We start from the raw sequence: 70,077 nt of genomic DNA, 5'->3' as shown, positions 1-70,077 counted from the left end.
GGAAAAAGAGCAAGACCTCAAACTACCTGATTTCCATTGATCCCACTGATTTGTCCCGAGGCGGAGAGAACTTCATTGGGAAGCTGAGGTACAAGAAAAGCTGTGGCACTGGGCAAAACTGAGTCCTGGGCCACCTCCCATTTCCAGGAGTCCAGAGCAAATTCCCAGCAGGTGACCATGCCAGGGAGTGAAGTGAGAATACCCACTATATTGCAGCTTCTGCCCTGTACATCTGGAATCATGCCAACCTAGGTCTCCTGCTGCTTGGGCTATTTCCTGCATCCTGCTGTTCCTGCAGCTCTGAACCCTGGTTCAGCAAACGCTGCCGCACAGTTACGTGAATGTTGGGAGGGACAGGGAGTTTTCACATGTCGGTGATGGGTTCAGATCCCACCCTGGTGGGTAATGAGTGAAAGTGATCACCAACCAAGGGTTGTTTAGTGGCCTATGTGCAGTGATTTGGTGGGTCCTAATCCTGTTCTCTGGGGACAGTTGTTCATATAATGAAAAGTGCCTTCGTACTTGACACGAATCAGCCCCCGGGCTGGCAGCCTCAGCAGAGCATCCAGGGACAGTCTGGGCCATTGGGACGGAACTCGTATCTCAGCCCTAGAGGGGTCCATCCTGAGCAGGATGGGCCCATGGTGGGTGCAGCGTGAGAGCAGCCAGCCCTGTCCCACCCTAGTCTGTCCCTGCTGCAGAGATACAGGGAGGACTCCAGTCTCCAGAACTGTCCATCTGGCCCCTTTCACTGGCACTAAATTGATGTCTAAAAGCTATCAGGAGACAGTGGGCAAGGGGTGACCCTTCCCCCACTGCTCCCTCACTTCCTGGGCTCAGGTGCAGTTTCCCCGTGTACATACCCTCCTTCCTACATGGAGATGTGGCCCACACTGCACCATTCAGCTTCCCCCCAGCCCCATTCGGGCTGGTTGGCTTACTACCTACAGTGCAGGCCCCGCACTGATACTGCACGTAGGGTGGAAACTGGTCCTTCGATGGCTGACGTGGGGAGAACATGTCCCCCACGGACATGGGGAACAGGTCTTGCACTGAATCCCTCAGATGGAGGAATGAGTCCCACACAATTCAGCCCCGAAAGAAACTGTTGGAGGGAGGGGACCCAAGATTGGCAGCTGCTTGGAAACACAACGAGGAGCCGAAGAGGGTGCGCGTGTTTTTTAGGTTGCTGCTTCCCACTGCGGCCTAGTTGGGTCCTTCTGACTTTGTAGCTGGGGGTCACAGCTTTTCTGGCTAGAACTGGAGCCTCCTGTTGCTAGATCTGGCTTCTGGACTGGTGCTGCGGGGCAGGGAGGGGAGAACTGGCTCGTCCGGTTCTTTCGGAAGGAGAGAGAGGTCACCTCTTGACACTGCTTTCAGCAGGGAGGAGTCCTGCCCAACCTAGCAGCCTTCGTTGTGGGCCAGAGGCGTTCACTGTGGTCTGTTGGAGCAGGGAGTGGGAGGTAGCTGTGTGTATGGTACTTCAGAGACAGGTTCCACCCTACGAGCACCCTAGTCTGTCACATAAATGACAGGAGGTTAGCTCAGAGCAGGTCAGTGGATATCAGAGGCTGGCTACCTCAGGCATGGACTAAGCCCAGAGCTGCCTAGGGAGCCCAGACCTGTTCTACCTGCAGAGTTGCACCTAAAGATACTTACCTAAAGCTGTGATTGTAAACTGGTTTCGTTATACCAGCGTGACTCTGTGTATGGGCGCTCTTCGGTCAATGCAAACTTGTCTTCTTACATCGGGTTAGCGTGAGTGAGTAACTTTGCAGGTGCAAGTTACAGAGAGAACCTGTTTAAACCCACATATAGAAGTGTCCACATGAGACTTTGCATCTCTTTTCAATCCCTTTAAAGTTAATCCAGTGCAATTTGTGTGCACAGATAAGCCTCTACTTATATGGGGGTGTAGCAGGACCAGTGCAAAGGCCACAGGAATCACCCACAAACTGGCCAGTGTCTGTGACATGCTATTCTCCCGCTGCAGACTGTTTTTGTTTCTGCTCAGTTGTGTGCAGCAGGCACCCTATCCAGAATCTTACTGACAATGCCCCTCAAAGCCCGACAACCCTGGTGTAAAGGAATCCGGGCTGCATTTGCAGTTAGACCACCTGCTCGGTTGCTGCATTGGTGAAAAGGGTCATTAGGAAGCATGGTGGGATTGGGACCCCCAAATCCCCTCTGTGCCTAGTCCGAGCCCCGCTTGGCTATCTAGGGAAATGCCAGCAATCTACACAAATGTGCTAGGCAAACTGATGCGTGCGATGGATGAAGAGAGCCATGTGCAAGGGGAAGCTGGGTCCAGAGGAAGCTAGGGAGCACTTCCATGCCTTGGGGTCTCATGTGGCCATACAGAGCCTGGCCTGGTGCAGGTTATTTCCTGTGCAGGATACAGCCCATGCCCCTTCCGCCTCCCCATTAATCAGGTGCTTGTCAGGAAGTGACTGTCCTTGACAGACTCTGGTGGAGGAGAGCTGTTCCTATCGCTCCCTGCGGAGAGATCTGGGCTTTTGGGATCACTGCAAAGACCCCACGTCCCCTCCTGTTTCCTCCCTTTGATTGTGCTCCTGTGGGGATCTGCTGAGATACCATGGTGCCCCAGAGACCCCTTTCATAGCAGCACAGAGGGGAACCTAAGGAAGGGCAAATAAAGGATCAGAAGAGGGGTGACGGTGCCACATACGCCCCCACCCCAGGTCCTCAACCTGATTTCTGACTTTCATTGTAGATCCAATTTAATGGGGACTAAGTTTACTGTGTTTGATAACGGTGTGAACCCTGACAGAGCAAACGCCGACTGGTCGAACGTGCGACAGGAGCTGTCAGCTGTCGTGTATGTAAGTAACAGATGTAGGCTATTTCCACCCTCCCCCGGTAGAGAGCTGCGCTCGCTGAGCAGTGTCCCACAGTGGCTGCCCATGGTCTCCAACTCCTATGCCCATTGCAGTCTGTGCCAGACTGAGAGAGTCCTGGATTCATTGCCAGTAAGTGTGGCTGTCCTGCATCCTGTCCTGGAGAGTGGAGGTCTCTGTTGATCCACCGGGGGGCGGCGGTGGGGCAAGCTTCTCCCAGCTGCGTGCACATCTGGATGGGAGGCAGGGCAGTGGAGCACTGCGTATCCCGGTCATGACAGGGAGTCCCAGACACACGCTGCTGGTACCAGTGGGTCAGGAAACAGCTGCTTACTCTTGGAGTGGGATATTTGTTCTCCCTGTTCGGCATGCGTGAGCCTCCAGTGATGAATTGATGAGACCACTGGGGTTTCTATTTCAGGAGACAAACGTTTTAGGGTTCAAAGGCCCCCGGAAGATGACTGTGATCATCCCTGGAATGAATTCGGACAATGAGCGGGTGCCAATCCGGCCCCGAAACGTAAGTCAGCGCACCAGCCAGCAATGTTGGGAGCAGGCCCCGCCTTTCCTCTGAGGCATCGCCCACTTCTTAGCAATCCCTAAGGGAGGTGATGGTTCCCCACCCAGGCACTCAGATACCATGGGGACAGGCACGGTATAAGAACTAGAACAGAGTGGCAGAAGCCTACAGCTTGGAGATGATTTAAAGGGGCATGGAAGGTCCAGACCAGTGCCCAGATGCACATATGAGATACATGGGGCCATATACTGCCTTGGATCTCCATGGCCAGCTCCCCTTGATGTCAGGAGTACAGGGGGGTGCACACATGGTACACAGCCTCATATGGACCCTGCACACCCTGGGAAATAGTCACAGGGACTCCTAAGGGTAGAAAGACTCGCGCTGCCTCCTGAGCGTGTTTTCTCACTGGTCCCAGGATAACGACGGGCTGCTTACGAGATGGCAGAACAAGAACATGGACAACCTGATTGAGCTGCACAACAAGGCCCCGGTATGGAATGACGAGACCCAGTCTTACGTCCTGAACTTCCACGGCAGAGTCACCCACGCCTCCGTCAAGAACTTCCAGATCGTGCACAGCAACGATCGTAAGTCCATAGGGAGAGTCACCCCGCAAGGTCGATTTCCCCAGTCAGGGAGCAGCGCACAAGACACACGCAATTCCTGCCAAGAGGGTGGGGATTGTCAGTCTGGAGGGATCTCACGCCATCTCTCCAGCTTAGGTTTTGTGCTTGTGAACTTCGTTCTGGTCATTGTGAGCAGCGTTATCCTGTGGGATATGAATGGAAAGCTGATCTGGGCCTTGAATTGGCATCAGATGAGAACTGGGAGAATATGGTATCCTCAGCAACTTTTCTGGGCTGCTGCAGTCTGTCCCTGGAACACAGTCCTGGCACCCTGCTCTGGGGCTTGCACGTTACTGACGTGGCAGCTATGGTGCTAGGCACACACCTTACTGAGCACGGTCGCTTCATTCGCCCTCTCTGCTCCCCGGGCGTAGGTAGTATCTGAGCCAAAGCGAGTTTCCCCTCTTGACGGTCAGAGAGGGTCAGCTGAGTCTGCTCGGCTTCAGGCATCAGCTGGAGAGTCAGACATCCAGTGGTGGGAGCAGAATCTTTACCACGGGGGAGAAGGAACAGTCCCAGCAGGCTGAGTGGTGGGATTGGCAGCTGGAAAGGTCTTGTTCCCGCTCGGAAACTTGCAGTCCATTTGATCTGAGAAGAATTCTGGTGGGAGTTTCCAGACCATAATCTCACTTCAAATAAGGGGCTATGCTCTGCAATGAACCTGCTCAGAGGGAGCGTTAGGCCCATTGCGCAAGCAAAATGGTACCCCTTAGGAGCCTCGCTGCTCACAGCTCTGGGCCCATGGTGGGCCAAATTTGTGCTCTGTGTGGATCGTGCTGGAGTGGAGCACCAGGGGGAGCCAGAGGACCAGGCAGATTGTATAGGGGATTGGGACTATGTGCGTCTGGTGGACGGGGGAGCCCGGCCGAAGTTCTGCAGTTCCCCAGTCTGGCTCATGCTGCTTGAGCCTGGAACCTTACATGGGCACTGTCTAGCAGCAAGAAAATTGTTCTCCTCTGGGCCTTTAAACAAGGGCTCTCCCTTGCCATGCTCCCAGCTCAGCTTCTCGCTGTTGGTCACTGAATGAATAACTAGGACAGGGGTCGACAATCTTTCAGAAGCGGTGTGCCGAATCTTCATTTATTCACTCTAATTTAAGGTTTCACGTGCCAGTAATACATTTTAACATTTTTAGGTCTCTTTCTATAAGTCTATAATAGATAACTAAACTATTGTTGTATGTAAAGTAAATAAGGTTTTTAAAATGTTTAAGAAGCTTCATTTAAAATTAAATTAAAATGCAGAGCCCCCTGGACCAGTGGCCAGGACCCGGGCAGTATGAGTGCCACTGAAAATCACCTCGCGTCCCGCCTTCGGCACCTGTGCCACAGGTTGCCTATCCCTGAACTAGGAGAAGGCCCTGGGATGCTGCTGTCCAGAATTCCCCACCCAGGCCATCAGTGCCGCTGCCCACTCCTGGTGGGGCCCCCGCTGATGGGGAGAGCTCACAGAGCAGGTTACCCTATCAGGGCCCCAACCTGGGCCAGCTGGGCCCAAGCCCTGAGCAGGGGGAGGGGGGACACGAGAGGCGGTGAGCACCCTCGCCTCGAAACCCATTTGATAAGCAAAGTATAGAGCCCAGAAAGGATCACGGACCAAATCCAACCCTGGTGTAAGCAAGCCCAACTCCCACTGATGCCAATAGCTGAGCGCCTGCCTCCACCAGAGTTACGTGGGCCTCTTTTGTGGTTGGTTTTGAATCCATTGCATCTGAACTCCCCATATCCCATGTACGATCACAGAGGGAAAAATTATAGGAATTATTTGGGAGCAGTTCTCTGGGCCCATGCTCTGCCGGAGGTCAGGCTACATGATCACCGTGGTCCCGTCTGGCTTTGGAATCTATGAAAATTCACCTCTGGGCAGAGTCCCGGCACAACCACTTATGTCCCCCGATATGCATCACGTAAGTCCTCAAAAATCAGGCCTGTGGGGCTAAAAGAGCTCAGGGCTACATTTTCAAGCATTCAGCACCCACAAATGGGGCCTGGCGCTTTGGGAGCTGAGCTCTTTGGGAAACCTGGTCCAAGCAGGGGGGGTAATAAGACCTTTTGAAAATTCTGGCCCCTAGGTGTAAGTGGGAGTTCAGCAATCTACAGACCTTGGGCAGCCTCTGCTCGGAAGAGGGAGTCTCACCCAGAGGCCGAAACAATCACGTGTTGGCTCCGTTCAGAGGCTGATGCTGGAGAAAGAATGACATTTTACTTGGTTGGCTTCATGACTTGGCTGGATTTGGAAGGTCCCTGAGGATCAGTTAGAGGGTTCGAAGTTCAGACAGCTGACTGTGGGGGCTGTCGGGCTCCACCCACCCTGTACCCCAGACTTGCAGCAGAGACCACCTGCGAATATCTGAGCGAGGGCAGCTCAGCGGCTTTATGAAGCGTGCAAAGCAGCGAGGCACTCTTCTGCCTGTCACCTGTCCAGTCCAATCAGGGGACATTCATGTCCAGAGTGTTGGATTACAGGACAGAAAGAACCTGTCGGGGGGCCCCCCGGTTATTTTTACAGATTTCCTGTCACCCTTGCTGGTGTAACAAAAGGAAGCCACGGGAGAGGCTGTGGGCTGGGGGAGTGCCACTGCCGTGCTGAGAATGGTCAGGTCAGGAATTCTAGCAAGGGATCAGTTTCCCCTTGGGAGAGGCAGTGTTTGGGGTTCCTGTGTTCTCTTACCCTATCGGCGTTGAGAGAGGAAGGGCTGGTTCTGCTGATTAAATGGCAATGCTTATTCTCAGGCAGGTGGCTGAGCTCTGCCCCCACCCTGCTCAGTCTCCTCCTGCTTTGCTGGGTTTGACATTTGAGCGAGAGCCCTGCGGCCTTTCAGTCCACCATGGCACGGTGCTTCGCTCAGCCACAGCCTGGGAGCTGGCAGCAGGTGCAGGACCCACACATTTAAACTCAGAGATATGACACATTGCTTCTTTGGAAGGTCACCTTCGATGAACAGACTGCAGATGCTGGGTTCAAGCTGAGCCCCTGGGCATTCAGATCCCTAGGAGTACGACTTCAGCCTCTGGGAGCTGAAAAACTGAACTGGAAACAGTTCATCAGATGGACTTCCTTGTGGGTTTTCTGGCTGGGCTGCTGGGGGTAACAGCACGGACAGGAATTCAGAGGTATAGAGGAGCACTTCATCTGGTGCTCCTCCTAGTCAAGGATCTCAAAGCTTTGACATGTATTAATGAATCAAGCCTCTCAACCCATTTAGTTATCCCTGGGTTACCGATGGGAAAACTGATGCAGCTCACAAGGTTCAAAGTGACTAGGAGGGACCAGGACGCTGGAGATCTGAATTCTGTTCTGGGCTCTGCCACAGACTGCGTAGCCTTGTGTAGTCTCCTATGCCAGAGTTCTGGCTGCCTGGCTGGTTGGAGGGTGTGGGGCTTTGACCCTTGGCGCTCAGTCCAGCCCAGGAACCTGTTCGTGTACTCTGATGGCCTCTTACCACCTCTCTTTCAGCTGACTACATCGTGATGCAGTTCGGCCGCGTGGCGGACGACGCTTTCACCATGGACTACAACTACCCCATGTGTGCCGTGCAGGCTTTCGCCATTGCCCTGTCCAGCTTTGATGGGAAGCTGGCCTGTGAATAACATGCCTGGGAGCCCTATGTCCCTGAGCCGCACTGAGCCTAGGCCAGTTGGAGGGGCAACATTGCCAGCTGGAGTGGCTGAGCTAGGCAGGGGTTCGCCTACAATACGGGGATCTGTGCTGACACTTGAGAACCCGTGAATCACTCTGCAGATGTGAATAACAGCTGGACTGGCGTTACTAATGTTACCTGTCCACATCTGGATAGTGGAGCGGAATGAGACCAAGTGGAGTCGTTAAATGCAAATACATATCCACTGATTAGGGTGTAGAAGGTCCCCTGATGGAGGAGATGGCCCCAAGCACTGCAGATACGCTCTTTTAAGCTATAGTGGGTTGGATCGTTACTGTAGAATACCAGATACTTTTTGTACTCTTGTCTCCATTGAGTTTCTGGGTGGTTCAGAACTGGCCACTGGTCCCAGACCACAAAGCAAAATTGCTCCCTCTATATGTTTAGCAGATGAGCCCAACAGTTACTCTGACTTCAGGAAGTTCCTCAGAATCCCTGAAATACTTTGATTTTTTTAGATTCTGTTTTATAGATTGTAGCATTCGGTTTAAATGACACAGGTGGGGGAGCAGGTTGTTTTAATTTGTTTTCTTTGTACTGATAATGGTCAATAAATGAAGAACTGTGGGACAAATCTCTGTTCATTAAAAAAATGAAATTGAACTTTGTGCTGGACCAGAGTGCTTTCTATATCCCCACAATAGGTACAGCAAGGGAACGGAAGGTAAGTATCCCTCACATGCACTGTCCAGCCAATGTGATTCCTCCCTCTCCAGGCAGAAGATGTATTGGATTCTTGGAGAGCAATACTCTGACCTCTAGCTATGCAGCAGACATGGCTGGTTCATGGAGAGCACTGGTCTGGGATGTACTTGTGAAGGCTCTTCTAACCAGCACCGGGCACAAGCTTCGTCAAGAGCTTGTCTGGATTTTATATGAGCAGAGATGGATCTAATTCCAAACCTATGCATTCCCATCTCCTCCGTGCACCCATTGGGAAATGGCCCCTTATGACTATCTGCAGGCCCTGAACCTGGGCCCACATCCACAACACCAGCACCACCCAACGGGTCTACTAGTGACTGGAGTATTGAGATTATACTCCACTTATGCTCCACTAAAGGTACCACTCACAGGGACCTGATTGGAGAAGCTCCAGAGTCCCTGTTTCAGCCAAGTACACTATTTAAGCTAGAAAGAGACATAGTAAGTTGTCTGTACAACAAGGTGGATCCTGGCTTGTTGCTACCACAGCCTCTGCTGTCTGCTACCTGACTTCCAGTCTTGTCCCCAGTCCTTGCCCTGTTCCTGGCTTCTGCCCTCAGCCTCATCCACTCCCTGAATCCTGTCACCCTGGTTCTCAATGGCCCCAGCTCTGACCCTAGGCTACAACTCCTTGGATTCTGCTGGCCCTCGGCTGTGACCTTGACATTGGCTCTGACCACTGGGTGTGGCTGCCCAAGCCCCTCTGACACCTCTCCTGCCTTGCTTCTGACACCCAGGGCCTGATTCTCCATTGCCCTGTGTCCTGCATAGTCTTTTATAGCAGCACAAACGGGATATAAAACGCTGCCATTGTGACCGGGTGGCGTCGGGCACTCACTGTGCCACATAAAGTGCTGGGCAATGGAGTCTGTCGATGCTTTGAGGTCATTAACCTTTCCTTATGCTCCAAGGACTCAGCCCTTGAGAAACACCAAATTCCCTCTGCATGGTATATATAATCTCCCTCCTCCCCTCCCTACAAGCTTTTCTGAATGAGAATGGCCCCAGAGCCACTTGCTTTGAGTATCCAAATCTTGCCAATGGATGCAAATATTGAAGCAACCAGATGAGGCCATAGTGAATTAAAATCACTCGCATCAAGTGTGTGGAAGGTAAATGCAGCTGCGCTGGAAAGTTTCAGAGCCTGCCCCCTCCTAATGGGAGGGGAATCTTTTAAAAGAGAGCCTTTGCCTTGAGTTATCTTTATTGAATGAATAGGAATTGCAAACACTCCCACCCCTCTCTAGCCTCCCTGCCTAGCAGGCAGTGCAGCCTGCAGCCACTCCACCGCTGGCTGGGATCCGGTTCCACCGGACAAGTTGAGCACGATTGGGTTGGGTCCTTACTCGGAGGAGAGACCTCAAGGGGAAAAGGCAAGGTGCTACAGGAAGTGCTGGCAGTGACTCAGAAGGTGTGGCGCTCTTCCTTCTGAGTCAGTACTTATGTATTGACTAGTGGCGTGGCCTTGTCTCTCTGAAAAGTCCTCCTACCCCAGCCTTCTGACCACTGTTTCAGCTCTCCAGGGTGTTTTCAGGAAGAGCAGGCATGTTTGAAATTTGGCCAAGACACCAGGGCTAATTTGGGTAACTAGCTTTTGCCTACTGAACAGTCTCCTTTCTGCTTCTATTGGCTGCCATGCTATTCTTCACTTCCTGTCCTAAACTGCTGCCCAGTGCTGTGGGGCATCAGATGACTGTTGTCTGTCAGAGAATCACGCAGGTAGGTGTAGCAGGAGCGTTGGAGGGTGCTCTGTAAATTGGCGCAGTAAAGAAGTCACTATTAACTGTTAAGCCTTCATCCTTTCCGCTCCTTTAACGGTTGTTGTTCTGAGGGGTGGGGTGTCTCTATCCCTCCTTCTCTTTCATAAACTCCCTCGGTGGAGTGACAACTTGACTGCAGTGCCATGGCCAGGCTCCCAAGCAAATCCACGAATAAGCCAGTGGTGATGAACACTGGGAGGGGAGTGGGGAAAGAAACCAGAGCTGCAGCACCAAAACCAGCAGGGATCCATGGGTCCTGGCCTCTGATCTCCCACAGAAAAGCCAGAGAGGCAGCGACCCAGTGCTAATTATAGAATCTTGGAAATGTAGGGCTGGAAGGTACCTCAAGAAGTCATCCAGTCCAGGCCCAAGCACGGAGGCAGTTTCAAGTAAACCCAGCCACACAGTATAGTAACAGGGTATAAAGTACCTCCTTACTGCTCATAGCACATAGGGGACAGCAGGCTTTGCTGAGCCACTGTACCCATTGTCAGGAACAGGTAGGCACCACAGCCTGACTTTCTATCCCTCTTGTGCTGTGTGGGGTTGTGCAGTTATAAGAATGATAACTAATGCATAGTGATGTTTGTGGTCCCAGATGACTGATTTTTAAAGATAAATTATTAAAAAACCAAACCATTGCTTCATGGTGTGCTTCAGATGAACTCCCAAAGAACTGCCATCTTTCACAACGGCCACCTTCTCCCCATGTTCTCAAAGAGAATAGGGCCACCAGCTACCATCAGCCACTCTCTGGGGTTGATCCCTGGGAATTCTTGGATCCATATGGGTCCTCTTTGCCAGTCAGGCACAGAGCGGGAGGGGAAGGGAGTTACAGCTGGAGAAGACTTTGTAGAGCACCCCTATCCCGACCCCTGGGGCCAAATGCAGGATGGCCCCTTACAATATTATTTCCTAGTGTGTGTTGTGTCTCAGCCTCTGTAAATGATGGTGGAATCTCTTGCAGAACATCCTGCAGAGCTCACATCGGGTGTCTGTGGCACTAGAGGGTTTTGTAGCTCATCCCCCTTTACCAGGATGTAGTGGGTTGTCCCCATCTGTTGCCTTGTTGCATCAGGAAAGGTGGGGCCTAAGCATGGGGGAGATGGTGAGGATAATTCATCTTACCACCACCAGGCAAACTGGGCATATCCAAGACTTATCTCCTACAACCATACAGTGAGAGCTGAGGACCTCTTGTGTGGTTAAAAGGTGGCCTGCTAGGCAGGTCAGACTCCTTTGCTCCAGATCAGAAGCTCTGTCCCCATTACATTCACTCTTCTGTGCCTGCAGCCTCAGATTAGGGATCATCAAAATGTAGAAAGTAAGATCCTTCAGCCCAGATTCCAAACTGGAACCAAACCTTTGCTGAGACTGGGAAAAGTCTGGATACCTTCTGAGGGTGGGTTTTTTCATGCTTTTCTTGATTACCTGAGCATAGATGGAAGAGGAAGAGCCAAAATACACCAAGAACAGCAGTTCAGTGCTATTTGGGTCCATCAGAAATGGGGCACCTATAAAGTCATTAAAAGGCCTGGTGCAAAACTTTGCCTAGAGGTGGGTTTTTTTTGTTTGTTTTAGTGGGTACCATCCAAATCAAACATCTGAACCTTTTCAGTTTTGCCCATTATTGCCTCTGATCCCCAGAAAAATATTGTTTTACCTAATCCAAATACCAGCCCAACACAACCTAAACAATTATTGTAACACTACCGCAGAGAGCAAACACGGAGCTAACTGAAAAACAGAACCCCCAGTATATAAACAACAAGCACCTTTCAGAATTTCTTCAGTGCGCACAATTCTAGCACCACATGCATGTAGCCAACAACAATTAAAGCACACACCAGTAATCCCAAACTCAGTTACACGTACAAATAATTAAAACTGAAACCAACTACAGCACAAGAAACAACTGAAAACAATTTAGTAGGGCAGGAGATAGTTGGTCCTTTGTTTGCTCCGGCTGTTAGTGCCAGAGACAGCAGAAGAGAATAAGGGGTGAAGCAGTTGAAATATGCATCTGTTTTGTGCTACCCACAGTGTGATGGATACAAAGAAAGACCAATGCGTGAAGATAGTGGGAGGGGCAAAAGGAATGTTTGCTGCAGGGAAAGATCAAAAAATAAGAGATCTTATCAACTTAGTTTAGGCTTAAAATATTTTTTCTTTTAAAGGGTTTTACAGATTTCACCTAAAGCAAAATACTCACAGCCATATTAATTGCATGCCTCCATAGCCCATTAGAAACCCAGAGGAAAGGGGTGGGTAGCATCATTGTTTGTCCAATGAACCAGTAGGGAGACGCATTTTAGTTTCACAACTCTGACAGTTGCACGCAATGGAAAGTGGAAAAAAAAATATTACACCCTAAAGTAGGGTAAGGCCTTTCCTCCCAGGTGCTGTTTAATCAAGGATCCTGCTCTTCTAGCCAGTTGGCCACAGGGTGTCCCAAAACATTGTTGTTGGAGTCCCCAGTAGATTCTCTGCCTATCAGGCAAATTTCAGCTGTACCAGTAATCAGGAGAGGATGCGTTCAAGGCCTGATGCTCACAGCCTGCCCCCCACTAAAGTTGGTTGTGATTGGTCTGCCACTGTGTCTGGGTCTTGATGCTGCACAGTCTCAGCATATTGTGGGCCATTGCTTTGCCCAGCCTTCATCTTGGTCCTCAGTTCTAACCCTGCGCTGCCCAAACTTCTCTCCTGGTGGCTCCTGCTTGTCATTTGCCCCCTTTTGGTGATGCTCCCACACCATTCCCTGTTCTCACAATCATCACCGATCAGGCTCCTTCCTGACATTGGTTAAACCCTGGTCCACAAGGTCTATGTGCATTAATGTCCTCACACAATGCCATCCAGCGCTCTCTGTGTTAACGGTTCAACATGATGGACGGGAATTATTCCACTGCATGGAAATATATGAATGAACAAATGGAGTTAAACGGGCGTAGGGCAGAGGGACTGCGTACGTGGGGAGAGCAAGCTTGTCCTGCCACTGATGGAGCGGTACCTGCTCTGTGAATGGACAAGCACTTGATTATTACTGCTACACCATTGGGCTGGACGCTGGACATACACACAGTCCCTTCTCTGAAGAATGTAGTGTCTCAATAGATCAGACAAACAAAGGGTGAAACAAAAGCCCAGCGAGGAGATGTGAGTGACTAAACTCACCCAATATGTTAGTGATAAAGGCAGGATTAGAACGCTGGTCCCCTTAGCACCCAGTGAGTGCCTGCCCCACTAGACCATGCTGTTTCTTAGCAAGCAGGTATCTCACGCCAATACTTTTAACCAGGGCTAAACGTTAGCGGCTGTGTTCTTGTGTTGTTTACTCTGGTTTGTCTATTTTAAAATATTTTGTAATTGAAATCCTTAGAGGAGGAAGGGAATCCTCTGGCAGCCAATCTGGAACTCTGGCCTTCTGGATGATTAGAGTAGTCTCTTCCTCTTTGTCATGAACTACCAGGACTAACTGGGAAGCCAATGTTTTGTCCCTGACTTAAATACAATCTTTTTAATCAATTCAGGACAAGTTTGGGATTTTTACAATGCTGTAGCTAATCTTGGTGCATTGCCTAGATTCGGACATTCCAGCCATAGGGAAATATTATTTATGACTTTATTGCTTGCAGCTCTTTTATGTTAAAATTTGGAAATGGAAGTGGCTGTTTCCCACCAGTGGAAGAGGAAAAGCAGCAGCAAGTATTACAGACTTCTGACACACGACTCGACCAAACCACTGCATCTGAATTTGCCTCATTCTATAAGGGCCAGAGCCAAATGACACAGAAGTTTCAATCTAATTCTCTAAACAAAATAAGGTTCCCAACCAGTCATGCACGTGTTTAACTTTACACACAAAAACAGTCCCATGGCTCCTCCCATGCACAACATGACTCAGGTTCTTAAATTTTGCAGGATTAGGCCTTTATTACACTGCTTGGGCCGGATGCTTAGCAACAGGCACGTGCCAAGGGCAAGAGAGTTTGATGCTGTTTTATTCATCATGCTAGATTGCTGAATGTGCGGGATGGCTGTAGCTTAACAGGCCTTGGTAATGCTTATCTAGTCCTGAATCACTCAAATAAAACAAGTTCTAAATGAAAACTAAAAAGCAAAACCCAAGTCTTATAAACTGACAAGAAATCATGGTCTGAAAAACACTATCTGTGAATAGTCATTTAACTGTGAATTCTTACCAACTACAAGGAAGGGGTTTACAATTATTATTTGTATTTTGGTAGTGCCTAGAGCTCCGCTCATGAACCAGGACCCCATTGTACTAAGGGCTGTACAAATACAGAATAAAAAGACGGTCCCTACCCTGCAGGAACAACTCATATAGTGGGGGTGCTGAGAACCATTGAACCAATCTGTAAATCCTGTATGTGATAGAAACCACTTCAACCCAGGGCGTGCTGCAGCGCCCCCAGCACTCCTAGTTCTGGCACCTATGCCCTGCCCCCAAAGACCTTACAATCTAATTAGACCGCAAGAGCTGTATTTCCAAGTGCTCAGCACCTGCAACCAAGGCCAGATTTTCCAAGGGCCGCCCGGGGGGGGGGGGCAAGTGGGGCAATTTGCGCCAGGCCCCAGGCCCTGCAGGGGCCCCCACGAGAGTTTTTTGGGGCCCCTGGAGCAGGGTCCTTCACTCACTCCAGGTCTTTGGCAGCAATTCGGCGGCAGGGGGTCCTTCCGCCCTGGGACCCACCGCCGAAGTGCCAGGTCTTCGGAGGCAATTTGGTGGTGGGGGCCCCCGTTGCCAAAGACCCCAGGCCCCTTGAATCCTCTGGGCGGCCCTGGATTTTCCAAAGAACTGATCTCCTATTTAGGCACCAGAGTAAGTGGCCGGGTTTTCAGAAGAGCCCAGCACACTGGGGGCTGAGCTTTTTGGAAAAATCTGTCCATCAGTGCCACAGTGGGAGCTGCTGCATGCTTTTGAAAATTTGGTCCTTTATTCAAGTGCCTAAATGGGAGCTAGGCCCTGGAAAATCCAGCCTCACGTATGGGTGCTGGGCACTAGGCAATATGGCCCAAACACTCCTTGAAAACCTGGGTCCATAGTGGTATGTTAGTAATGGTAAACTAACAAACACCATGTTCCCCAAACGAGAAGTGGATCAGTAAACAGAATTTACCAGGGTTTATCCTCAGTGGTGTGTGGGGAAGAGCAGAAGGGGCCCAACAGCTAAGTAGATAGGTGGGGGGAGCTTATCAGTGCAGAGTTTTGAGGACAAAGCAAGGGGTCTGGTTCCACATTGGGGTACCATTTACTTGTGCCCACTGGCTGCAAAATGGGATACGCCAGGTGCCCTATCCCAGGCGCCCTCGGGGGAGCCAGGCCCTAGGAGTTTAATCTTGAAACGAAGGGGAAGCGAGCAGGCTGTGGTCAGAGTAGATGCCAGGGGAAATGACAAGGCCCTCGGGATCAGCTCCCCCAGCCTGAAACCTGGGTAAGGGGCTGAGAGTGGGAACCAGGGACTGAACAGCTAATCGCCTAACTCCTCTCTGGCTCCAAGGCTGCAGGCTCCAGCCCCCGCCGGCTGGCTCACCTAGGGGGCGCTGCAGGAGGAGGCTGAGCACCGGGGGCTGGCGTAGCCCGGGGCAGGCATGGGCTGGAGAACAAGCCCGTCTCGCTGGCTGGGAACTGGGGCCGGGCGCGGCTCCAAGTCTGACGTAAGCAGCGCAGTCCGAGGCTGTGATTCAGGGGCAGGCGCGAGCTGTTCTGCTGCTGCAGCAGCCCCGGGGCAGTGGCCAGGCCTGCTCCCTCCCACCGGCAGGGTGGGTCTCTGCCCTCTTACACTCCTCTGGGTCCTTCCCTGACTTCCCCCCGCAGGAGAGTAGCCCCTTCTCCAGCGTGGAGAGCCCCAAGCCCCACCTCCCATGCATGAGAGGATCCCCCCTGCCTTCCCCAGAGGGGAGACCCCTTATAGCCTATCCCCTAGGAGAGGTCACTCCCCTCTGACCCTCCCCTGCCCCTAGAGGGGCGCCCCAATAGCCCAGCTTCCTTCCACCAGAGAGGAACCCCAATATTCCAGTAGACTTCCAACAAGGGGGCCCCCAATGCCCCAGCCCTTTCCAGCATAGGGAAACCCCAATCACCTATACCTCAGTACCCTTCCAACAAGGGGGAAGCCCCCCCATCCCCTCCTTCCAGCAGAAGGGAATCTCAGTATCCCAGGCCATTTCTAGCAGGGGAACCCCAATAACCAGCCCCCTTCCAACAAGGGGGACCCCCGTCCCCTCCTTCCAGCAAAGGTGACCCCCAATACCCCAGCCCCCTTCCAACAAAGAGGACCCCCGTCCCCTCCTTCCAGCAAAGGCGACCTCCAATACCCCAGCCCCCTTCCAACAAGGGGGATGCCCATATCCCAGCCCATTTCTAGCAGAAGGGAACCCCAGTATCCCAGCCCATTTCCAGCAGAGAGCCCCAACCCCCTTCCAACGAGAGGGGGCCCAACCCCTCTCCTCCGGCTGGCGGAGCCGGTCCGGGGGCGGGGGGTGCTGTCCCGGTCCCTGGCCGGGGAGGGCCGGCCGGGGCTGGAGGCCACGTGAAGGGAGGGGGGGAGGGCCCAGCCCAGCTGCCTCCTGATTGACTCCCAACTTTCTGCTCCTCCCTTGCACAAACTTTCCCTTCCCTGCGCCTGGCTCCGTGCGCGGATTCCGGAGCCAGCCGCGCTCCCCGCATTCCTGCTGCCCCTGGCACCCCCACCGGCTCCGGCACCCCCAGCTTGCCCGCAGCCGGCCGAGCGCTGCGGAGCACGGAGCAGGTAAGCTCCCCCCCACCCCAGCCCGGGAGGGTCTTTCTTTGCTGTAAGGCGCTTTGCCCCCCTCCCCGGGGGCCCACACTCTTCCTCCTCCCAGCTGATCGCTCTGTGTGGGAAGGAGCTCCCCTATGGGGGCCCCACTCCCCCCCAGCTGATCGCTCTGGGTGGGGAGGGGATCCCGCTGTAGGACCCCCACTCCCTCCCCCAGCTGATCTCTCTGTGTGTGGAGGAGGTTCCACCAACATTCCCCCCCACCCCCAGCTGAGCTCGCCTGTCCTGGGGGCCCTGTCCTCAGATTAGTTTGGGGAAAGAGCCGCCCCCCCCCCCGCAATCAGTTCCCTGAAACTGCAGCTGCCTGGGGCAGCCTTTCCCACTCTGCCTGGGAACTTGAGCTGCTTGGGTGGGGGGGCCTGGCCTGGGAAGGGATCAGCCCCATTGGAACACTAGAGAGGATATGGAGGTGGAGCTGCCCCCAGCCTCTTCTCCCCACCCCCAGTGGGTTTGAGCCTCCCCACCCCCGGAGGCCTAGTGGGCGCAAGGGGGTGTGGGTTTCACTCTGTTAACTGGGGTAGCCGGTTGCAGTCCTTTGGTTGTGGAAGGACGTATCCATGGTCCCCTCTGCTGCCTTCTACCCCATCAGTGTTTACCCTCAGCCTGGTGGGGCTCGTTTCCCCTCTGGTTAGTGGATTATTATTTTTTTAATCTCTCCCCCCACCCCAATAATTCAACAGTTTTCAGTTTCAAAACATCCGGTTGCTCCCTCCGATGCTCTTGCTTTCTGCCCTGCCACTCACTTCAGTTTTAAGTTTTCAAGACAATGGTCTGTGATAGATTTTAATATATTTTTTTGCTTCTACTTTGCATCTATGGGCTTTGACCATGTGATTACTGGAGCTACAGTTCCAAAGAGGCCTTGTGCGCAATATATGATCCATCGATAGAGTGCATAGAGCCAGTACGTTACGTTATATAAGCTGCCTCCTTTTCCCTCCAACTCGCTGCAGTCGCTCCCCCAAATATAACTGCTTCCCCTTCTGACTCCGGAGGGCATCATGAGTGGCTTTAGCAACTGCATCGTGTATATGCGTGTACAACACATCCATATCACAGACATACACTGGAAGATAATATGCTGGCTGTATATTACAGAGTTTGTGCCTAGTCACACAGTCACAGTACTTACAAGTCATTAATTAGATGCATAATTTTCAGCCATGCATCACGTTTGCAATATTTTTCTTGTTCTTGCTTTTTGGGATGGGGGGGGAGCCCCAAGCAAAACAACTTTAGTTATATGAATCTCCAAAATAACGTGCTCATTTGTGTATGTGTTTATGTAGGTAACTATGCAGGTTTGGATTAACTTTGTGTGTAAGCTAGGTTGCATACACAGAAAAGGGCACAGTGAATGTCATTTTGGATTCAGGCATGAAAATCAATATATTGGGGCACTGGAGATGGTGTGCCGGGGGAAGGGAAGGGCGATGCCCAGAAACATGGCTTTGGAGGCACCCAACATTGCTTGTCAAAAAGAAAAAAACCCCACCTCCACAGAAAATCCAGTTTGGTTTGATTAGTTCTGGATAGCTGACCCAGAGTGCTAATGAATTAACAAACAGGGAAATGGCGAGCACGGAGGGCAGGGAAGAAAAGTGTGAGGTCCCAGTGAGGCTTCCTTTGTCTATCATAAATAAGAGCAATGGTACCCAGGTGGTGGGGCTCTGGCGGTCCATTCCTACCCCGGAAAAGAGTCAGTCTAAATTCGATAGTTTTGAGGCAACTGGCTGTGGCCCTGTCCCCCATCTTGCTGCCCATCTGTGGTGAGTCAGGGTTTTTAATGCTGCAACAGAGAATGTCTTCTCGTCTCTGTTACCCCCTGCTTGTGTGTGGAGAGGGAGTGTTTGTGAGGTGGCTCTAAGGCGGCACCTTGTAGTGGTGGTGGCTGAGGTACTTTGCAATGGAGGTGCTGCCTTAGGGGGAGACTTCGTAACCAGGTTGCTGCCTCTATAGATAACTGGTCACGGCTCTGTAGGGACGTATTGCCGGTCGAGCAGGCCCAGACACGCAGGCACTTGTACCATGCAGGGAATGCCTCTCTAGAAAGCAATAGCTGGGTCACAGTATATGCTACTTGTCTTCAGGAGCCATTTAAAGGCCTTTGTGTTGTTTCTCCACCCAGTGCAAACCCTGTTGTGACAAAACATTCACGCTTTTCTCTAGGCAGTCTTCTGCCTTTCCGCCTCCTGGGAGGTAGGCCAGTATCATGACCCCCATTTTGCAGATGGGGAAAGAGAGGGAAGTGACTTACCCAAGGTTAGGGTGACCAGATGACCAGAACAAAATATCGGAACACATGGGAGAGGCGGGGAAGAGGGAGGGCGCTGAAGTAAAAAATAAACAACAAAAAAAGCCAGAGTGCAGAATATTGGGACAAATGGCATATGTTGGTTGGGACGCGGGACAGACAGATATCGGGACGTCTGGTCACCCTACCGAAGGTCACAGAGCCGGTCATGGACTGCTGTGAGTAGAAACCAGGTTGGACTCCTGGGCCTTGGCCTTATCCACACACCAGTCTGTCCTTTCTTAGCTCTTAAAATGGATAAATGCTAATAAACCATCGTAAGGATAGTGTTAGGAAGGATCTCCCGCATGTGCCATGCTTCATAACCCCTCAGCAGCCAGAGTATAACTCTCCTCTAGAAGAATCAGTAGTATAAAGTAGATATATTTTAAATACTACGTAAAGATAAGAAGGGGTGTGTTTGTATATATCTATATCTTCTATTTATAATATAATCTCTAACCGCTAAGGGCAGGTATCGTTCAGCCTGGCAGTTTTCATACCAAAATGCTTTCAAGGAAACTACCGTCTCATAGCATCACTCTCACCCTAAAGAAACTCTGGATCTGAACTTAAGCATATAGACAAAGATGATCAGATCATAAAAGAAAGCAAGCTTTGGCCGGGCCTTTTTGTTGATGTGCTTAGATTGGGGGGAGGGGGGAAGGGAATGGGTACAAAGGAGAATTAGACAATTCAGGGCCTTGGCATATAGGGATTCAGGTCCTTTGGTCTCTGTGTCTTCTAACTATCCAGCCAAGCTGGCAGGGAGCGACAACTTGTTTCCATCTGATAGCAGTTTGGTGGCTTTAGTGAAATAAGTTGCAGTTGCAGCAGTGAGCCCAAGGACTTGCTGTGCCGTGGAGACTGGAATATCTTCTCCCAGCTACTACGGTCTTTGGGGCTCAGGGTTTGCATGTGTGTGTAGCTGCTTCTGCCACTGCCCATGCTGTACCTGTCCCGTGGAGAGACCACTTGGTTTTGCCAGGGCTGTTGAGCTAGCAGCAAATACACCTTTAATAAAAATAACTAACAAATTGGGGCGGGGGGGGAATCGCCCTGTATGTCCTGGGTATTTCTGGTGCACCCGTCACTAGGCCCTGCCTGTCTGACTCTGGTGCTCCAGGCCACGTGCAGAGCTGCTCCTCTGAGTCTCTGTAAATACCTGGCATTTCTTTCTGGAAATATTGAGTGTCTGTGACTAGCTGAGTGTGCAGAGGGAAGGAGGAGGGGTTTGGCTGAGGTGCTGGCAGGTGAGGAAGTGGCAGTGGCTTTGTTTGGAAAGGTGCAGACAGACAATCCCCTCCCTGCTGTGCTGAGAAGAATCTCAGCAGGTATATCACTTAGTACCTTGCCCATCTGCCTTACACTGGGTACCTTAAAATCCCAGTCAGCGTACAGCTGGATTGTACCAACCACCCCTTTGCTCCCAGCCATCAGAGGTACGAAGCATATCTTTTTGCTTTGATAGCACTGTCCATAAGCAGCACCTCCTTCTGGTGACAGCCGGAAACTGTTGCTGCTTCCGCCAGTTGCACCAGGCCTGTGGAGACTCAGTAAGAGCTGCGCATCTGAAAGCCTAATTGAGGCTGTGACACACTGCTGACAGTGGGAGGTGGTGCAAGCCGGGACTAGCAATACAGTGGAAAGATAAAAAGATTCTTAGCCAATGTGAGAACAGGTTAAAGCTGCACTTCCTGGGAGGTGAGTGTGGAAGTGGGCAATCAACTATAATTAATGCATTAAAAATTAAGTAACCACGCAACACCTGTCAAACACACACACCAAACAGAAGGCCAGCTGCAGGGGATCCCTTGTGCTGGAATAACTTATAGAACGAGTCTGTTGTGAAGAGCAGAGCTGTGGTATGCCTGATCCTTCTGGGTAGGGGGAGATGTGGATCTCTGCCTCCTCCTTACTGCATATTCCTAGTGCCACGGAGGCTAGGGATGAGTGACATTTGGGGTGGGAGGTTCCTGTGATATTGGGGCACCGGAGGAATACCACACGGGATTTGAGCCCTTATGATCTGCCCTTCCAAACATGGGCCCTGCTACGATGATTGTTGTTTATTATTTGTATTATGGTAGCGCCTAGGAGCCCAGGTGTGGCCCAGGACCCAACTGTGCTAGGCGCTGTACAAACATCGAACAGAAAGATGGCCCCGTCTGCAAAGAGCTGACAGTCTCCCAGAAGTTCCTTTAAGTGTTTAATAAAAAAGGGTGTCTTGAGCCTGAACCGAGTGATAAAATTCTTACTGGCTTTAATGGGAGCTAAGAGTTGGTCAATCAGTCAGTCCTTGCTGAGAGAGGCATGTGAAAGGTGGCTGAAGGACATCTGATTGACTGACCATGTAGTCTGTAACCCTCTGAATGCCCTTCACTATGCAGCAGACTCAAGCCACTCCAAGGACACCCCTGGTGCTTGTCCCATGTATTGTGGTAAATTATTGCCATCCACCATGCAGAATCAGGGAACTGACTCTCCAGACAGGGCTAGCTGTGCCGTGGGATCGCTACTCTCTCATGTGAGTATGTTCTGCTCTCCCAGTCCTGGATTAGAGCCTTGACTTTAGAAGAGGCATTATTCAGTGTGGGTACCCTCTTCCGGGCTCATTAGACAGTAGATGCAAAACTTCCCTTTGTTATGGGAATCGCACCTTTCCTGAGAGTCGGTTAGCCTGGAAGTCTGGGGTGTTGGAAGGTGCCTGGAGTATGTGAGCACCCAGTGTTTCTGTCACGTGTTGGTGTTGACTTATGAAACTTTTTGGACTGAGGGAGGGAAGTTAATGATGGGTGAGGATCGTAAACTGTGTTGTCACTGAGCCTGTAACCTGCACGTGGAAAGATGGCCTCATTGCTAAAGCACAAAAAAGCGGGGTTCTGTTTGGATTTGGGCAAGTCATTTAAACCTCTTTGTGCCTCAGTTTACCCCTCTGTAAAATGGAAGTGATACTGGTCTTGCTCACTGATACTTGTGAAGCATTGGTGATCCCCTGCTGGAACACAGCAGAGCAGTGCAAATTGCTATGGAAGCATGATTCTGAAAGCATGGTAATGGACACTGAGTCGGTGAGGGATGGTTTATGAATTACTTGTGTGAGGACATTCTCTGCCTTGTACCCAGTGTTTTTCAGCCCATCAGGCGGTGCATTCAGGGCAGCTGTTCTGGAAGCCTCTATGGACCCAGCATAGCTTATGTGGGGCTCTGTTATCACTGATGCAGCAAAACCCTGCCCTGCCATTTCACAACCACCATGTTGAATTCTCCCTCCTGATGGGTGAGACCTGGTGGGTAGTGCCTGGTTTTGAACAGGAAAATGCCGAGTTCCTCCCCTCTGTAAATCCGTGTTTGAGCCTTGTCTGTACGTACGTTGGGCTGAGAGTCAAACAAAGCTCCTGAGCTTCTGAGAGGGGACATGAGCACTCGCTCCTCAGAAGAGTGCATCCAAAATGGCACCTGGATCATGTGGACTTTGGAGCAGTCCTGTGTCTTTCCTGTGCAGCTGCCACGGTTCTAAGACAGTAGCCACATGGACAATGTCTTTACTGTCCCTCATGTAGCCTGGTGGGCTTAGCTTTAAGACTGTGCAAACTTCCTGGAAACATGAGTTTGAATCCTATTTGGATCAACTGAGCCTTCACTCTTCCAAGTGACATTAATTGATTAGGAGCCATGCCATTTCCTCTGGGTAAGTCTGAGTGAGACCTTTAACTAACACTGCGTCCCACATCTTCAAAGGTATTTAGGTGCCTAATTCCCACTGAAATTTATAAGAGTTAGTGCCTCAAAGGTATTTAGGGGTATGGGCCAGAGGGCCTGTCTACTGGTTGTGGATATTGAAGTTCTCACTGCCTGAGTGTCCTTGACCACATGTTCCCCTATATTCCTTGTTTAATGCAGTATCCCACTACTTCCCCCCCACCCTGCCCCCAAGATGGCTGCGTTTCAGTGGTGTTATATTGGTACAATGATAAAATACTCTGGGATCCCCTTGGATGAAAGTGAACTCGATTGCAATAATTTGTAAAGATTTACCACCCAGTGGTATAAAGAGTGCATCCTCTTAACTGGCCCATCTCTGGGCAGAAACCAAAGCAGCCAATTTTAACAGCTGTCTTGAAACTCCCAGGCCCTAGGATAGTGGTTCTTAGCCCGTGGTACGCATACCCCTGGGGTTACACAGAGGTTTTTTGGGGTACATCAACTCATCTAGATATTTGCTAGTTTTACAACAGGCTACATAAAAAGCACTAGTGAAGTCAGTACAAACTAAACTTCCATACAGACAATGACTTGTTTATACTACTCTGTATACTGTACACTGAAATGTGAGTACAAGATTTATATTCCAGTGGATTTATTTTATAATTATATGGTAAAAATGAGGAAGTCAGTGATAGTGGCTGTCACACTTTTTGTATTTTTAGGTCTGTTTTTGTAAGCGAGTAGTTTTTAAGTGAGGTGAAATTTGGGGTTACACAAGACAAATCAGCCTCCTGAAAAAGGTATGGTTGTCCGGAAAGGCTGAGAGCCATTGCTCCAGGAAAGCTTGTGCCGCACGATACTACGTATTTAAAAGTTATTACAGTAGCACCTAGAAGCCCCAGCCAAGAGCTGGGCCCCATTTTGCTAGGGGCTGTACACACACAGTGAGAGACGGTGCCAGCTCCTAAAGCTTAGTATAAATAGGCAAGACAGACAAAGGGTGAGAGGTGAGAAGTTGTATTATCCCCATTTTACAGATCTGAGAGTCAGAGAGAACAGGTGACTTTTCCAAGATCATGCAGGGAGTCTGTGGCAGGGTTGTGACTGAACCCAGGTTGCCCAAGCCTCAGTCCAGTGTCTTAACCACAGGACCAAAAGCAACGTAAGAAATAAACACGATCATTGGCAGCGTTAAAAGGCTTGAAGAACTGTAATGAACGCATGAGCCTGACCCGTCTTGCAGCCTTGATAGCACAGCAGAAGGCCACACTTTGGGAAAGCGAGGTCCGCAAATCACCCTTCCTGTGTGTAAATGACTGTGACTGGACTACTGGGCGTCAGGCGTGGCAGGTATCCACAGGTTAAAGTCATGGAATAGACCAATTGGCTCTGTTCCCTGGCAATCATCCCAGTTAGTCTAATGATCAGGCTGGTTGAGGTGATCTTAGTGCATGTCTGTAGTGAGATGGAGTTGGATATCTACCATATAAAGAGGAGTGAAAAATTGTTTACAGTGAATATTTTTGTGTGGCCCCAAGAGATAAAATGTGAGCAATATAAAAAACGCCACCTTTAAACACAAAAGCTGTGCGGAACCCAAAGTTTGTCGGCAAAACTCCCATCATCTTCAGGGGGAGCTGGGGGAAGCAGAATTTGGCAGAGAAAAGCAGAAGGAACAACTTTACATGCTGTGATTATCAGAAGTGATTTGAATGTATACAGAAGGGGCTGGAACCAGAACCCCAGATCCAAATACTAGGAGGAATGTCAGATATGGACTCCACCTGTGACCCATTTCAAGCGAGAGTTCAGTCCGACCTTGTAAAGGTCCCATTAGTTATCTGAGGGCTTGCCTAGATGAAAACATCCAAGAAAATTAATCTGAATTAACTAGGGTGTGAATTTGAAGTGGATTAGTGAAACCTCATTAAATCCCTGTGTGGACACTGTAAATCAGAATTAAAGTGGCCTTAATTCAGTTTAGTTTGGAAGGTCATGTCTACACTGTAGTGGAGTAGCTGCGGTGCTTTAGCTATAGTGCTCTAATCCCGTAGTGTAGACCCAGGCTAAGGTGATGGAAGGTGTTTTTCCATCACTACAGAAAGGAGTTTTCCGCCACTCTAGGAACTGCACCTCCCTGAGCAAGGGTAGCTAGGTGAACAGAGGCATTCTTCTGTCAGCCTAGCTGTATTTCTGCTAGGGGTTAGGTTGTCATAGCTATGGCACTCAGGGGTGTGTTTTTTTTCACAATCCTGGGTGCTGTAGTTATGTCTACCTAAATTTTAAGTGTAGATCATGACTAAGTGAATTAAGCTAAAGCAAATTAAGGCCACTTTAATTTTGAATGAGGGTGCTCACACAGGGATTTAATGCTGTTTAACTATTCCACTTCAAATTCACACCTTTAGTTAATTCGGCTGGATTTTCCTGGAGATCCTTATGCAGACATGCCTTGAAACAGCATGTGTGCAGCAGTCCAGTAGTTGGGACTCGGGGGTTCTTTTCTCAGCTTTGGTAGAGACAAGTGGTTTTCAACCATTTTTTCATTTGCAGACCCCTAAAAATTTTTGAATGGAGGTGCGGACCCCTTTGGAAATCTTAGACATAGTCTGCTGACCTCCCCCTCCAACCCTCCATTGGCCACAGGTTGAAAACCACTGGTATAGACTTTCCACCTGGCCTTAAACAAGTTGCTTCACTGCTCTGTGCCTCAGTTTCCCTTATTTTCTGTAAAATAGGCCTCATAACTCCTACCTCTATGGATTGTAGTGAAGCGTAAAAGTTTTTAACGTGCTTTGAGATCCTTGGATTGGAGCGCGAAGCGTTATTTATTCATGACTGTCTCCTCCTAGCTCCTCGTAAAATTAGATCCAGCTGTTCACAATAGTCACTAATTTCCCCAGAAGATGTTCTGAGCCTGTAAACTTTGAGCAACTCTGAGTTAGTGGAGGATGGGCTGTAGTTCTCATGCCAGCTCGCCAACCATTTCTCCCCATCCCCTAGAGGCAGGGAGCTCATATTGCTGACATTTAGGCAACTGTCCTTTTATTTTAGTTAAACTCAGCATTAATGTTGTTAGCAGGAAGGTTTGGGCACTTCATAGCCCCACTGCCCATGGGGAGCAAGGCCTTGTGTGTGGCCCTCTGCTCTGGGTCCCCCCTCCTCCCAAGGAGGAGCCAGGTTTACCCTCAAATGAACCCCCAAGAGCTGGGCAGCCTGTGGCTATGTAGCCTTTTTGGCTTCCCCTGCGTTTGTGCTGGGGTCCTCATCATAACATAGATGCTCCCCCACAGGACTCCCTCCAGAGCCTACCTGGATCAGCCACGCTCAGGGGCCAGCAGGGCATTTGTGGGTCATTCCTTCCTCACCACAGCACACCTGAGACTTAAGCTACCACTCCACCAGCTGCAGTATGGCCAGAAAGGCCTCCTTGTCTCTAGCTTGCCCACTCCCTGCAGATTGGGAAGCTGGCGTGGTAGAGCAAAGAGGGAGGGAATGGTGGGAGGAGAGAGAGTCTGTGATTACTGGGTTGGTTAGATAATTGTGGGCGGGTGAGGGGGGCTGATGCATTGGCTCAGGATCAGCTTAACTACCGGGCTGTGCTCTCGTCTGGAACTCCTTCTCTATTATTAATATCACCTTCGTTATTTTTAGCAACTTACATTCTCTATATGCAGGAGGTGCTTTACCCACCACTGAAATGCTGCCACCTCAGCAGTGGGGGTGCAGCAGCTGTTTTAACAGCACAGAGCTGCAAGGCTGAATCTTAGGGCAGGAAGTGAAGGAGGTGCTTGCTTCCAGCTAGAAGTGTGAAGGGGGAGTTCAGATGGCCAGGAGGTAATGAATCAACCCCCGAAGTGGACCAAGACACCAAAGGTATCCTGCTCTTGTGATCAATGCTGTGGGATCTTTAATGTCTGCAATTGAGCAGATTCTTGGTTTTATGTGACTTGCCCAAAGGATGGGTTTTACCTAGATGCGTTTGGGTCCAAGTACTTAATCCCTCGATTATCAGGACCCCTGCTGAAATAAGTATGTACTTAGCAGGCTTCTTCCTGTATTGGAAAGCTGCAGAAATTCTCATAGCTCACGGTGCTGTGACTAGAAGGGACTGAGCTAAGTTTTCCCATGTTGCGTGGAAGTCGCTTGGAAGAGCAAGATGAGAAGGAGAGGATGTGGTGAAGACAGTGGACTGGGACTGGGACTCAGGAGATCAGAGTTCACTTCGCTGTACAGCTCTGCTGTATACTTCCGGTGTGATCATGGGCAAATCACTTCATCTCTGTGCCATAGCTCCCCAGCTGCAGAGTGAGGATGATGATGCTTCCTTTGGCTTGTCTCTTTAAACTCTTCAGGATGGTCTCTCACCATGTTTGGCCATCACCGAACACAGTGGGCCTTTGGTCTCAGTTGGGGCCCAGTCTTTCCTGCAGTATAAATAATAGTAAAAGCATTGCTGTTCAGTTCTAGAAACACAAGAATAATTTATATGGGGCTCATCCTGGGGGATCCCAAGAGCTTAATAGTGTGCACAGCACCCCTGCAAAGCACAAAGGACATGGCTGGGTAAATTTTGCCAGGGACTAAGATGTTTGTGTCACTTGGATTGGATTGGATCTTGCTGTTTGGGGTCTCATCAGAAAGACCCGCACACTGGAAACCGCATAGTTCTCAACTTACAGGGAGGTGGAAGCTCACTGGGAAAAGGGTCTGGATACTCCAGACCAGAAGCCTAAAGGCTACAATGGTGGAAGCCTAGAAATACACAGACCACCGAGCCAGCCCTCTGGCTGTCAGTCTAGATAAACATATTCCAGGCTCTGGGCTGCAGAAATATACGTGACCCCTCAGGATTCCCTTTTTCCGCATTAGCTGCCTCCTGGTGGGGATATCGGTTCTTGGTAGTTTCCTCACTGACCCCTCTGCAGAGCATGTTCTCCGTTGGTCGTTCTGTGCGGCGTTCATTCCTGAGTCATCAGTTTAGCCCCAATGCAGGGAATTGCACAGTGCATTGATTGTCCACGCAGGGCCCGTTGCCTGTTTCCTGTATGTATGGTGTATGGCATATGAAATACATACTCCCGTTATGGTTTCTGCAAATGTGAGAGATGATGAAGCCCTCTGGAAGGGGCTCCTGTGGAGACATTTGTCCCGTGATGCCACCTGTGGAGGGATTCTTCCCATGGTACCCAGGACAGCATGCCAGGGGAAAGTGACTTGTAATGGTGAGGAGTGCTTTGCTTCCGCCAGACTGAATGACTTTTTCCTCGGCTTCAGAAAGGTGTTAAGGCCATTCCCCATCCCGGAGCTGGGTTGTCATATGTAGCCCAGTGGGTCATGCTGAGGGCTGCTCTGGTTTGGTAAGGTGCTGCTTTCAGATTGCCCACAGCACCCAGCTATGAATCAGGGCTGATGCCTCAGGGGCAGCTGTGTCTCCTTGGCAGAGGGTGAGGGCAGTGATTGCAGCTGCTTCCATGGTGAGGATTGGGTTACATGAGGGTGGAGGGAAGGGAGAGGCAGCCTGGGACGAGGGAGTGGGTGTGAAAGAACTGGAGGCTTCCTGTTTGCACAGGGGTTATAGACACCTTATGGCCCCTCTTTAGACTGGTTACTTTAAAATCACATAGCCTGTACATTTGCACAGAGTCAATAAGACACTTTCCCCGCCCCACAGATCTAAGTCAATAGATCTTGTCTAAGTCAATAGGGAATGAAATTGACATAGGTCATTTTCAAACTGATTTGAGAGTCCACCCAGGAGTTGGCACTGATTTAGCGACCCAGGTTTAAAAATATACCCTTAGTTAAACCTATACAATGCTGTTTGTAGGCTGGGCCTAAAGGAGAGCTGGCTGGGAGACTTGGAACAGTTGCTCAGGAGTGGGAGGGTGTGGGCAGTTGTTGGGATGGAGAATTCCCAAACACAGGTTTGGAAGGAGGAAGAGCTTGGTCAAGGAGAGGGGAGACCGTTCTGAATATGGGGGAGGGCAGCAGGAGAGAAGATGCAAAGAAGGACTGTGCCACTCCAATCCCTTCCTTTGGAAGGTAAGCCTTAGGGCACAAGCCCTATTTGGATTCAGTGGCACCAGGACAATCATTTATGTGGACGCCTGGAGTCCTTTGCCTCCCAGGATATCTAAAATGACTAAGAGCTGGCCAGAGAACCTTAAACTGGTTCACATCTGTCATACTGAGAACATCTGGGATACTCCCACCTCTCCCATGATGTTCCTGGTTTCCTTGGCTTATTGTTTTTTCCTGATTCTATAGAAATGGTTGTTTCTAGCTTAAGATATACTAGGAGAATGACTTATGGATTTGCCTTTTCCTCTGAATTCCAACCCTTTCTTGTGACCAGGTCCTAACAAAGTATCTGGTGGCTGTTGGGTGTGTGTCTGTGACATAGACATTGTCCATCTTACCTAGGACATCCAACTCCTAAAGCCAGACCATGAGCTTGCTGAGCAGATTGCCAGAACACTTTCAGCCAGGTTCTGCTTCAACCTCCCAGATGTCTTCCTTGGGTCTTGTGCAGTTTAAGCCTATGGGATCTCTGGGAAATTGGCTTTGCTTCTAAGCCATGCTGGGAATTCAAATGCTTGAAGCCACTTTCTCTGCTTGGATCGGCAGGTTCTCAAGCTCAGTAGGTCAGAATTGCTTCTCACCATCAGCAAACAGCAAATTATAATTGGAAATAAAGGTTTAACATGTAGTGATATTTCTCAGCATACTACTGGCTAAATTACATCCGGTCTAACTCATTCCCCTGGCAATTGGAAACTTCCTGTCCTAACCATGCACTGTTCAGTGGCTGCCGTGTTCCAGAGATGGCTGTGTTTCAGTGATGGGTAAAGTGACTCCAGTATGTAGGAGCCTGATCTTCAGGTGTGCTGAGCACCATTAATTCCTGGCGGATGATCCAGTGGGAGTGATGGGCCTCTTGGGAACAGGCCTACGGTTTGTAAAGCCTTTTGGGCCCAAAGTGCTATGCAAATAAGATGATCCCATTCCTGGTGGTGGCCATCTTGGTGACGCTGGAGGAGGCCAGTCTAAGACTTAGTCAGTTTCCAACTAGATTCATAATCTAGAAAATAATTAATGCTTTAAAAGCTTTTATTGAAATGTAAATCAGTGAAATGCCTCTCCTGGCTAAGCAGGATGGAAAGCAAGAGGGACACCCCTGCTGCCGGGTTATGTGGTCGTGTTCGAACCAAGATGGCTGCCCATTACCTAGCAGTGAGGCTCGGAGAAACATCTGCTTTGCTTTAAAAATACTGGGCTACCGGTTCGGTTCTTCCCCAGGCAGATCCCCGTTGACTTAAGGGGGACTAGGGGCCCTGCAGGGTTTGACCCATTCAAGATACGTTTCCTGAGCCTGTGAGAGGTTTCTGGGCTGAGTGAAAAGGCCTAAGTCCCAGTCCTTCTGAGCCTCGGTTCCCTGGTGTCCCATCTCCATGCCTTGCTGGTGTCTGGTCAGGGAAGTTCCTCTGTGGGTCACTGGGGAGGAAAAGGAGCAGCTTTGTTAGGATGGGGTCAATGGCTGTCTACCTCGCTGTGCACAGGCTGGGGCATGTGTCCTTGTTTGTAACTGGTGGGTAGGAGGTGACCAGCACATCTGGGGACACAAGTAGCCTAAAGGGGACGGAATGGACTTGGTGGTTGCCTGGGAGACCCAGGCCCTCTCTCCAGTCTGCTGTCACTTTAGGAGCCACCATCCATCGGTGCTGCATCCCTCGTGGCCTTGGAGCCACGTGGCCTCTTGTGGTTTCCTCACTCTGATTGCTTCCTGAGCTCCACGCCAGGCCGGAAAAGACAGGAAGTGATAGAGGAAAGGAAATTACTCAGGCTGTCTCACAAGGGAGCAGGAGTTGGGGGGAGGGCTGTCTGGGAAAGTCCCAGGACTTCTGAGTCTGGACCATCCAGGGGCCCTTCGGCATCCATTCCCCTGTTTGTCTGAATGGTGGGGTGGGGTGGGAATGCAGGAAAAGAGGATGGATCCAGTGAGGGGCGGACATGAGAGACAGGCACTCGCTAACTGGCTTGTTACTGAGCTACACTTCCCTCTGAAACTTTGCTTTTACACAGCCTATAGTGCCACATCAGTGGCTTGGATTTCTCAGTCCCTTTTGCAGGCAGGATCCTGGCAAGGGGATAAACCCTGATGGTAGCAAGTACTAGAAGTGAAGTCTGATTCCAAGCAATGGGAATCCCTAAATATCAAAGGGCCTTGCAGCTTGGTAACAGTTTAGAAAAAGATCACAAACCCCCAACCATTAGTATCGATCGATCTCTGAGGTTTGGTCCTTGTGGGAGTGCTGTTGAGTAGAAATACCTAGGTGGTGTGCTCTGCTGATGAATATAATGCTTTCCACCCTCACTCCCACCCCCAGGATCCCATACTACTGTTCAAGCTAAAGATAGAGATTGCTTTATTCCTTGCTGAAAGGCAGCCACTTCTAGGGTAGAGCATGTGAGAGTGTTTTCCAGGAGGGGAAGTAGAGAACAGAAACTACTCCCATGGAAACTGCAGGGAAGAGGGGGTGGTTAGGGTCTGCAGAATGTGGTCATCCAACCTGCGATTTGACCAGGATGTCAGAATTAACACCCTGGCTCTTGGAAAAACTTCCATGAAGTCTTTCATGGCCAGGATTTCTGAAAGGCAATGAACCTCCTAGTGCTCCACTGGGGCACCACCTGTTGAGCTGCTAACGCTGCCTGTGGCATCCTTCGAACGCTTCCACCTGAGGATCCCCCAGCCCAAACGTGTGAGGTTAGAGGCCCTGGTGATAGGCCTGCAGGCTGAGGCTGTGATTGCTGGTGGAGATCTCCTGGTGAGGGCTGGCCAGGTGGTGCAGTCACAACGGGTGAAGATCTGAGATCACCGGGCTGGCAGCAATACCATATACTCTGTCTTTGGGGAGAGTCGAGCACTGGCAGTCCCACGCACCTCCGCCGATGCTTGGGACAGTGCAGAGGGGCTCAGGAGTGGCGTTGGGGGGCCTTTCACAAGAGCTGCCAGGTTAGATACTGGGTGTCAAGCAGATCAACTCCCCTATCCCCAAACTGGTGGTGACAACGCTTCTCATGCCACTGTGGACAAAATCGACCATTGTGTGCCCTGTAAAGAGCATCGGACGTGGCCTACCCCGGCCCACAGACCATAGAGACAATGAAAGAAAAAGAGCAGCTGGCACGTCATTCCCATGGCTGTTCTAATTTCTTATGCCAACATCCCTCGCCATCGAGGATTTTAGAAGCACCTTCTCTACACAGACACCCCCTTGTTGTTCCCTGTCACCCCTGTAGGATGGAGCACTGTGAATCTGGGGATCCCTTCTCCCTACAGGCTCCCCTGAAACCACTCTACCTTCCCACCTTCTGAGCTGCACCTTTCTCCCCCCACCCCCCGGCTTTGCAGGTGGCAGCATGGCTTTCCCACCCCGTCCCTGCCTCCCTCCCCCATTTCCTTCCCGTGCATGCAGTCGGATAAAATGTATTAACATGCAGACAAAACAAACATGGAAGAGATTGGGGGGAGGGAGGTGTGGGGGAGAGGCTGAGAGGCAGCATCATGGAGAATGCCTCCGGCAAGCATTCTCCTTCCAGAAATTAGAAGCATATTAAAGAAGGCCTCTGCGTGCTTGCAAATTGTTTCCTCCTGTTGGAGTTCAGAGCCTGCTTTCGGGGCTGTGCGTTCTCTTGGCCAACACTCTAACACATGACGAGGGACCAGAGAGCTGCTGTGTGAAATGGCTTGGGGCCGTTACACGGTCATGCTGGACTGGAAGGGAAATGTTTGCACCCCCTATGGCTCTGAATTCCAGTAGTGCTGTCTATTTCAAAAGATCCCAAAGTCCTCCTCGAGCTGTGTGTACCTTGGCATCACTGACCTGCAGCCACCTCTGGGGTGGAATGCAGCAGCTGTCTGGCAGCACACAGCAATGCTTCACTACAGCCCTCAGGAGGGGAAGGGAAGAGTGAGATGGGGAGTTCTAGACGATGAGGTGGTGGTGTTCAGGTAACCACACTGGAACTGCAGCCAGGTTGCTGGGGTTAATACCCCAGCTCTTGCAGGAATCATTGTGGGTCCTTCATAGAGTGGGCAGGACCTTGGCTTTGCTGGGTCTCTGAATAAATGCTCCTTGCTTTTGAGCTCCAATGAGGCAGAGTCTCCCACAGCTGGGAGAGGGGACTCTCCTGTCCCACCCCTCAGATTTTAGCTGATTGCAAAGTCCTAAGTGGCTGCTACCCACTCTCTGTATCACCTAGCTCCCTGAAGTGCCTGCTTGACCCTGGCACAGGGACAGGCTGGGCTGCATAATCCAAGGCACAGAGACTCCTGTCTGTCCTGCCCAGAGACCCCGTCTCTCCCAGCCAGGACATCTTTGTATCTTTGTCAGCGGGCAACATCTGGTGGGATGGGAGCTCTGCTGCGGTAGTGCAGGGTATGCGAGTGGCAGGGGCCCAGTGACCACCAGGCTGCTTCCTTCTGTTCCCAAATTGCTATCTGCGGCTCCGCTCAGGGAGAAAGCTGGGCAGCTGGCCTGCTACTGGAGTTGCTGCCCGGGACATGGTCCTTGAGTTACGCAAATGGCCGGGCCCTTGTGTGGGCCCCACACCCATGGTGATGAGCCTGCGGTGACCCCACAGGATCTATAGTGTGTGTCTGCTCCCTGGCAATGCTGGGTCGATGCCTGTGTTGCCAGGGGAGTTCTGTAAGTACTGCCGCCCCCTCACCTCTGGGCTGAGCTCCCATGACCATGGGGGGCTGGAGGTCCCCTCCCAGCCTTCTCCCATGACCATGGAGGATCTATACAGGCTTTCTCAAGCCCCCTCCCAAACAACTTTCACACCACAAACAGGGTGCTTGATGTGTTTCATGAAGATCTCCCCTCAGATTTGTAGTTTGGCTGGGAAGCTCACACTAGCAGCTCTAAATGTGACCCATTAAAACCCCGATGTCCTGGGGACGTGGGGGACACTTGGATGATGGTTCTGCTCTGGACCCCTCTGGATTTCTGTTCCAGCCCAGGCCTCTCTCCGATCATTTCGCCGGGACTCTGTCTCACCAGCCCCTCTGATAGAGAGCTGTGCCAGGCCAACAGGCTGCTGCTGCGCTGGAGACTTGAACCTGGCAATCGAATTCCATCCCTCTCCCTGTGCTATAAATATACCCAACGCCATCTCCCCCAGGACGGGGCCACAGAGCGAGGGAGCAGGCGGCACTGGTGGGAGCTCACCCCGCTGAGCTGTGAAAGCTCCCGGACGCTCTGGTAACTGAACGCTGCCCACTGGCCTTGGCTTGTCTCTGGGGCTGGGAATGGGGAGCCACTCGGCGAGGCGGGGGAGTGAATCTCTCTGCCTTCCCAAAGGTCACAGTGACCTTCTCTTTCTCTGGCCCTTTGTGCAGCTCCTTGCTCAGGTGTGTGAGCGTGGCCAGGCCAGGCCAGCCTTGCTGTTTGGCTGCTTCACCTGCTGTGGTAGTGTCTGGTGAATGTCTCCCTTAGGGGGCGTGGTAGAATTCTCCCCATAAGAGGTTGTGGCAGATTAATACACCCTCCCCGGGGATTCCCTTCCATCGCTCTCTCCTGTTCCTCTCCCATCCTGTGGGTTACTGCACAGGCTGATCCCAGCTATCCCCATTTCACTTGATGGTAGTTTGCATTTGTGTGGTGCTTCTTGTCCTCAAGGATCCCACAGGGACATATGACAATGTATACGCAGCCCCAGAATGCAGCCACCTTTGGGGAGGAAAAGGGCTGGCCCTGCACAATGCTGAGTGTTGGGGCAATACTCTCCGGGCAGGACCTCATGTCAGCTGCCTGGAACTCTGCAGGCCTAGGGGTGGTGAACATGGTGCTTAGACAACAAAGCCATGTGTTTGTGTGTTTGGAGCCCGTGAACAGGTTTGCCACAGAGCAGGGAAGCCAGTTTCTCCTCTCTGCTCCTTCTCCCTTCCCCACCCTACATTGGGGCCCCCTGCACCCTGTTGGTGTAAGACCCTTTCTAACTGCAGGGCTGCTGCTCTGAAGGGATCTCCCTCCCTTCCCTCACCTCAGCAGAGAGCAGCAGGTGGGTGTGAGCTCTTGCCTGAAACTCCCCGCAGGGGGAAATCGGAGTAGAACTTGCAGCCTTGGATCCCCCCCCGCCCCCGCTTTCTTGTCAGCAGGAGCAAATTCTGCACCAGGGAAGGTCACGCCCAGGCTGTAAGCTGAAACTTTTTGTCTTTCAGGTGAGAGGTACAGCTCACTGCACTAGCTCCCAGCCAGCAGCCTCCTGTCTGGGCTTGTCTGTGAACTTTTATCCTCTTTAAATGCGGGGGGCCCGGGGAGAGAAGAGCTCCCCTGTTGGCCCAGCAAGGACTGACCCAGCACCAGCCAATCTGGTGAGCCCACAGCTGAGGAGGAGCTGAACCAGTTCACAGGGCAGCTATTCCTTCCTACCCCCTATGTCAACAGATCCTCCTGCCTTCCCAACTCTCCTGGAGCAGATCATGCTTCCACCCCTGCTCCAGTACATCCTAGCTAGCTTCCCTTCTTCTCTCCCCAGCAGCAGGGGGCACTCTCCTGATTGCAGACCTGGGTGTGCTCCAATGCTTTGACACAAAGCTGGAGAGACCCTCTGACCAGGATGGGAGCTAGAGGCTGTTGTTCCCAATGCTTCTGCCAGTTCTCCTAGTTAGTTCTGGAATGCAGGAACCCTCTCCTCTCACCTTCGCTCCAGGTGAGAATCCTCCTTCCAGTTTTGCTGCAGTAAGATGCTAGGTGCAGAGGCTTCTTGGGAGATCTCTCCCCAACAGCAGTGTCCGGAGACATTCAGGGTCTGGCTGAGCCATACCCCACCTGTGCAGGCTGCTCTCAGCCCTGATCTCACTGCAGAGGAGGGCAGCGCCAGCAGCGGAGGGGCAGGCAAGATCCTTCCAGGAGGAGAGTTTAAATGCATAGCTTGAGTTAGTGGTGAGGAAGGGGCTTGAAATAACCTTTTCTAAAGTGTCTGCAGTGTATAATTCCCAAGGAGGGTCACGAGTTGTTTACAAGGGAGTAAGAAGGTGGAAATAAGGAAAGGAGAACATAGGCTGAATGTCAGGACAGCCTGCCTGGAATGTTGCCACCGCCGTCACCAATCTCTGCAAAGAAAGCGTGGATGCCCATCAACGAAGCTTTGATGTAGGAATTCAAATTGGCTATCAGAATCGCAATAAGGATGTGTTAGCTTGGGTTAAAAAACGCAGAAGAACTATTCGTAGAGAAGATTTGATCGGCTTCCTATGTGGAAAAGTTCCTCCTCCACGAAACTCTAGAGCTCCCCCAAGACTGACTGACTAGTATCCCCTAACCGAGCTACTTCAACAGAAACTAGCTCATCTGTAGAGGCTGATTTGCAGTCCTTCCGTGAAGCCATAGCTCTGCATGGTCTTAGTGGTGCAATGGCTAGTATAAGCGTTCGTTCAGGTACCCCAGGCTCCCTCGCTCACATAAGCAGTGGTTCCAATGCTATGATCTCTATCAGGAGATGGACCAGGCTCTCAATACACCATGCTTGGGATGCTTAAAAAGCAGCCTGGACAAAACACTGGAGAACCAGGAGCCACCCTGCACTGCTTGCTAGGCAGGAACTGTGATAGTCTGTCTCTGGCATCTGGGGCTTCTGGTGCAAGCAGGGTGGGAGGGTCTCCAGTGCACTTTGAAACAAACCTGAACATATGTCAGAAGACCCAGTTTAACATAAGAGCGGCCATCCTGGGTCAGACCAACGGTCTGTCTAGCCCAGTGTCCTGTCTTCCAACAGTAGCCAATGCCAGGCGCTTCAGAGGGAATGAACAGACAGGGCAATTATAGTGATCCATCCCCTGTAGTCCATGCCCAACTTCTGGGAAACAAGAGGCTAGGGACATTCAGAGATGGAGTTGCATCCCAGCCCATCTTGTCTAATAGCCATTGATGGACCGATCCTTCAGGAACTTACCTAGTTCTTTTTTGAACCCTGTTATAGTTTTGGCCTTCACAACATCCCCTGACAGTGAGTTCCCCAGATTAATAATGAGACATGTATTTGGGGGCCTGTGAGATCATCTCATTCTGTATCATGTTGTAACCTTGCCCTTGCCTGTAAATAGGGACATGCCAGCCCATCCTTGGCAGTCCTTGTCTTCCTCCACGTTACAGAATCTCCAGGACAAAGCTCCCTCCTAGTTTCCAGCCTCATCCTTGGATTTTTCAGCCTCCATCCTCCTGCTTCCCAGTCCTGCAGCACCTTGCTAATGCTCCTCAAACAGTGGCCTGCATTCCTGTCCTCACCTCCCCTCTCTCTGTAAAGCCGGCAGAAGCTGACCCCACCACCAGGAATAGCCTTCGCTACACCTGTTTCCTGAGGCCAGACCCTGAGCTGGTGTAAATCCATGTAGCTCTGTTGAAGTCACTGGAGCTACATCAGTTTCTGTCCGCTGAGGACCTTGCTCCATGACACACATTATAGCTCCTATCTGCATCCGTGCTTCCCTCCCAACCTATGACTCCTGAGCAACCCGAGATCAAGGGCATCATTGCTTTAATATCTGATGCAGCATCTCTTGTGTTGTCATATCCTGCCCTTGTATAGGGGTGTGGACTCAAACTAAATAGGCCCCTTCCATCTCTGTGGGCCCACTTGTCCTCTTATAAGGCAGAACTGTCTCCATTGCAGTCACCCTGGTGTTTGTAAGATCACACTCTCTGCTTACCTCCATTTCCCCCATGCTTATTCTCCCCCAAATTCAAACATTCCCTCCCTCTACTGCTGCATCTATGGAGGCCACGTGTGAGATTGGAACCCCACGTATATTGCTTCGTGTGCGCCGATGGGGGTATTGGAGTTTGAGGATGGAATTTGCGGTGCCACGTATCATGTCCTGATTCTTACCTGGATTTTTAAAGTGCGGCTATGAGAACAGATGTGGAGCCAAAGTGAAATGAAGGCAGGCAAGAAGATTTACTCTCAAAATAAAATACTTGGGGAGAGAGACTGTGATGAGCCTAACAAATAAACAGCTGGCATTGATTAACTAGATATAGTGGGTTGTAGACACCCCTTGGAGCCCAGGTATTGTGCTGGCATTGCTGTACATACCAGCTCTGACCTGCACCATCCCTGCTTTTCCAGTCCTGGGCACTCTTCCCCCACAGGTCCTGGGGAGGGACAGCTGTTCTGCAGCGAGTGCAGGTCAGGAGGTGTGTATTTGTGCACATGTGTGTGCCTGCACTACAATATCCTTAAAGCCCCCCTTTGCACCCCAACTCCCTAATCTTGATGTGGTCTTTAAGGGCTGGTTCCTGAAGGCTGCTCGGACTCTCACTGGCTGCCGGGGGCACAAATTTGACCCCCCACAGCTGGTGATTAGCATATCTAGGTCACACCCCCTATCTCTGCTACACTGATACCAGCAGAGGAGAGTTGTTCACTGGCTCTGTGCTGCCAGGGGATCCCTCTGCGATGGGCAGGTCATGCCGCACTAGTGTCAGAGTCCACTAGTGATGTAGCACAACGTGGTCTCACCACATTGGTGAGAATCCAGCCCAACGCAGTGATTAAAATAGAAACAGGAGCTCTTCTCTGCTTAGAGCAGAGATGGGGGAGCTGTGCTCCCCAGCCTTCCCCGCCTCCCCCTTACTTAAGCTCTTGGCCCTGTGTCTCTGTTTTGAGGGGGATGTTTGGTGGGTTACTTAAGAGGGAACCTGAAGGTTGAGGAAGAGAGGGGAAAGTGAGAGAAGCGGCAGGAGGGAGAGATGGTAGGAAGGTGGAAAGTGGATGAATATATCCCTGTGGGGAGTGGTGATGGAAGTAGGTAGTTCTCATGGGCTATACTAAAATGTACTGAAGCTCCTGGGAGAATGAGAACTCCCCTAGAACGTTGGTTCTGGAGAAGGTATCTTCTCCGTTCTGAGTGGTGAGGTCACCATTTTGTATGCACTCAAAGAGGCAGCAGGAGGCTTGGATGAGCTCCTGGAAAGAAGGTCGCCATTGGAGGGACCTGCCTGAGAAATGGGAATGTTAATGCTCAAGAGGTCTTGGTCTTGCATCTTGGTCAAATCTGAGACCTTTCTGCACATTGAAGGAAAATCTCACCCCAGCTCTTTGTGACAACCTTCAGCTCCTCATGTCCTCCAGAGAGCTTGCTTGCAAAGGTCAGCCAATCTCCTGGCCACACTGGGGGGCAGATAAAGATGGCAAACTAAGCTGCGGGAGCTGAGTTTGATCCTGCGAGGCCCCTGACATTACTGGAGAACTGATACAAGGGACCTGCAGAACTCACTGGCCTCCTGGATTTGGGAGTGGAGCAGGCCATGGCCCTCATTTTTGAGTGAAGGAATCCCTCTGCCTTCCCCAAGGACAAGCTGATGTAAAAGAAGGAAGGTGACATGTTTCACTCCAGCCTCCCTCCCCCACCCCGATCAGGTTAGGCAGCCCCACACCTCCAAAGAAAGCCCGGCATGGCTGGTTTACCAATTGTTATTGTGGTCGCTGTTTTGTAAGGGCTGGGTGGAGCCTCGGATTCATCATCTCTTGCACTGTATGTCAAAGCTATGACTCGCCGCTCGCCTGCACCCTCCCTCCAGGAAATGGAATTTCTTGGCTTGGCAAGACACTGTTTTCCCAGCAGTTGCCACTCGCAGCATGGCCAGGCCACTCTTGGTTCTTCCTGTCTGTGTCCCCAGAGGTTCTTCCTCTCTGTGGGGCGGGGAAGCTCTATCTTCTTCTCTTCTCCCCCACCCCAAATACTCAGAGCTTTGATTGTGTCGTCACCTGACAGGAAGGAAAGCTCAGGGTGATCTCTGAGGTTTCCCCACTAGTGGGGTCAGCAGGAGAAGACGTGTGGATACTAATTCAGCCTGTAAGCAGCGATGGGAGACCTGGGCACTAACACAGGCCTGAGGTCTGCATGTGTGTTTGTACAGCACCTAGTGCCACAGCATCCCCATTCTGCTTGGGGCCTTCAGCAGCTACTGTCATATTAACAGTAATGGCTGGTTGGAGGCAGGATTCCAAACCCTTGGTTAGAGTGTCCTGGGTGGGATCTCCTGGGAACACAGGGCTTGGCAGACGGGATCAGTCCAGGATCTGTTCAGCCCAGCATCCTGTTTCCAAGAGGGACCAGTCCCAGCTGGCTCAGAGGAAGGTCCTGCAGTTACAAGGACATCCTGCTCCCAGAGACCACTTCCTCCTGACCCCAGTACTGAGTGGCCATGCCATGAAGCAAGGGGTTCACAATCCCTTCCAAACCTCATTTCCTCCCTTCTAGGACCCTCCTGTGATATTCTACAGTAGTTGTGCAGAAAGCTTCAGTGTATCCACCCCCCTCCACCCCCAACTGTGCTGCAGTGTCCTGTGCTCAGCCACAGGGGTTCCTGCGTCCCCTGGGGTGAGAGGAAGCGTGGTATCTCCAGGAGAGGGTGTTGGGGAGGGGAGGGTCTCAATATTCTGTCCATGTGTTGCAAGAAGAGGAAATTCTGCTGCATGCTGGCCCCGTGCAGAAACATGGGTGTCTGTCTGTCTCTGGCAGACGTTCAGCTGTTACCCTGCTGCTATTTACCCCATTCACCTTCTCCAGCAGCGGCTCCTGGACCCTGTTCCCCTTTGCCTCCTGAGCTAACGAGCTCTTGCCTGCACCTATGCTCCCCTTGCAAGCTCTTGCACACCCGTGCTCCCCAAAAAAATCCTGTTCCCCCACCCCATCCCAGTGCAGCACTCACAACTGTGTGTGTGTGTGTGTGTGTGTGTGTGTGTGTGTGTGTGTGTGTTTGGGGAGCCAGGAAGCTACACAACAGCCGCAGCAGCCTCCCTCTCCATCCCTCCCCCTTCTCTTTGGCTAACTGCTCCAATTCTGTTCTCCTTATTTGGCCACACTGCTCCCAAAGAAGGGGGGTGTGCGAGTGGAGGACGGGGAGGGGGGAGCAGCGGGAGAGACTGGGTGACATCACGGGGCTCGGGGAGAGACAGAAGAAAAAAGTTACTTTAAAAAAAAATAAAGCCCTGCGCACTTGAACCAGCAGCTTGCTGCAGTTCCTTTAAAAGGAGATGTCTGTACTGGAGACCTCTCATGCGCTGTCCCAGCCCCTCCGGGAAGCCTCTAGCTGAAGGAGACACCTCTGTTCTCAGCTCCCCACCAGCAGCAGCTGCCGCCAAACATGTTATTGCAAAACATGCTCTGGGAGCTGAGCAGGAAGGGGGGGAGCAAGAGGGGAGGTGAAGTCGCAGGCGCTGGTTTGAGGCCTGTCTGGCAGAACCTGTCTGGGGAGCAGAGCTTCCCCCGGGAGCCCCCACTGGCGCTTTGTGCCCTACACGCAATACTCAGTGACCTTTTGGGGGAGGGGGCAGGCTTGTCCAAATAGACACATTGAACCAGAGTCCCAAAGCAAGATGGGGCTGAGGCTTTCAGAGCTGGGATCCAGGCACCTGGCCCCCATTCAGATCAAGAGGAATTGGGCATCCAAATCCCCTGGGTGCCTCCAAAAGTCTCTGCTGGTGATTTCAAACCCTGCTCCTGTCTACAGACTTCATGTCCAGCTCTTCCCATTTAAGCCACTGGGAAGTTTAGCCTTTGGCAGGGTCAGGGTTTGATGGCGAGGCTGCGCTTTGGGCCCCAAGGGGTCCCCCAGCAGGGCTTTCATGCGCTGCACAGCGAGGGAGCCTAGTGCCAACACAGGCTCTGTGTCGTTCTGTGGGGGGCAGTGACACCATGCTGAGGCCTCCCCACCTCATTGCCTATGCTGCATCCTTGCATTGAGGTATGATGATGCCGAAATGCAGCAGGCCAGGGAGCTCCGAGGCAGCAGCACAGCTTGTGAGTAGCTGGGTTGTCATGTAACTAGCAAGGGTCTGCAGTGGAGCAATACCCACTTCTCCAATGCCCAGCATGTAGCAGCCCAGCGTTTCTCTTGCTGGGGGTCCCAACCCAAAAGGGGGTTGCGAGAGCGGCAGCTGCCAGCCAGGTGCCCAGCTCTGAAGGCAGCACCAGCAGCAGTGCAGAAGTAAGGGTGGCATGGTATGGGTCATCACAGCGTGAAATATTTTCAAGGGGGATCACAGCAAAAAAAAAAAAAGTTTGCAAACCCCTGTACCAGCCCATATTCCAGGGGTTCTCAAACTGGGGATCGGGACCCCTCAGGGGGTCATGAGGTTTTTACATGGGGGGTCACGAGCTGTCAGCGTGCACCCCAAACCCTGCTTTGCATCCAGCATTTATAATGGGGTTAAATATATAAAAACATGTTTTTAATGTATAAGGGGGGGTGCAATCAGAGGCTTGCTGTGTGAAAGGGGTCACCAGTACAAACGTTTGAGAACCACTGCCATATTCCATCTCTTATTATTTTCTGTCTTTGCATTCAAGGTGGCAGAGAGCCCCTCCCTGCTATGTGCAATTACCCCTTGAGAGCCAGTCACTTGGCAGCTGGTTCTTGTCTGATGGGCCAATAATTGCCCGGTAAAGCCTTGCTCTCCTCTCTTGATATGGATAGAAGAGGGTTGCAGGGGTGGGGCTGGAGGTTCCTGGAGGGCAAGGCTGTGATCCGGGGCAGGGGACGTGTTCCCATCTTGGGGCTGGAGGTTTCTGGGGGCTGCCCTGTAATGTACCTCAGACTCATCTCTCCTCTGGCTCCAATAGTTTCTATAGGGGCGTTGCTGCCAGCTCTAGGACCCCTTTGTCTCACCTGACGGGAATACATTCACTGCTGGTATCCCTAGCAGAGGAGGAACTTCCCCTCCCAGCCCCTATGTCCCCCTTCTCTTCTTGGCTGTCGGAGGCAGTGTGCATACAGCTGGGGGCAGGATGTCAGGAAACGTCCATCGCTGACCTTTGCTTTGTCCCCTCAGGTTGTCGAGTTGCCATTTGGGGCTCGGGGTCGGAGCCCAGAGCAGCTATCACAATAGCGTCCAACAGCTGGAACGCCAGCGGCAGCCCCGGAGAGGGGCAAGAAGATGGACAGGAGGGAATGGACAAGAGTCTGGACAATGATGCCGAGGGGGTGTGGAGTCCAGACATCGAGCAGAGCTTCCAGGAGGCACTGGCAATCTACCCCCCCTGCGGCCGGCGGAAAATCATCCTCTCGGACGAAGGCAAGATGTACGGTGAGTGAGACCAGGCCATGCTTGGTTTTAGAAGGGATCCAGGCTTGACCCAATGGACACTACAGGGGTGCCTGTGTGCTTGTTCAAACGTCCATCATTATGTTTCAGAGTGAACATCCAGTTACAATGAATAAGAGCAGCTCACACCTCCCTTAGAACCAAACTCTGCCCTTGCATTCCCACTCCAAAGTCCAATTAAATTGAGAATACATCCCTTTGGTTATTATGTTTTGTCTCTGACTCCAATTCACGGGTAGAGCAGGAAATTTCTTGGGTTTGCTGCCAGTGCAAGGTGGTGGGCACTGGCCATGAAAGTCCTGTCTTTCCTCACAGAATAGGTGTAGCCTGATGGAAATGTTGTGTGAGAGTCTGAGTGGGGACTAGGGGTGCCAAAGATGGCATAAGCTGGGGGCTCAGGTTTGAAGTGCAAACATGAGGGGAGCCCAGACCTTGACTAGCAGAGCAAGTTAAGTCAGGACTGAGGTCAATCGGCAGAGCTGTGTTGGGAGCTTATTGCTGGAGCAGCTGGGGATGTGGTGGGTGGGTCGGGACTGAGGTGCCGTGGGAGAGCTGTGTAGGGTGGGTTCTGCGGCACCTGAGGCTCTGACTTTGGTCTCTCGCATCCAGTGGATGACTGAAATCACCCTGTGTCAGCCCAAGCGTTCTGACCTCATCTGGGTGACTGCTAGCTGGTGAGGGGAGTGGAGGGCAGCAGAGAGAGAAGGTAAAAGTGAGTTTCTAAAGGGGAATTGCTCCTCCAGGCTCAGCCCCCAGATGCCGCAAGCCTGGACGTCTCTGACACGGAGGCATTAGGAGCTCTTTGGATGAGCAGTGCCTTCCCTTCTGCCCCATCACTTTCCAAGGCTTGGCCATTACTGTCTGCATCATGGGCACTAACCCAATATCTCAAGCACAGTATTTTGGGCCGTGTCCCTACCGGCCTGTGAGAAGCACGGAAAGGGAAGCCAAACTGGGGCAGGGGTGGCAGCCATCTTGTAATGGCTCAGACATGTCGAGAAGTGTTGAACTCTGTTCCTCATGCTGAAAATCCACAGTTCCCTTGCACTCCCCCAGTCTCTGTCCCTCCCTTTGTGACATCTCTCCCTTCTCTCGCTCCCTTTTTTTTTTTTCACTCCCTCCCTCTTTCTGCTTTGCCTGACTGACTGGTTTGGTGAAGTTGCCGCCAGAGAGAGGCTCTGCGCAGGGAGTCCACACGCCTGGAGCTGGGCGTGAAAGATGGTGTGTCTGGCCTCTCATGCAGGTCACAAACAAGACACTTCCACTTCTGAGGCTCCCTCAGCACTGCCTTTGGATCTGTGTTTTCAAATCGCGGCTTGGCCTCAAAGTTCCCCCCGTGTCGATAGTTTCCCCAGCTCTGAATTTTTGGGGCCACCCAGAGCCCTCTCCTTGCCCCATGTCCCCATCAGAAGCCCCTCCACTTCCATTTCCAATCCAGTAGGCCGCATTCATCCACCAGAGTCATGGATTTGGCCTGGTGTCTCCCACTGGAACAGGGTCACCTTGTCAATGCAGGGTCTGGCTGAGGGAAGTCTGTACCCATGGATGGCTCTGGGGGACTGGGGCCCATTGCCTCTTGGGTTCAACTTTAAATACGTTATTGACGTGGCAAGATAGGCAAGTGTGGCCCAAGTCAGTGCATTCAGCATCTTCAGCTGGAAGCAGGAAGCCTTGTTGTTACAGGAACCTGCCTCCACCCATTGACGGTTCAGTGAGTTAGGATGCGGCGCCCACACTCTAGTTTCCATAGCTTTCTTGGCATGACCAGCTAGACAAGCGCTTGCCTGAGTCGAGAGTGAGTCTGCGCCGAGGACAGGCCGGCAGTTAAGAGTTCAGCGGGGGGTGTCTTTGTGCAGTGAGTTGGATGACTCTCAGCCCAGTTCCTGGCAGGCCAATTGTCCACATCAACACTTCACCATTGAAATTGGCACCTTTGCGGGTGTTGTCAGCAGCGAGGCCGTTGAAACTCGCCTCCCCTCGAGGGGGTCCTTCCAATGCAGATGCGGAACATGCCTCCCCTGCTGCTGGCAGTGCTCTACCTGCTCTGGGGTGTCAGTCTTTAGGGATGTCAGTCCAGGACTCTTCTCCAGCACTATAAGGAAGTCCGACTCGGTTTCTGGCATCCTCTGCTGAGATCTCTCAAGTCCCAACAGCTCAGCACAAGGTTGGACTTGCTCAGTGCTTGGATGAAAAACCTCCAAGGAAACCCAGTGAGCTGGTGAGAATGGCACCAGTATTTCAGTGCAATGCGAGAGGGGGGATATGCTGCTGGAGCGGGGCCTTTCTAATGAAATGGACAATAGAGATTTAAAACCCCTCCCTCGCTCCTGGTCACTTGGGCTGTGTGTAAACACATGTTGTCTCCTCCTCCTCCTGCTCCAGGCTGAATGCTCCTGTGATGTCACAACTCTGTGTTTGTGACCTCAATCCTGTCTCCATGGGGATGGACTGTCATATTATAAACACTGTTACAACCTCAGAGGATGTCTGGTGGAGGTGGGGGGGTGGAACACTGTCTAATAGTGGTTAAAGTGCAAGACTAGGCTTCAGGAGGTCTGGGTTCTGTTCCCAGCACTGCCACCAACTCTGCCTCGGTTTCGCCATCTTAATAATATGGGGAATACCTACCTTAGACTTAATGTGTTCATCTCTGTAAAGCACTGGGAGGATGCTAGAGAAGGGCTAAGGATTTAGGATAGTTATATATTGATCATATTCTGAGAAACTGGGCACAGCTCTTACACCCGATCGGAACTGGCCAGACGTGTCTTTGTATCAATCCCTCAGGAATCAGCACTGAGCTGAAGGGAATTGCAGACGGCTGGTAATGCCTTACCTCTCTCTCTAGTTGCAAAAGACTCTAAAACACCTGACCAGTTGGGCACAGAGCACCCATGAAATGCAGCCACCTCTGAGGAGCGGGACAGTCGCCAGCACACTGCACGAGTTTGTCTTTTTAAGTTCTTCCCTAAGCATTAGGAAGAACTTTAACAGCTCCCCTCCCCTTGCACTGGTCTCGCTGGCTCTCCATAGCTCTCCCCCTGTGCTCAGATCTTCCTGCAGCAAAGCAAGACTTCTCCCCACCCCTGCTCCGAAGATTCGGGGCCACCCAAAGGGACGTGCTTCACTACACAGCCTTTCAGCCCTTGCACCCATGCTCCCCACTCATGCCACCCAGCAGGGGCGCTTCTAGCCCAGGGCCTCAGGGATGGAGGCTGGGGAGTGCGGGGATTCCAAAGTGGGTGCATTTTTTGGATTTCTCTGGGAATAGTTGGAGTGCCGCTGGGGAGCTTGGCCTCCACTCAACAAACGCAAGTGTGCAAACTGGTTTTTCCAGCCCCTGGGAGACATCGGGTAGTTGCTTAAAGAGACAGCAGCCCAATTCTGCTTTCATCTTCCATGCTGCCACGCTTGGTACAGAAACTCATTTTCACCTTCTCTCACTGTCTCTCCCCAGACACACACACACACTTTTTCTCTGCCTCACTCCCTCCCTCCCGTTCTCTTTTGTAGGCAGTGTTTAGAACTGGGGGCAGGCTGCAGGGAACCTTCCTAGTTTTCCTCCTAGAGAAGAGAGCAAGGAGGGGTCTGCTGAACCGAACATACGGTGGGCCCAGGTCTGCGTCTGGTCTGGGAGGGAGCTCAGAATAGCTGGGCGAACTCATAGTCCTTGGGCACCCAAGTCCACCAGCAGGAGTATGGCTTGGGAAGGCTGTGAGCTTCCCTATCCCAATCCTAGTTCTTCTGTGAGAGGAGGGATTGAAACCACCATGACCCTTGCCTCTGATCTTTAAATCGTGATGTGAGGACCTCAGTAACTCAGCCAGAGGTGAGGGGTCTATTACAGGAGGCAGTGGGCGAGATTCTGTGGCCTGCAATGTGCAGAAGGTCAGCATAGATGATCATGGTGGTCCCGTTCTGCCCTTCAAGTCTATGATCTGCATGGAATTAAATGGCTCCCTGTGTTTGTGCTCCCCCCATTTGCCTGGTGGGGCTGTTGTCCCCTTCCGTGGGCATTATTTCCAGCCTGTATGAACACTCTCTGTGGCCCCCTAACGAGAAACCCCATGGAGAAGCTGAGGATCTCCATGCTGGAATAGTGGAAGCAATGGCAAATGAGTCATTGACCGTGCAGAATCCAGGGTCCTCCCCACAGGGGAAGGGCTTAGCTCACACCTGGCACAAGTTCTCCAGGCCGCACAGCCCCAGAAGGTGTCTCAGCCATGACCAGAGGGAGACTAACCCCAGCAGAGCCAGGGAATCCCACCTCCTCCACTGTTTATCTGGGAAAAGGGAGTGTTGTTCATCTAGTGTTACCCCATTGCCTTTTGTTTCTGCCCAGCCTACTTACCTCCCAGTACTCCAGTATCCCACTAAGAGAATACTCTAGTATTCGATAGCATGAGCCCCAGACTCGTCATGGTAATCAGTAACGTTGTGGACCATCATGACAGAATTCAGTAGTATTTTTTTTTCTGAGGATTTCTGCAGTAACATCCCCTCGCAACAGCTTACATGAGTCTCCTACTGGTATTTCTGGCCGTTGTTTGTTAGCTGTATTACAGTAGTACCTAGAGGTCCCAGCCAAGACTGGGGACTGCGTTGTGATAGGCAGTATGACGGGGTCCCTGCCCTGAAACGCTTGCAATCCCCTGCTGTAGTGTTCTTTCCTTGGGGATGCCACTGTGCTCTGACGGGATGAGAGTTCTTGCCGGTGATGGACCAAGACAGGACATGGTGGGGCATTCTGTAGCTTCCCTTGACAAGGGCAAGGGCTTCTCCAGCCCACCAGCATGGCTGTTTATCCAGACAGGCATTAGAGATGGGATTCTCCAGGGGGATCCCGGAGCATTGTAGCTCTGGCACTGCACTTGAGGAGTAGGGGTGCTTTGATTGCAGAGGGACTGAGCTCCCAGCCGCTGGCACAGAGAGGCCGAGGGAAGCAGTGGAAGGGGGGCAGCCTTGACCTATGGTAACCTCTAGTATTTGAATGGTGGCCAGGCTATGAGCATGGGGTGATAGTGGAGGGCTGGGGCTTACCGGGCAAGGGGTGTCTCTCTGTCTCTCAGGGTTGTTGCCAGGAACTCAGGGAGCCTGCGCCTTGCTCCCAGACAGCAGGTGTAACTTGAGTTGGACTCGGCCAGGGCTGGTATGCTGCGGCACGCGGATTGGCTGGAAGGTTGTCCCACTAGGTTATTTTTAACAGAGCAGTCCAACTGGTTCACATGGTGGTGTCAGGGGAGAGGAATTTGGGGAATGTGGTAATTTGGAGGAGGGACGTGCCCTCCTAGAGGGAATGGCACAACCTCTGGTGAATCACGGGGCTGGGACAGCCCTGCAATGCCTGCTGGTACCAGAGAGTGAGAGAGCACGACCCTTAGCTACCTGGTACCATAGAGACAGGGAGTGGGGGCATGCACGGGGGGCCTTCCCGCTGTTCCCAGAGACAGACACGCACAGACTTAGCTACGCAGGTACCATAGAGACAGTGGGGCCCACACAGAGCTGTCCTGCTGGTACCACACACAGGGAGCAGAGAATAGGGTTGGTGTGTGCTAGTACCAGAAAGAGAGAGACACAGCTCCATGGTACAGCAGAGGGTGCATGTGTACACACACACACACGCAGAGCTATGCTCGGAAGGAGGAGAGTTACCCACAGTTCCCCACCTCCCGCGCACTCTGTGGTGGGCACAAGGGAGAAGTGACATATACTGTTAAAATAGAGGTGAGGGGAGAGGACAGGATGTGAGAGAGACACACACAGAGGGCGGAAACCTGCTCACAGCACTTGGGGAATGATGACCCCTTGAGGCTTTTGCAAACTTCCAGAGCAGCTGAAAGAGGCTCCCACCATGCAGGGAACCCTGCAGTGCCAGGGCCGAGGGTGCGCTGTTAATACCCACTGAAAATAGTCCAGTGTCCCACGCTCATAGTGCGCCGGTTGCGTCGTGCCCCGCTGCGGGGCGTGGGCTGCCCCATATGGCCGTGCTGTGTTTGTAGTTCCTTCAGCCGTGCTCAGGATTGGGAGGATGGTGGGGATGGAGGAGAGTTGGTGTGTCCCCACAGTGGGAGGGCGGGAAATACAATCACCTCACATTGACTGGCTCCACTCTGCAGTCCTCCCCTCCCAGCATGGGCCTTCAGGACACCTACTGACCCAGAAGCCCCTCTCCTCCACCACGGTCACTTTTTCTTCTTTTCTTGTCCTCCTTTCTCCACCCTCCTCTTCCTCTCCTCTTTGCTCCTGGGCCTCTACGCTCAGCATTGCCCTCTCCTCTCTCAGCGTCTCCTCCCTTGCCACCCTCTGTCCAGATCCAGGGATCTTCAGGGTTATCTCCATTGCTCTCTCACACACCCTGCCACCCCTTTCCTGCTTTCCCCCAATGCCTTCCACCATGCTGTGGGGCCAGGCCTGCCGGGAGTGCAGCCTCTTCAGGCCACTAGGCCTCCTTGCTGCTACTCTTAGGCCAGGGCCCACATGACTCTGGATCCTTCAGGTCTCTTGTCTCCCAGGTCCCAGCCTAGCTGTAACCCCCAGGGTCTTGTGCTCTGACAGCTTGCCAGGGAGTCAAGATTGAGATCCACGCTGCCAGGGTGAGCAGGCAGGCTGGTGGGCACCTGCCACATACTTCCAACAGCACGTCTCTAGGGTACAGCTAGCCTTGGGCGCCATCCACGCCCTGTGAAAGGAGCGGTGCAGGGGCCGAGAGAAGTGGTGTCTGGGGAGCTCCTGGGGTGAGAGGCCCCAGGGCGAGGGTGGAAGAGCAGACTTCAGACCCTAGGGGTGAACAGGAAGGAAATGGCTGCGGCAAGCCAGGTACTTAGGAGTTGTTCCCTGATTACTCTTCTTGGGCTCCGTTTATTTCTAATATGCAGTTTGCAGTGGAGAGGCTGCAAGGGGAAATGCATCTAACAGTGCCAACGCCGCCACCCCCCCCCCCCCCCGATCAGCCTCACCAGGCCCCTCAGATAGCAGGTCTCGGGTGGAAGGACTGGGGAGGGGCTGAGGGCTGGAATCTCCTCTTCTCCCTCACATCTTTGGGGTAGCCCAGCTGGTACAGACAGGTCAGGCTGGGCCTAGACCCACCTGATTCTGTGCGGCTAGAGACTAGGAAACCAGAGCCCGTGGTTGTGGGCGTTTATGGGAATGCAGGATTAGCTACAGCTGCCTTCTAAGGGGAAGTAGTCCAGCCATCCCCTGTGGGGGCCAGTGTTAACCCAGGGCAGGGGAATCACTCCAGCTGTTCCCTGTGGGGAGCACCATTACTCCCAGGCAAGCTTGCCTGTGTGTGTGAGGGAAGAGCGGCTGAGTGGATGGGCCACTGGACTGAAACTCAGAAGACAGGAGTTCTATTCCTGTGCTGCTGGATGACTTTGGGCAAGTCACTGCCCAGTTCTTTGTGCCTCAGTTTCCCCAACTGTAAAGTGGCCTCACAGGGGAAGTGATGACTGGGTGAGTGCATGCTCCAGGGGCAAAGAGGGGGGCGGTCTGTTCTACCCCAGTAAGGGGTTGCACACCCCCTTTCTCCCCCAAGGGACATGATCCCTGCTCCAGCTGCTCTTTTGGAGGGAGCCTTGTTACTCCCTCGTATGGAGCCGTCCTTCTCTTGCCCTCCCCAGAAGGCATGGGATGCAGCTGACCCAGCGCAGCACCTGGCGCTGTCTGTCGTCGTGTTGCTGGCAGAATTGCAGAGGCGTGAGGAGGGGGCGAGGAGAGCTTGTGCTTCTTCCCTTACAGTATGAGGCCTGTTCGGAGAGCCCCTTCCCCTGCCCCCAGAAGGCGCGGGGCGTCGGCGCTGCGACAAAAGTTGTTTGGCTTTTTAACTCTTTTTAAAAAAAAAAAAAAAAAATCCTAAACTAGCTCCAAGGGCATTATGACTAGCTCCAACCTCCACCATCTGGTCCATTAAAATAAATCTGGCGTGCTTCCCCACCCCCACATCGGTGAGGGGGAGGGGGGAAGGAGAGAGAAGAAAACTCCCAGCTGCTCTGAGGTTTGAATTTAGATTGACCACAGCTGGCCTGTAAAATGTGGAGCAAAAGCGCTTCTGCTTCGGATTAGGTCGAGGATGTCGGGCAAGGCTGTTTAAAAGGCCAGTGCTCCTGGAAATGCGGATTGGGCCATGGGGAAAATTTTGGGGGTTGCCAATGTTGCTTACATCTGAACCCAAATCTCGTGCTGTGCTCTTCGCCCATTTCCGCAGGCTCACTGGCCTCCTGCTGCAGTCTATAGAGTTGCCAGTTTCCCTCCCAGGAGGAGGGGAGGGGTGTCTCCGAGAGCAGTGATCCCAAAGCGCCAGGTTCCCGGTGAAGTGAGCGCAGAAAGCTCTCCTGCTATTCTTGGCAGTGTCCTCCAAGAGCACTGCGGGAGGGAAGGAATCTCATCCCGCAGACGCGATGGGAGGAGTTTCTGGGTGTCCCATGTCTGCGCCTAGCTCTCTGGTTGGCACAAACTGCCCACCATTTGGTGCGTGCTTTCAATCAGAATGGTCCCCTCCATCGTGGTCATTTCATTGTGTCCTGGCCCCCTCTCTTCCCATCAATGCTGTCACCTGTCACTGGGGCCCTCACAGTCTGGCTCAGTCTGGCCTTGACAGCTACCAGTACAGCACCCCCTTCTGGCAAAGCCTTGTCACTTGACCTGTGGCTCAGAGAGAAACCTTGGTTAGGCCAGGGTTGGAGTGTTTTTGGACTAGGGAAGGGAAGTGTTTGGGTGTCAGGGACAAGGCAAAGGACTTGGCAAGATGCTCCTGCTTTGATTTTGTTCTTACTCTTTGGCTTGCTCTAGGTCGCAATGAATTGATAGCGAGATACATCAAGCTCCGGACGGGGAAAACACGGACGAGAAAACAGGTAAAAAAAACCTGCTTTACTTTATTTGAAGAAAGGGTCCGAGCGCGAGACCTTTGGCTGATAGACTCAGCCTCAAGGACAGTGCTGGGAGTCTGGCGCCCTTCGCTCGGCTTGTCGTCGCACTCTGGGAGGATGAGGAAGGACACTGTGGACTAGCAGGCAAAGCCCAGGGCAGTGTCTGGATTCCTGGGTTCCACTTCCAGCTCTGCCGCTGGCTGCTGCGCGTCTCGCGTTTCCCCTCGCTGTGCCCCCTTTTCCCCATCCGTGCAATGAGGATTACGCTGAGTTGCGTCACAATGGGGGTTATGGAGCTCGGACATGGCTCGCTGGGAGCTGCTATAGCCCAGCAAAGGGAGAGAGAGTGATTGTTGAGGATCCCCACCCCACCCTTATTGGATGCTTAAGGTCCGGGAACTGATCGGTTCTGTTACAGTCGTCTTATCTCCTCCGGTGGGCTTCAGGTCACTGGGTAAGCGGGACTGGGTGAGCCTCCTGTATGCTGCACCTGCCTGGTGTGGCACGGCCAGCTAGAGAGGAAAGAGTCTGCTACAGTCTTGGCTAACAGCCTCTTTTAGCTAAGGCAGTAGAGGCTCCTGTGCTAAGATCCAGCAGGTTCCCAGCTGTGGTCGTCCCAATGTGAGGCGTCAGAACACCTGGCGTTTGGGATTCATTTGGGATCGGCACTCCGGTGTGTGTCTGCGTAGCCCAGCCTCTCCCATCCCTGAGCCTCGTTAGAGTCCCGGCGGATTCAGCCACGTCCCAAGAGCAGCCCTCTGCATGGGGCAGCGACATGCCTGCCTCCCCTCCTCGGGGGAGCTGTGATGGCGAATGTGGCATGGGAAATGATATTTGAACCTTCAAAAGTCATTTGATTTGGGGTTTGGCTTGTGATTGGGCCTAGGGCTCATGGGATCTACCTGTTTTATGCACACCCGGCCCTATTGCTTCTGGTGGAATCTGGGCCTGAACCCAAACACTCTAGATTTGCACTTGGATCTGGATTGGGCACTGGTCCCTTTCCTTCTACAGGCCAGCCTCCAACTTTGAATGGTCACTGGCATGTCTGAGATCTCTAGCGAAATCCTGAGTCTTTCATCCCCTCTTCTTCTAGATCCAGCTCTGGAGTCCCTCTCTGCCAGTACTCTTTACCAGGACAGGGGGTGCTTGTGTAACCCAGGTGCACTAGAATACTGTCCTGTCAGCCGTGGGCATGGGCACAGAGCTCTCTCCCACCCCCACCAGAAGCGCGGACTGTTGTGGCAGGAGAGTCCTAGAGCTCCTTGTTCCCACCTGCATCCCCTCCCTCCAGCCAGCCCTGTGCTCCTTGCCCCCATGCATTGTATTGGGTGGGGTGTGCAGAACTGGGGACTAGCACCAGGGCAGCATTGAAAATCAGCTGGCAGCGAATCACACCTGCTGTGGGAGCTCTGGGGTGTTACCTGCCTCATGGGACCAAGGGAGTAGGAGTCCTGTATCCACTTCCACGCCTGTGTCTGTGAGTGCTTCTGGACCAGTCCAGGGACCGAGCTGGTTGTCCATAAGCCGTGGAGAGGCTCTTTCCATTTGCAACAGGTCCAATTACCAACAGCCATCTCGCTGCTCCCTATGCTTGAAACTCCCTCTGGCTGTGACCAGTGCATGCTCTGTGATGGGATTAGAACAGCAGGCCACCGGTGCTGTTGCTGGCTGTGGTTTGTAGCAGGGTTCCTGCCAACGCGAGGGGGAAAGGATCTTGGAAATCTGACTGCCGCTCGCCCATTTGCTCTCCCCGGCCTGTGATGACAGGTAGTTCTAGACTGGTTGGCAAGAGGAGCAGCGATGGGGGGCAGGACAGTCTAATGAACTGGGATTTTGGAGCCAAGGGCTCGAAACCCAGATCAGACACAGACACCTTGTGCAAATCATTAATCTATCTTTGTGCCTCAGCTCCCCATCTGTAAAAGGGGATAATAGCACTGCCCTACCTCCCAGGAAGGATACAATACATCAGTGATTGCTACTGCATTGATGGAGGCAGTATAAGCACCATAGCTAGGCTGATAGATTGTAAGGTGCTTGGATCCTATGGGTGGGAGGGCTGTTTAGGTATGTGGATAGACAGAAGACCACGTTGGCTCCATGCAGTAGAACTTTTCCTCTGTGTTAAAGCTTTGAAATGATCCCTTGAAAACTTATCTGGGCTTAGCGGTAGGGGCGGGAGGGCAGGGGCAGATGCCACTCGAATGGATGAATAGAGAGGAATTTTGTTTTGGAGCATGCAGCCTTCACTGGGTCCCTCTGGAGGCAGAGGTTTGACCCAAGAGCAAACTGAACCTGATGATCGCCATCAGAAATGTGTCCGAGGCATCTCAATGCACAGCAGACTGACTCTGCGCTGGAGAAGCAGCCAAGGGGCTGGAACTAGTTGCAAGAGAGCAGGATGTAGGGGCAGCTGATGGTCAGAAGGGAGCATGTGGGAAATGATACCACATTGCTGCACAGATGAGGCCAAAATTTCCAGCTCTGGGTGGCCCAAGAGAGGTTCCTAACTCCATATTCAGGGTTCTGAATAGAAAACATCCTGCACGACACCGTCAAAAGACAAGCCTGGAGACTTAAATTCATAGCTCTGGTGGACTTAATAAAGACCCTGGATTTATGGCTCATTACAGCAACCTGTAACCCACTAAGCCTCCTTTGTCCTAGGACTGTAGAGATATGCAGTGCTCACTTCCCCTGGAATGGTCTCTTTAACCTATGTTAAGTGCGTTTCTGTTTCACCTTGTGTTTAGCTGTGATGCTCGAGTACCTTTCCCAGACCAGAATCAGAGCTTTGTGTGGCTCGAAAGTTTCTCTCTCTCACCAACAGAAGTTGGTCCAGTAAAAGATATCACCTTACCCCCCTGGGATCAATACAGCTGTAATGACACTGCACACACCTGATTTTCCAAGGTTTACAGCTCTCATTGACCTGAGTGAGGGTTGTGAATTCTCTGGAAACCAGTCACCTTTTATTTAGATCCCTATCTTTAGGTGCCCAGACTTGGAGCTTGTCTACACTTGACAGCACTTCAGTGTAGACAGTCAATGATGCCAGGGGTTCTCCTGCCAGCATAGTTAATCTATAAGAATGGCCATACTGGGTCAGACCAAAGGTCCATCCAGCCCAGTATCCTGTTTTCTGACAATGGCCAATGCCAGGTGCCCCAAAGGGAATATGGAGAACAGGCAATCATCAAGCGATCCGTTCCCCATCGCCCATTCCCAGCTTCTGGCAAACAGAGGCTAGGGACACCATCCTTGCCCATCTCCCCGAGAGGCAGTAGCTAGGTCAATGGAAGAATTCTTCTATCTGTCTAGCGCTGTCTGCACCAGGGTCAGGTGGGCATAACTACATCACTCGGGGGATGGATTTTTCCCAGCCCTGAGCAATGTAACTTGGTCCACTTCACTTTTTTGAGTGAACCTGGCCCTGAAAATTTTTGCCTGTGTTTTTCCTCCTCTTTGCGCAGCACAATTCACAGAGATGTGAGGGAGCCTGCTGGAGTCTGTTCTGGCTCCTGCATCTTCCCTGGAATGATTCGCTATGCTGCAGCTGCAACTGCAGGGCCAGATTCCGCCTGGCAGAACCTCACAGGGTTGTCACGGCCATGTGGAAGGGCAAAATTTGCCTTTCACAAACTCCCTCCCTGATGGTGACACATGAGAAGGACGGAGCCTGGGCTGAGCATGCAAGGCTGGCAGTTAGAGAAACCATCTCTTTGTTGGTTAGATGGGCCCCCTTTGCAGAGAACCACCAAGCGCTAATAGCCTTGGCATCCACAGCACCATTGGTTGCAGAGTTAGCACCAAACTGCAAAGTGAAACAAGAGGGGTGAACTCATGGGGCACGTGCCTACTCTGTGGGCCAGATCCTCGGCTGGCATGACATTTAAACCAGCTGAGGATCTGGCCCAATATTTTTGGCCACTGTTGCTCATGTTCCATAGGAGGAGTGCTAGTTCTCAGGAGTCTCTGCTGACCCCCGGGCTGGCCTCGTGTATCTCGAACGCTCGGCGCGCTGTTGTCACACAGCGCAGTGTGGGATCATGTCTTCATTCTCTTTGTGTTTTCCTTTTTGAATGGCTTGGCGGGCCCTAGGTGTCCAGCCACATACAGGTTCTAGCTCGGAAGAAGGTGCGGGAGTACCAGGTTGGCATTAAGGTACGTTGGAGACCCTGCCCATGCATCCGTGGTGTGTGAGCATGGGACAGCCCCTCTCCTTCCTCTCCTCTGCTCTGGTTGACGGCTCTGCTGTTTTCCCCTCTCCTTCTGCTTTCTCTCTGCAGGTCTCTAGCCACTTGCAGGTTCTAGCCAGACGGAAATCTCGCGAGATTCAGTCCAAGCTGAAGGTACGCGCTCCCCGGCTTCCCCCCACCTCCCGCTTGCCCCCGAGCAGTGGCCGTGCTGACAACTAACACACTCAGCTCTGTGGTGTGCCGCTTTCTCTTTCCTTTTTATGTCTTTCCCCCACTCCCTTCGTTCCTGGAACCAGAAGCTCCTTGGAGAAGGGGTGGCAGGAAGAGACTGCAACAGGATCTGTCCAGCTGGAGACGTCTAGCTAGGAAGCTCCTGAGCTCAGATAGAAGCCTCCCTGGAGACCCTCTTCCCATGCGCCCTTTGCAGGATGGTGATCCCTGTGCCCATGTATGGACCTGCTGTGCACAGAGCGGGGAGTGCAGGGTTGGTAGGTTGCAAGGGCTGGCCAGAGCCTGCGCATCCCAAAGGCAGTAACATAGCAAGCAAGAGTCTTAGGCTTTCCCCTTAATGCTCCTCCTCCTCCCCACAAGCTCCTGCACTGGGCAAGGCTCTGTGTGTTTCCCTGTAGCTGGGAAGATCAGGGCCTCTCCCTCGCTGCAGAGATGCATCATAAGTTGGCCGCTGCAGGACCGTGAGGGAGCAGTGCAGGCTGCAGCCTAACCTAGCCAGCTGCTGCTGCAGACTAGTGAACTAGGGGGTGAGGACAGCATGCTGGGGACCTCCCCAAGGGGCGGGAATGAGATTCAGAGCCTACCCCTGTGTCTGAGGCTGGGGTCCCAGGGCAATGCTCCCCCAGCAGATGCCGATGCTTATGGGTTGGTCCAATGCCCGTGAGGGGTGATGCTGTCCCAGCTGATTCTAGTGCACTCGGGTTGCGTGGGCCACCTGGAATAACTCCACGCTGGATGGTGTCAGGGTGCTCAGGCTACAGGGCCCACACGCTGTGACTCTGCCCCCCGCCCCTCCCCATAAGGAGACACATGCATGTTGGGGCCTGTGCTTCTAGTCTGTAGGGGAACAGTCGGACTGTGGGACTAGCACAGGGAGATGCCAGTTGGGGGATGTTTGAACCACAGGGCTCATATGGTGGGACATACTCGCTAGTGCAGGGATGCTCAGCCAGGAGCTTTGGGGCTTCCCATGGAGACCCTGCTCCAGTTCATTCTGGCTGCCTGGAGGTTAGGCTAGGGATCCAGGAGCCAAGGGAGCAGAGCAAGGATAAAACTGGAATGTTGTCTCTTCTCTGGTTGGCTTTTCTTTCTCTCCTTCCCTTTTTCTAAGTGGAGTTTGACTAACCTTTCAGTAACTGTTTCCACTGTGTGTTCTCTGTATTGTGGTTTGCTGGGTGCCAGAGGCACATGTGGGTGGGGTGGGATGGGGTTGGGTCACAGGGCAGGGTGCGGGGAGGGGTTTTGCAACTGAAACTGAAATGAAAGTTCTCATCAGGACAGTCCTCCTTTTGTGGTTGTCGTTCATTTTGTATTGTGGGAGCCGCACCATCGGGGCCCCATTGTGCCAGGCACAGCACATGTGCACACGCTTAACTAAAAGACCCTGCCCTGAAGAGCTTGAGTAGGAGACGAGAGACAACAGGTGGATGCCGCAAACAGAGGGGAAGAACACACCATAATAGTGCAATAACTATGATTAGCCTGCACGGCGCGGGGGCCACTCCCAGGTGGCGGAGAAATCTCGCTGCTGGTCCATATGCATTTGTTTGTTCCAGTGCCCTCTGTCTTCCTGTCCCATTTAACAAGTCCCTGTAGAGTTTAATAGGGAATTTGTCCCTATTGTAGAGTCTATGGGATTGTTCAAAAGAACCTAGAGAGAGGATCTGGCTTGTTGTTAAATTTTAGTATAGGGTTTGGGAGTCATTTCTGTAGATCCCTATTATATTCCATCTGACTCTTCCATAAGGACAATAATTCCTCTGGCCCCTGGGGACTCTCAGTAACTGGTGCAGACGGAGGCTGTACTTAACAAGCCCTTTTCACTCTTCTAGAAGCAGGGGATGGGCACTTGAGGGCAATTTTGGAAGGCCAGCAGGGCCTATGTGTGGAAAAGCCATATCTCCATTTTGGGATCCTCTTTTAATACAGCCAAGTCCAACTGCCTTTTGATTCTCTCTACGCCTCAAACATGTGTCCGTGCACGTAGCTCTTAGACGCTACAGGACTGTGTAATATTGATTTTTAAAATACATCCATCTCCTGAGTCTCTGGGGGCTCTTAAAACTGGTTCAAAATGAATCGGCCTATCAAGCCTCAAGTTAAGCTCTGAGGAAGAAAAGCAATATCTGATCTGATGATCAAGGCATGCATATGTAGTAAGCACACTAGGACAGTGGTTCTCAAACTTTTTTACTGGTGACCCCTTTCACACAGCAAGCCTCTGAGTGTGACCCCCCCCTTATAAATTAAAAACACTTCTAAATATATATAACACCATTATAAATGCTGGAGGCAAAGCAGAGTTTGGGGTGGAGGCTGACAGCTTGCAACCTCCCCCCGCCCCAATGTAATAACCTCATGACCCCCTGAGGCATCCCAACTCCATGTTTGAGAACCTCTGCACTAGGATGACCACAGATGCACTGGGAAAGATTGCAGAACCCTCTGTTCCTGCTGAGTGAGCCAAATAGTTATTGCAAAAAGGAAACCTTGCTCCTTTTTCCAGTTGCCTCATATAAACACGCAGCTGTCTAGGGACAGATTATCTAGTGCTCCACACCCAGTGTGCACCCACCACACTGATCCCTTCTGAAAATGTGGCCACTTCCTTAGAGGCCCGAATGGGAGCTCAGCTCTTGAGGTCCATGTAGTCTGGAGAGAGAGAAATGAGTTGCTGATACAAACGCACACATCAATTTCCTGGTTTTAATCCTCTCCTTCCTATGGCGCCTTCCCAGTGTCCCTGGAGCTGAGCATGACAAGCAGAGGTTATTTTTGATGCCTGTTTTCTCATTTCACTTTGCCAGCTTTAAAACTTGTAAGAGGTGGTGAATGGGAAAGACTTGATGATATTAAAAACCCAGAAGATCCACTAGCCCAAATGAGGATCTATGTGCAGGCCTGGAAATTCTCAAATCAATCCGTCGTAAAACAGCTGAGGATCATTTCCTCAGACGCATCCCTTTAAATCTCCTTACCCAGCACTCTTCCCGCTCCTCTCTCCACTTAGGTCTACATGTGCACAGCCACTTGGTTCACAACCAAATACATGGTTTCCACCATCACCTCCCCCACTATAAAAATGCCGCTGTTCTCATACAGCCAGGCACTCCTCGTTCCCCGACTTTCTACTGTGTGCACATATAGAACCGGACATGCCTCCGCTGCTGGTGCATATGTCACGCACATACATGTTTGTGCTGGGTAAGATTGCTTCATGCCCAATCAGCCCCTGGCTCACTATTCTTAGCTTCACGTACTAGTGCAGCCTATTCTGGTATTTCACGGCGGCCCGTGCACTACCCAGCGTTGCCTAACTGAGAAGAGGTTACTAGCCCCCACAGATCTGTTGTACTCATTCACACCCTGGCGTCCCACATACCCAGATTGCGAAGCAGGGTTGTAAACACAGGGAGACCAGGTCCATTAGAAACCCCCAGGTTTAGGTTTGGTTTGTTTCCAAAGTCAAACCCATCTTCCCTTGGTTCTTTGACGGGTCATTATATTAATGACTCCTATAACGATGCAGACATGCCTCTGCTCTGGGATTGTTGCAAACATACTAACCGTTGCTATTCCTTTCTTTTACGTACAGGCCATGAACTTGGTAAGTAGTTCTTGAGTTTGCAGTTACTTTCTTTAACCATCTCTGTATCCTTTTAATATTCCCTGGCCCTCTCCCATAGACAGAGACCCCTCCAAGAAAAAATCCCTGGTTTCAGTGATTCAGTGCAGGGGTAAGGGGGTGTTTTCTCTCTGAGTCAGAACTCAGCCAGTGCTGCCAAGGGTGCCCTCTCACATGTGAGATTTAAAACCGAAGCCCTGGCCACTTGTGCTCAGCAATCCCTTGGGATGTTGTTGTGAGCAAATTCCAGTCTGGGCGGTTTCTGTTCTCCTTCCCAAGTTCCCCCTGCTGTTTCATTGACTGCATTATTCTCCGTGACTTCCTGTCCTAAACTGTTGTGTAACAATGCATGGCGATGATAAACAGCTGCCACGTTCCACCCCAGAGGTGACTGCATCGCAGGGGCAGTTGAAGGGATCCCTTTGCATGTATAGATCCAGTTGGTAAAGCGCGTTGGGCTTCTTTGGGCTGAAGGAGGTAATCGGTGTCAGTCGGTCTGTCTGCGTCCCTGTCTGGTTTTGTGTTGGTAACCACGCTTTCTGTTCCTCCTCTCCTCTCTCAAAGGACCAGGTCTCGAAGGACAAGGCCCTGCAGAGTATGGCCTCCATGTCATCCGCACAGATCGTATCTGCCAGCGTCCTGCAGAACAAACTCAGCCCCCCTCCTCCTCTTCCGCAGGCTGTCTTCTCTGCTCCCCCCAGGGTAAGGGACTCTGCTCTCCCCAGGTGGAAGAAGGCTCGCCCTGTGTTCCCAGCCCAGAGGATCTGCCACATGGAATGGGCTAGGAACACCGTCTAGGAAGGAGATCGAGCCACCACAGGCTCACCTGCTGCACTGGGAGTTGATACAGGGAACAGCAGGGGAGGGGTGGCTGCAAGGGAGCTCATAGCTACTCCAGTCCTAGGCTCTCCTGACAGGCGGCTTTGTTGAGGAAAGGGGCAGGAGAATTGGCCCTTGGGGAGCTCACAGCTACAGCATTCCCCTAGCAGATTTCCTGCCGAAGATGTGGTGTCCAGGTTGGCTATAGATTTGCTGTGCAACTTTAAAGCCTGCTCAAAGGGGCAGTAAGATGTGTCGCGGGGTGTTGGGATGTGTGGCTAAGTCCTGACCGTTCCTTCGTGTGTGCTTTTGTTTCCTCAGTTTTGGAGCGGGTCTATCCCAGGACAGCCTGGACCCTCTCAGGAGTAAGTAAAGAGGCACCTCAAGTCTCGATCAGACCATATTTATCGCTGCTGATGCTTTAATATGCCTTGGTTTTCTCCCCCCAAGTTCTTGTGTCAGGCAGAGATCAGGAAAGCACTGTGCTGTTATGGGAAGAGCAGGGACCCCGGAGGGCCAGGTCTCCTAGGTCCTATGCCCAACTCTGCCAGCTTAGGCAAATCACTGGTGTGCACGTTTTTAAGACTGCACGTGAGCAGCATGTGGGGAACAACCTGATTCATAGAGCTGGCTCCCATGTAGTCAAGAAACGGTCCGAAACCTGGGTGCAGAACTCCCCTCTACCACCAGGGGTGGGGTGTGGGGAACGTTTGCCTGGCCACTGCCCGTGCTGAGTGTGTTGATGGATGCAGGACTGCTGTATCTGGCCTGAGGCTGTGGCAATGATCCACCAACATCTCGCTGCTAATGACTTGGTCCTGATGATCTCTGGGGTCCGACCAGCGCTGGTGTCTGGCTGATTGCTGTGTGCACTGAGAACATGGGCTTCCGGATGAGTTGCATTTATACTAGACCAGAGATAGGCAACCTATGGCATGCGAGTTGATTTTTCAGTGGCAGTCACACTGCCCAGGTCCTGGCCGCCGGTCCGGGGGCTCTGCATTTTAATTTAATTTTAAATGAAGTTTCTCAAACATTTTAAAAACCTTATTTACTTTACATACAACAATAGTTTAGGTATATACCATAGACATATAGAAAGAGACCTTCTAAAAACATTAAAATGTATTACTGGCATGCGAAACCTTAAATTAGAGTGAATAAATGAAGACTCGGCACAGCACTTCTGAAAGGTTGCTGACCCCTGTACTAGACTAAGGGGATGTGTCAGAGAGGCAGGATGGGACGTATCGCAGTCCGTGGTGGAGAGTGGTGGGAGGGGTGCAGAAGGCCTCTTCATTTGGGGAGGAGAGAGCTGGGCAGGCAGATGTAGAGAGCTGAGAATTAGCAGCTGGTCTCTGTGTGCATCTGCACAGGCACACAACATGGATTTGGGTATCGATGTTCTTGTCTTAATTGTCCAGGAAGTGTCCATCAGCTCCCTATGGAGAGGAGGTAGGGTGGGGGGATGCTTTATAAATGAGATTCTTATTAACTTCCCTAACGATGCACTTTGTTTTTCAGCATTAAACCATTTGCACAACCAGCCTACCCCATCCAGCCACCAATGCCTCCATCACTAGCCAGTAAGTGGGTCGCTTTCACTGGTGGCCAGATTTCTGCCAGTGCCTTGCCTCTTGGAGGCGCAGAAATATTTGTTTGCTTGCCCTAATGCCCTTGGCTCCTCCCCCAGATGAAGGCTCCCCCCCCAGCTTCTGCTCACTGCTCATGTGCATGTTCGTATATGCATCTCTGTGTCCTGTTGCTATGGCCACCCGAGCGCTAACTTCTGGGGGGCTTTTTCCTTCTCTTTTCATCATCTCCTGCCTCCAGGATTCACACTTGAGGGCAGAATTGTCTCTTCTGCATCAGAGATGACACCCCAGCTACCAGTCCTGGAGAACTGGTCTCTCACTTGCCCCAAGCCCCAGATACTAGGGTGTCACCTCCACATCAGTCTGTAATTCACCAGGGTGCAAAGCTCCCAAGACTGCCCCTGATCCTGAGTCTCCTCAGTCCGCTGGGACGAGAACCTGCCCTGTTTAATTCTGTTATCAGCAACAGCCTGCCACCCAGTGTGCCCAGAAATAGAGCAGCCTCCCAGCACACCCACTGATCCTTCCACCTTTCCAAATGTAACCCAGCTAACACAGTGTGGCTCTTTATCGCTCCCTAGTGGCTAGACCACGTGGAGAGGTTATTGTGTCTATTACTGCTTCCAAGGTAAGGGAGTCTGTTCTTTCGCCCACGCAGTAAAGGCTAATGATCTTGGCTCCAGAAGTCCTAGTTTCAATCCCCGTGGGTGACCCAGCCAGCATCATTGTTATATATTGAGCCAGAAACACAGGTGGAAATCCCCCATCTCACAAACAATAATTTGATTAGCCAGGAAGACCAGTTAGCCACAACAGATCCTGGAAGGACTGTTAGCCAAGACCAGCGATCCTCTAAGTCATTGGTTCTCAACCTTTCCAGACTGCTGTCCCCCTTTCAGGAGGTTGATTTGTCTTGCGTATCCCCAAGTTTCACCTCACTTAGAAACTATTTGCTTACAAAATCAGACATAAACGTACCAAAATGTCACAGCCACTAGTATTGAGAAATGGCCGACTTGCTCATGTTTACCATATAATTATAAAATAAATCCATTGGAGTATGAATATGGAGTATTACGTTTCAGTGTATGGTATATAGAGCAGTATAAACAGATCCTTGTCTGTGTGAACTTGTACTTGGTACTGACTTCGCTAGTGCTTTTTCTGTAGCCTGTTGTAAAACTAGACAAATAGCTAGATGACATGACGTACCCCCAGGGGCGTTGGGAACCACTGCTCATAGGGAAGGGAGGGTGATTGTTATTGACAGTGCTGTGGTGCCTACGCACCTCAATCAGGAATCAGAGCCCCATGGTGTTAGGTGCTGTGCGTGTGTGTAATTTAAATAACCGTCAGCCCCCATCCCCAAAAGTTAGCAGGGATGGGAGAGTGGAGGATGTCCCTAGTGGGACAGGCCTCTGTTTACCCCTAGTGTTCACAGAAAGAGCGAAGGGGTTAAACACACAGAACTTGATCTGGAGCTGGTGTGGATCTCACATATCCGAAGGGAGCACGTGCAGGCTGAGAGTCGGACCGGGCTGTATGCCAGGGGAAGCTTCCTGGCAATGCTAACGTGGTGTGGCTCCGTGTCCCTCTCTAGTGGTAGACCACATAGAGAGAGGTGTGTGTCTGCCACCTCCTACTGGGCGCTGGAATAGGCCCCCGAGGAAGGGGGTTGGCAGCCCCCTTGCATAACACCTCTAGAGCCAGCCTGGAGGTCTTACGGCACTCCAAGTTGTCGTGTGTGTGCAATGATGTGGATGGAAACTGCTGTCCATGCACATGCTGCCACTGCGGCTTACGTACTGCGCATCAACTCAATGCGCAGCAAACCTGCCATCTACACCTGTGTTAATGTAGGAAACAAGGCCAGCGGCAGCTAGGAGAAAGGGCAGCTGGACTTGCTAAGACCCATCAGATCGTTTTCTGCGTGCGCGTTGCGGGCACAGATTTCCTGAAGCTGCCCCAAGATGCTGTAGGAGATGGGGGGTTATTCCATGGCTTGCTGGATGGTCTTTCCATCTCCTTTCTAGGTTACGAGCCTCTGGCTCCTCTCCCACCGGCTGCCTCGGCCGTGCCCGTCTGGCAGGACCGCACCATCGCCTCCGCCAAGCTGCGGCTCCTGGAGTACTCGGCGTTCATGGAGGTGCCGCGGGATGCTGAAACGGTAACCCTGTGGGGGGCGCTGGGAGTTCAGAACCCCCCACATCACCCTTCCAACCAGACTTAAGGGGAAGGGGGGTCCCAGAGATCAGAGAGGGCATTTTCCCTGTCCCTAGGCTTTTTAGCACCAAGCATTGTCGCCCAGGCACATGTCTGGGGTCCCCCAGAGCTGTCCCTGTGCAGCAGACGGGAGTGGAGAATGATTCTAGGCATATCTTACGTCCCTGTGATCTCTTAGCCTGGGTGGTGATGGGAGGTCGGAGGGTTCTGGGTCCTGGCGTCTGACACAGCTTCACCGTGGTGTGCATGCGTCTGGGGTGACCGATGACTGCTCCCACGATGCTGACCCTTCCTGTTTCCTCTACAGTATAGCAAACACCTCTTCGTGCACATCGGTCAGACGAACCCCTCGTACAGTGACCCCCTGCTGGAGGCCGTGGACATCCGCCAGATTTATGACAAGTTCCCCGAAAAGAAGGGGGGCCTGAAGGAGCTCTACGAGAGAGGACCCCAGAACTCCTTCTTCCTTGTCAAGTTCTGGGTAAGAACAGTGCACACACCACCGCCAATACCCAGCTGTGCCTCTAGAGCCCCTCCCAAACACTCCCGCACACCGTGACGGGCAGGAGCCGGCAGCCCTGTTTGTACAATGATTTGAGTCAAGCCGGAAGAAGCTTGCTCCCCACCAGAAGCCAGGGTGGCAGCTGGCAGCTGTGGACAGACATGCAAGGGCTTTTATCAGCCATATCACTTGCGGGGTGATCCTGCCTGTCTTTTACAAGCCACACCAGCTTGGGCTGGGTCCAGGCGTGGGTGGGAGATCTTCCAGGCTCACTAGAGACGGCAGGAACAGGTGTGGGTGAGTCAGAAGAGGGACCCGCTTCCCTCCCAAGTCAATGTAGTGCTGGGAGGGGGGCTGTGTTGGGAGGGGGTTCTTCCCTCTACGTCACTACTCAACCCAGGATGTGCCATCTTCAATGCTGCCATTTCAGCCCCAGCCACGTGCTTCCGGCGGGTAATAGCCGGCGCAGCCGACACCATTGGCGCGGGAGGGAGACAGTCCCTCATCCTGTAAGCAGTGGGTCAGGCTGCTCTCTGTCCCTCCCTGCCTGCAATCCCAGGCCTGGGAAGAGGAGGTGTGAAGAGCCCCTGAAATCGTATCCCCTTTCCAGCCTGGCAACAGAGTGAAGAGGTGCCCATTCCAGTCCCCCCTAGAAGAACCTCTGGAGCCGCAGGGAGAGCAGGGCTGAGAGAGGAGAGCCACAAAATTAATTGCTGGGCTGGAGGAGGGGCAGGCTGTGGGGACGGGGGAGGCATGAAATTAACAAGTGGGGGCTGAGGAGAAGCTGGAAGCTCCACGCCAGTGGGTCTCCCACAGGGGGCCAAAATCTCCTTTCTCTGTAAATTTGGGAGAGCTGGCAGCACTAATTGCACGTGTGCGTGTGCGCGGGCGCACACACGTTCAAAAATCAAGACTGACCAAAACACACTTTTAAAAGTCTCCTGGTTTGGGGTGGGGTGGGTGGGTCTGACTCCTGCTTTCTGACCTCTTAAGGTTGTCCATACTGTGTCCTCCTGAGATGGGAATGTTCCCAAGGGTAAGGACCTTGGTTTTAAGATCCAGCAGCAGTGTTTGCAAGAACAGAGGTATTTAGCTCCGATGTCCTGGCCAAATTCCAACTGGGGTAACTACATCCTGCCTCAGTTCTCTGCCCAGCCCACTGGGTTGCAGTGGCTTATATGGTATTCTCCACTTCCTGTCCTAACCTAGCGTGCGCTCTTGCTGCACGCTGTCCAACAGCTGCCATCTTTCTCCCCAAACGTGGTTGCGTCTCAGGAAGGGCTGAAGTGCTCTCTCTGCATTCAGTCTGTGGAGAAAGATGGTATTTTTGTAAATCAGTGATTTTTTTCTTTTTTTTTAACCTCCGGGTCCCTGTCCCCCAGAGCTTCACATTCTGGACCTTCCTGCCTCCAGCCAAAGCTTAGCTCAGTTCCTGGTAACACTCTCCCTCTCCCCTGCTTTAGGCGGATCTGAACAGCACGATCCAGGATGGTCCTGGGACCTTCTATGGCGTGAGCAGCCAGTACAGCAGTGCAGAGAACATGACTGTCACCGTCTCCACCAAGGTGTGCTCCTTTGGGAAGCAAGTCGTCGAGAAGGTAGAGGTGAGTCCCACACCTGTGAGGGAGTGTGGGCTAGTGGCTAGAGCATGAGATGGAGAGTCAGGCCTCCTTGGGATCTGGTCTTGGCTCCAGGAGACAGCGAGACTGGCAACAGCAGGGGGCTGAGAGTCGATGCCCCTGCATCCCATTCCCAGTTCTGCAGCTGGCTCCGTGTCATTGCCCCTCTGTGCCTCAGTTTCTCCATCTGTAAAATGGAGAGGGTACCTACCTCCCTGGGGTTTCAAAGCTGAAATAATAGAGATCTGTGCCATTATTACTTACCATAGGAACGTGTGGTGCTATGTCACAGGTAAAACGTGCCAGATGCTAATAGAATCCGGCCCCAAAGAGCTAATAGCTTAAGGGCACAATTGAGTGGAAATAGCTGGATGAAAACTGCTAGAGAAGACTGTGTTCCTTAAACAGATCTAGATGCATCTAATACCTGAGCTAGTAAATTTCAGCCTTCTGCAATGATATTATCCCAGCTTGATTAGGCTCTTGCTGCAGATCCCAGTGTGTTTGCTACCTACATCCTCCGTCCTGCATGCTCTTATTCTTGCCTGCTCCCTTGCAGTCTCTGATATCAGCCATGTGCTAACTGTGTAGTAACACTGAGCACCTGAATCCATTCCCCTGCAGACAGAGTATGCACGGCTGGAGAATGGCCGGTTCGTCTATCGAATTCATCGGTCCCCCATGTGCGAATACATGATCAACTTCATCCACAAACTGAAGCATCTCCCGGAGAAGTACATGATGAACAGCGTCCTGGAGAATTTCACCATCCTGCAGGTACCCGACCTTGCCTCCTTCCTTCCTTCTTCCATCCCCGTTCTCCACGTCCAGGCTCACCATGCATAAATGATGCATGACTTACTGATGACCGCAGTCATATGACCACCCTTTGTTGCATGTAGGTGCAAATCCTCTCCCCCTCAAGGTTAAGACTGAAGATGTCCCCCCATTATAGACCAGGGCCTAAACTTTCAGAAGTGACTCATTTTTCTGGGTGCACTCCTTGGGATGCCTTAAAGAACCCTGATAGTCAGACAGTGCTGAGCACCTGCCCGCTGGAAATCAGGCTTGTTTAAGGTGATTTAAGTTTGGTGCCTAAAATCATTTTGAAAACACAGGCTCTAATTTTTTCAAAGCTATTTCCTTATCAAACCAGGTTCCCTAGAACCTAGAATTTTTACAGGCCACATCTTGTGCCAAGGTTACCTTTTTGGGAAAGTTTGAGGCAAAATCTCACACGGATTTTGAGAGAGCTTGAGGAGAGGGGCGGAGGGGTGTTAATCTCTTTTTGTTCACACAAATGTTATCCTTCAAAAGTGCATGTGTGAATAGACACTGTAGAGACACCCATATTAATAAATATATATGCAGCTGTGTACCCCGCGACATGTAATTCACTAGAGCTGGTCACAAAATAGTCCTCAAAAGAGTTTTCCATCAAAACAAATACTGTTTAGACAAAACTGAAAATTTTTGAGAAATTATGTAGATTTCAGTGCCATTTCCCCCAGAAAATTTATTTTCCAAATGAAATTTCTTTTGGAAATGTTTGTTTTGAAATGTATTTGTTTATCATTTGTGCATTGTTCCGTGACGTGTAGTGGTAGTGTGAAATCTGCCATCATATGTCAAGTCATAGCATAATCTGACATCACGTCGTTGTAGAATCTTACATGTCATATCAGAACTAATGTAAAAAAAATTATTATATAAAAACATTTTTAAAATAATATAAATTTCTAAAGGAAAATTTCACTTTGAAATAAAATTTCAAAATTTTTCCAACACAACTTTTTGGGGGCGGAATTTCTGTTTCATGGGAGATTTTGAAAATATTTGTTTTTGCAAAGTGTCAAAAATGTCCCATGAAACAAAAGTTTGGAGTTTGCACCAGCTCTAGATTTCATCTACGTTGTACTGGGGTAAGTGGGTTCACAAGGTACAAGCCAGTGGAGTGTGTGTGTGTGGAGCTAGAGGATACAAATCTATAAAATGAATCATCCACATGGTAAAACAGCCTTACAAGGTAACACAGAACCCATCTGTGTACTCTCCTGACTCTGCTCTCTCTCCTGTCCACCCAGGTTGTTACAAATAGGGATACCCAGGAAACCTTGCTCTGTATAGCCTTTGTTTTTGAGGTATCCACCAGCGAGCACGGCGCCCAGCACCACGTGTACAAGTTGGTCAAAGACTAGAGGCCCTGTGGGATGGGCGGGGTGTGGGTGGGAGAGGTCTTTGCGGAGAAGCTGCCTGTGCAGGATGCCTCGGCGGAAGTCTTTTGAAAACGAGAAAAAGAAAAGCCAAAAAGACTGACTCACAATCAAAGATGTTTTCTACTTAGGAACAATTTTTAAAAAAAAAAAAAAAGAAGAAAAAGAAACCATAGAGCGAAAGGAAGGGCTCATCCAGAGCTGGAAGGAGAAAGACTTGGCCTTTGTCATTGCTGACGCCTACCGCCTGTGTGCCTTTCCCAGCATGCCGTCCTAGAGCGGCATGTTCCCACATAGACCGACAACCCCTTCTTAATACCAGATGCACCTCCTTGCTCAGATATAAATGATCGTGCGCCCCGGCCCAGCTCTGCCTGGCTTCGTTCTGATGAGTGGGTAGTGCCGAAATGGCCTTTCGGAATGGATGCTGCCTGGTTTATCAAACAAGACATGGTCTGGTCTGGAATCGGGGAAGGGAAAGGGAGAATTTTTCTGCCCCACTCTGCAGTGGGCTGTGTGCAAAGCCAGCATGGCCCCCAGAGATGCGGGTCAAGTCTTTGTGTGGAACATCCCCGTCATTTAGTTGCAAGAGGGAATGGTGACTGTAAAACGTGTTATCACAGCAAAGGCACTGAGCGCTGTATTTGTTTCAGGAGTGCAGTGATCCTGCAACACTGTCCCTGGAGCTGTGGTTATGGAGGTACCACAACAATAGGCCTGGCATTATGGTTCATGCGGGAGGGCGGTGGTCCCACAGCAGTGTCTCAGATGTTGGGAGTGTTGGAGCATCACGTTGGAGCATGTGTTGAGCCAGTTGAGAGAAGAGGGTCCTAAGTGCATGGCTGTTTGTGGGAGGTCAGAGCAGGTGGAAGGAGGATCGGAGGGTAGCAGACAGACAGGAAGTGGCTCCGCTGGAGAAAAGAGCTCTGAGGCTGTGGAGACAGCAGTATAATGTCTGTACTCAGGCAGTGTCTGAGAGGGCTACGTGTCAGCTGGGCCGCATGGGGAGGTCCCTGGGCTGGGAAAGGATGGGATCACCCAGGAAATTCTCAAACATCCCAAGCGACTGGAAGCTTTAAGCAACTCTTGCCAATGTTTTGGC

General features: G+C 51.8%; 2 protein-coding genes across 3 annotated transcripts in view; both read left to right on the top strand.

Moving 5' to 3' along the window:
- Positions 1–7,867, top strand: part of TULP1 (TUB like protein 1) — a 36,747-nt gene extending 28,880 nt beyond the window's left edge. The window contains exons 10-14 of the mRNA XM_075065993.1: positions 1–88; positions 2,735–2,843; positions 3,280–3,378; positions 3,797–3,968; positions 7,464–7,867. The exon at positions 1–88 is cut by the window's left edge and continues 25 nt beyond it. Of these exons, the coding sequence (XP_074922094.1) occupies positions 1–88; positions 2,735–2,843; positions 3,280–3,378; positions 3,797–3,968; positions 7,464–7,597 (602 nt within the window). The 3' untranslated portion in view covers positions 7,598–7,867. The remainder of the gene's footprint in view (positions 89–2,734; positions 2,844–3,279; positions 3,379–3,796; positions 3,969–7,463) is intronic.
- Positions 7,868–16,769: 8,902 nt separating this feature from the next.
- On the top strand, positions 16,770–69,145 carry TEAD3 (TEA domain transcription factor 3). Of its 2 annotated transcripts, XM_032789069.2 has the most exons (14): positions 16,770–16,906; positions 42,804–43,058; positions 51,867–51,931; positions 56,051–56,113; positions 56,239–56,301; positions 59,975–59,986; positions 60,569–60,706; positions 61,145–61,188; positions 62,348–62,409; positions 64,452–64,585; positions 64,949–65,122; positions 66,607–66,747; positions 67,387–67,539; positions 68,847–69,145. In XM_032789069.2, the coding sequence occupies exons 2-14, from the start codon at positions 42,923–42,925 to the stop codon at positions 68,958–68,960; spliced, it is 1,299 nt and encodes a 432-aa protein (XP_032644960.1). In that variant the 5' UTR covers positions 16,770–16,906; positions 42,804–42,922; the 3' UTR covers positions 68,961–69,145. The 2 variants fall into 2 exon arrangements, with proteins under 2 accessions (XP_032644960.1, XP_074921040.1); XM_075064939.1 differs by lacking the exon at positions 56,051–56,113.
- The last annotated feature ends 932 nt before the right edge of the window (positions 69,146–70,077 follow it).

Source organism: Chelonoidis abingdonii, chromosome 4, assembly GCF_003597395.2.
Source record: "Chelonoidis abingdonii isolate Lonesome George chromosome 4, CheloAbing_2.0, whole genome shotgun sequence".
In the NCBI taxonomy this organism is placed as follows: Eukaryota; Metazoa; Chordata; order Testudines; family Testudinidae; genus Chelonoidis; species Chelonoidis abingdonii.
This window is presented reverse-complemented; position numbering and strand designations above follow the sequence as displayed.

Bases quoted from the DNA above. Each gene is read 5' to 3' on its own strand.
- TEAD3 (XM_032789069.2), top strand. From the start codon at position 42,923: ATGGACAAGAGTCTGGACAATGATGCCGAGGGGGTGTGGAGTCCAGAC. The intron at 61,189-62,347 runs GTAAGTAAAGAG...TTTGTTTTTCAG, and splicing joins CAGCCTGGACCCTCTCAGGA to CATTAAACCATTTGCACAAC. The intron at 62,410-64,451 runs GTAAGTGGGTCG...TCTCCTTTCTAG, and splicing joins AATGCCTCCATCACTAGCCA to GTTACGAGCCTCTGGCTCCT.